At 48.4% G+C, this 66,781-nt stretch overlaps 2 protein-coding genes across 2 annotated transcripts; both read right to left on the bottom strand.

Moving 5' to 3' along the window:
* Positions 1 to 6,220: 6,220 nt before the first annotated feature.
* gatd3 (glutamine amidotransferase class 1 domain containing 3) lies at positions 6,221 to 21,982 on the bottom strand. Its single transcript, XM_072585858.1, has 7 exons — positions 21,853 to 21,982; positions 20,819 to 20,871; positions 19,377 to 19,487; positions 10,098 to 10,217; positions 7,451 to 7,543; positions 6,992 to 7,147; positions 6,221 to 6,764 (listed from the first exon to the last, which is right to left on the bottom strand). The coding sequence occupies exons 1-7, from the start codon at positions 21,931 to 21,933 to the stop codon at positions 6,635 to 6,637; spliced, it is 744 nt and encodes a 247-aa protein (XP_072441959.1). The 5' UTR covers positions 21,934 to 21,982; the 3' UTR covers positions 6,221 to 6,634.
* Positions 21,983 to 31,058: 9,076 nt separating this feature from the next.
* pwp2h (PWP2 small subunit processome component) lies at positions 31,059 to 55,463 on the bottom strand. Its single transcript, XM_072585857.1, has 21 exons — positions 55,362 to 55,463; positions 52,683 to 52,795; positions 50,394 to 50,488; positions 50,106 to 50,205; positions 49,842 to 49,985; positions 48,979 to 49,114; positions 48,532 to 48,740; positions 47,934 to 48,077; positions 47,576 to 47,646; positions 44,817 to 44,953; positions 43,966 to 44,114; positions 42,953 to 43,100; positions 41,574 to 41,724; positions 40,054 to 40,234; positions 39,776 to 39,923; positions 38,974 to 39,082; positions 36,386 to 36,451; positions 35,213 to 35,431; positions 33,961 to 34,111; positions 32,828 to 32,902; positions 31,059 to 31,670 (listed from the first exon to the last, which is right to left on the bottom strand). The coding sequence occupies exons 1-21, from the start codon at positions 55,377 to 55,379 to the stop codon at positions 31,526 to 31,528; spliced, it is 2,709 nt and encodes a 902-aa protein (XP_072441958.1). The 5' UTR covers positions 55,380 to 55,463; the 3' UTR covers positions 31,059 to 31,525.
* Positions 55,464 to 66,781: the final 11,318 nt, after the last annotated feature.

The following is a 66,781-nucleotide window of genomic DNA, read 5'->3' as shown; positions in this document are numbered from 1 at the left end:
AGCAACAACAGGATCCTGGAGTCCATGTACATAGATCCCTGAAAGTTGTCACCCAAGTTGACAGGATTGTTAAGAAGGTGTAAGATGTTTTGGTTTTCATTAACGGGGGAATGAGTTGAAGAGCCTCAAGGTTATGCTGCAGCTCTATAAAACCCTGGTTAGACCACACTTGGAATATTGTGTCCAGTTCTGGTCGCCTCATTATAGGAAGGATGTAGATGCTTTAGAGAGAGTGTAGAGGAGATTTACCAGGATGCTGCCTGGATTGGAGGGCTCGTTTTATGAAGAGAGGTTGAGTGAGCTAGGGCTTTTCACATTGAAGAGAAGAGGTTTACGGTTAATGAAAGGCATGGATAGATAGCCAGAGACTTTTCCCCAGGGCAGAAATGGTTGTCTTGAGGGATCATAATTTTAAGGTGATTAGAGGAAGATATAGGGGAAATGTCAGAGGTAGGTTCTTTACACAGACAGTGTTAGGTGCGTGGACTGGTCAGGGATAGTCAGCATAGCTTTGTGAGGGCAGGTCATACCTTATGAATTTTGACTGAATTCTTTGAGGAAGTGACAAGGAAGATCAATGAGGGTTGTGCAGTGGATGTTGTCTACATGGATTGTAGTAAGGCATTTGACAAGGTCCCACATGGTACATGGGTCAAAAAGGTAAAAGCCCATGGGATACAGGGTAATGTGTCAAATTGGATCCAAAGTTGACTATGGATTGGATCTAATCTCTACTACCAGCGGTGGTAGTAGAGCCAGAGACGTGAGGGACATTTAAGCAACTACTACATAATCACATGGATTGCAGTAAATTGAAGGGTGTGACAGTTAGGTCGGTCTTAGAACAGTACAGTACAGACCCTTCGGCCCACAATCTATGTTCTAAAATTACCTGATGGTGGACCTTCTTCAGGAAAGTTACTCTCCACATCAGGCACCAACATGGAAAGCGAGCTGTAGGCGGGTTGAACATGTCATCATGTAGCTGCAGTGAGAGGTTAACACGGACTGTTTCCCGATGAATGGCTCCGGCCCGAAACGTCAGTTTTCCTGTTCCTCGGATGCTGCCTGACTTGCTGTGCCTTTCCAGCACCACTCTAATCTTGACACGGATCGTTTCAAGCTGATGTCTTGAAGCATTGTACAATAAATGAAGGACTGTTTACAATACCACTGCTGTAATGTACTGGGGAAAGCCAACAAAGTGGAATTAGCCATGACTTTATGAGCAGGGTTGAGGGGCTGAATGACCTGCTTTTGCTCCTAATTCCTGTTGAGTTCATATTAGTAATTTGTTTAGCTCTCAGAGATTGGGAGCAAACAATAATGAGGGACAGAGTCATAGAGATGTACAGATTGGAAACAGACCCTTCGGTCCAACTCATCCATGCGAACCAGATATCCCAACCCAATCTAGTCCCACCTGCCAGCACCCAGCCCATATCCCTATTCATAAACCCATCCAGATGCCTTTTAAATGTTGCAATTGTACCATCCTTCACCACTTCCTCTGGTAGCTCATTCCATACACATACCACCCTCTTCATGAAAAAGTTGCCCCTTACGTATCTTTTAAATCTTTTCCCCTCTCACTCTAAACCTATGCCCTCTAGTTCTGGACTGCCCCACCCCAGAGAAGAGACTTTGTCTATTTACCCTATCCATGCCCCTCATGGTTTATAAACCTCTATAATGTCACCCCTCAGCCTCCAACAGTCCAGGGAAAACAGCCCCAGCCTGTTCAGCCTCTCCCTGTAGCTCAAACCCTCCAACCCTGGCAATATCCCTATAAATCTTTTCTGAACCCTTTCAAGTTTCACAACATCTTTCCAATAGGAAGGAGACCAGAATTGTACACAATATTCCAATTGTGGCCTAACCAATGTCCTGTACAGCCACAACATGACCTCCCAACTCCTGTACTCAATACTCTGACCAATAAAGCATACCAAACGCCTTCTTCACTATCCAATCTACCTGCGAGTCCACTTTCAAGGAGCTATGAACCTGCACTCCAAGGTCTCTTTGTTTAGCAACACTCCCTAGGACCTTACCATTAAGTGCATGGCTCCAAATAGCAGAGGAATTAGTAATGAGGAAATGTTAACTGAAACATTAAGCTTAGTGTTATTATTTGTGAGGTCATTGTTTGAGATAAAACAAAATTAAGGTTGGAAATATTAACTGCTCCATTCAACGGGGAGACTGCATTCCAGCATACACACGGGCAGAGTGCTGACCAGTGCAGTGTACAGGGTCATCAGAGAGTGGGTGGGACAGTGGACAACACTAGTGTGTGGACTGATGGAAGTGGACAAGAACAGAGGCATTACAGAGTGAACTGGGCACAGGGCATCAAATTATGGTCAAGGGCATCAGAGAATGGACAGAGGCAGTGAACAGGAGCATGAAAGTGTGAAATAGATGGTTCGTAGGGAGTGAAGAATATGATCTCAGAATACTACAGAACCTTGATAGATGGACCAACTGGCCAAGGACTGGCAGATGGAGTTTTATTTAGATAAAAGTGAGGTGCTACATTTTGGTAAGGCAAACCAGGGCAAGACTTATACACTTAATGGTAAGATTCTGGGCAGTGTTGCAGAACAAAGAGACCAAGTGGTGCAGATGCATAGTTCCTTGAAAGTGGAATCAGATGGACAGGGTAGTGAGGAAGGCATTTAGTACACTTGCCTTCATCAGTCAGAACACTGAGGAGACGAGTTGGGACATCATACTACAGCTGTACAGGACATTGGTGGGGTCATTATTAAAATACTGCATACAATTCTGGTCAGCCTTCTATAGGATGTTGTTAAACTTGAGAAGGTGCAGGGAGAGGTTGAATAGGTTGGGGTGTTTTGTCCCTGGCACGTCAGAGGCTGAGGGATTACCTCATAGAGGTTTATAAAATCATGAGGAGCATGGATAGGGTAATAGCCAAAGTCTTTTTCCTAGGGTAGGGGAATTCAAAACTAAAGGGCATAGGATTAATGTAAAAGGGGAAAGATTTAAAAAGGACTTGAGGGGTAAGTTTTTCATGCAGAGGAGGATGGGGGTATGGAAAGAGGTGCCAGTGGAAATGATGGAAGCCAGTACAAATACAACATTTTATTTCATAAACCTATCCAGGTGCTTCCTAAGAGTTTAGAGGGGGCAAATACTGGCAAAAAGACTGAAGGGTCTGTTTCCATTCTATATGACTCTATCACTGAAGGTAATGGATAAGGCATCAAAGAACAGACCGGGCTATTAACAGTGGACAGTGACATCAGAATGGTCAGGAGCAGAGGAACATCAGAGTGGATAAGGGCATTAGAATGCAGACAGTGAACGGGCCATTAGAGTGGACAGAAGTTTCAGAGAATGTGCATAGACGTTTCCATAGACATTTATGTTCTGATGATAAATAAGGCAAGATCACTGTTGGATTTCTTTCTTTGTTCATGGGAATGTGAGCATTACTGGGCAAATGATCATTTATTGATTCTGAGGAAGGGTCACGAGACCAGAAACATTAAATCTGATTTCTCTCCACAGAATGCTGCCAGACCTGTTGAGCTTTTCCAGCAATTTCTATTTTTGTTTCTGATTTACAGCACCTGTAATTCTCTCTCTTTTTATCATTTATTGGCATTCCTATTAGCCAGTGAAGACTCAGCCACATGGACAGTGGGTCTGCGGTCACATATAGATTTCCTTCCTGGAATGACATTGGTGATCCAGCTGGCTTTTTACAACAGACAGTGCTAATAACATGGTCATCATTAGACTAACTTTCTATTCTCGATTTTTATTAAAGACAAATTTCTGCAATGGTACAATTCAATGCAATCATGGCCGATCCTCTGTCACGACATCAGAATCCCATTTTCACCCCATAACACTTCAATTGAGAAGTAAGCTCTGTCAAAATTCCTTCAACACATGGTATGGGATGGTGAGATCTCAAGGCTTTATGGAGGTCCCATACACAGATGCACAGACTTGGTTTCTCAGGGCTCTTGATTACTCCCTTCTTTCCCAGCTCCTGTCTCGTCTTTCAGGTTGATCTTGCGGGCAGCTAGAAATTGCTGAGCAGATATTTAGTTGATCTCACATTCACACCCATTTCAAGATGATCTTCACCATGAAGGCCTTCAAGATGTGTTAGATCATTTTGAAGCTTAAGTCATTGAGTCAGCGTTTTATAGCACACAATGAGGCCCTCCAACCCACTATTTCTGCACTGATCATCTATTCTAATTCCATTTCCTACCATGGGGCCCATAGCCCTGTATGCTTTCACATTTCATGTTCTCATCTAGACAGTTCTTAAATATTGGGGGCTCCTGTCTCTACTACGCTTTCAGAGTTCCAGATAAACACATATCGCTGTGTGAGAAAATAAATTCAAATCCTCTCTAAACCTCCTGCTCTTTGTATTAAAACGGCACCCCCTTGTTAGTGACCTCTCAACTAAGGCAAAACTTCTTTCCTTATCTACCCTATACCCGAGTTCTGTACATCTCAATCAGCCTGCTCTGCTGTAACAGAAGTAATCTCTGCCTTTTCAACCTCTTTTCATAAGTGAATCACTCCCCCAGCCCAAGCAATGTCCTGATGAATCTCCTCTGCACCCCCCCCCCCCCTCCCCCAGTGCACTCCCATCCTTCCTCTAGTGCGGGGAGCAGAACTGCACACTGTACTCCAGCTGGGGCCTAACTAATGTTATATTCTAAGATCAGTTCAGTGGTCTATGGCTTATTGTTCTGTAAAACAGTGCAAGGCTTTAGGGCTACCAACTGGAGCTTTCCAATCGCTTCCACTGAGATGAATGGATCCTGCTCAACAGCTATTGCCTCAAAGTGTGAATTTTCATCTGCCAGAAAGGTCAGGATGTGAATAGAGGAGGGTGAAAATGAGGAGATGAGAGATAGAGAGCTAAAGAGACTGAGTGGAGTAGATTGGGTGTGCAATTATATCATACTTTTCACATTCACCACCACAGTATTATGTTCACCGAGCTGGGGAGTTGATTTGCAGACGTTTCGTCTCCTGTGACATCTTCAGCACTTTGGAGCTGCCTGTGAAGCCCTGCTATACTGTGTCTTCTGGAATTTATTTGGCTCTGTTCCTGCTGCTCATTGCCCCGGCCCGTGTATTCGGTCAAGGTCTCCATGCTTGTTGAAGAGGCCCGTGGATGAGTGCCATGCTTCTAGAAATTCTTTTGCCTGTGCTCTGTTTACCTTTCACAATTGTGTTTTGACAAGAAGGGAACTGCAGCCAGAGAAAGGTCAAGGCCAGATAACTGAGGAGTAGTGTAGTTCATCAGCGAAACAAAGGGATCATCAAATGGCACTTACATAACAAGAATCTGGCCTCATTCCAGCCTTGGTTTAAACCTGTTCAAAACAGCTGAATTCCAGAGGGGAGGGGAGAGGGACAGTCCTTCACATCAAGGCTGTGATAGGATCAGGATTAGGGCTAATTTTAACCCTAATCCTATCAACTGTTTGGTCTCAGAGTCCTAGCAAAACTGGAATCAACAGGAAATCAGGGGGCAAACTCTCCGGTGGTTGGAGTCATAACTGACAAGATGGTTATGGTTGTTGGAGGTCAGTCAACTCAGCGCCAGGACATCCCTGCAGGTATCTCTCAGGGTAATGTCCTAGGCCCAACCATCTTCATCTGCTTCATCAATTACCTTCCCTCCATTATAAGATCTTAAGTGGGGATGCTCACTAATGATTGCACAGTGTTCAGCATTTGATACTCCTCTGACACTGAAGCAGTCCATGTTCAAATGCAACAAGATCTGGACAATATCTGGGCTTAGGCTGACAAATGGCAAGTAACATTTTTATCACACAAATGCCAGGCTATAGCCATCTCAAACAAGAAAGAATCCAACCTTTACCTGGTTGGGAGTGAAAGGGGAAATGGGGAGGATAGAATTGTCAAAGTGACATTGCCTTGCCCTGGTAAATGAGTGTGGGATGTGGAATCTGGGAGTCAGCTAATGTTTGCGACCCATCTGGAGAACCCTGTCTGATAAGCTCAGGATGAGGCTGTATCATGTTCCTGAACATGAACAACCCTGCTGTGCCTGGGAATCCCAGACACCTGAAGAAATCGCTCCTCCCAACCCCACCAACAGACCTCCTTCCCTCCGCTCCTGAGATTCCCAGGTTCCCGCTGGCAACAGCCAGACTCACATGGACTTAATGAATTCAGCAGATTCAGATTTACATGATCAGATTTAATAAAACTGGAATCACAAACTCAAACTCAGCCTCGACTGATTATTTCTACAAACTGAAGCGACTCAGTGATCTATTGCTAGGTAATCAGTGTAGCAACATTCATGCAGTAACACTGACCTATCACACACATGTGTATGAGTGATTTACAAGCTATCCAATCATGTGCTTTCAATGAAAGATCAACTTGTAAAAGTGTCCCTAATGGTCTCACATGGAAATTCCATCAGATATGAATGATCACACAAACACCAGTCAGACGCAGAGACTTTGCCACACTCTTCCCTAGCCAGACACACACTGTCCATTCCCAGACACACATACAACCCCTTGCACACCCTCACCCACACTAACCCTTACACACCGACACACACTGATTGTGAACGGTGGCCTCATTTCCCTGTGAGCTTCAGGACTTGTTGCACCATCTCGCCTATCCCGTCGAAGATGTGATGTAGTTTAGTTTCACACATAAAGGCCGGAGTGGTCACAACCTGATTCTGAAGATCCACGTGGGCAGAGTAAGGAGAGCACGTTAAAGAAACTAAATGAGTAAGCCCAGGGATAGCACCAAGCACCAGGCAACCAGCTTCCTTCCGCTCCCCCCAATCCCCCGACTCAGTCTCCCCCGGCACCGCCACACCCAGCCACAAGCACCCACAACCACCTCCCACCCCCCCCGCCAAGGCCAGTGTCCTGTTTCCTCCTGACCAATCCGTGAGCGCCTGGAAGCTGCAGTGAAGGATATGCTGACATCATGAATTGTGTGCTTGCCTCCCATTGCATTGATAGCAGCTGCTGTTCCAGCATATGGCCATTTCCCACCTTCCTCATCTTCATGACCAACAGTGACCTCTACTCCGGGAAGGACTTTAGCAGCCAGCACAGGAGCAATGCAACACAACCTGGAACATCAGAGAGAGAAAGGGCAGCTCCATGACAACTGGAGCAGAGCACTCATGCCCACCTTTAACCCAGGTTAGACTGGAACTAAGATTAAACCCACACTATTGCACACAAATGGACAACAATGTTAAACTCAATATCTGACTGGGTTTGAGGGACACACAGCAAAATTCAAACATCCAGCTCCCTCACACTGTTACCCCTCTCCCCACAGCAGCCTGTTTTACTGATTGCATCGCTACTGATGTTAATCCAGCTCTCTCACACTGTCACCTCACATTACCAACCACTGTGATCCTTACCCAATAGGCTTCCGTGCCTTGTGGAACTCATTAAGGACACGTTCAATATCAGGAATGACTTTACAGTCCTTCCCATCCTTGGCAAAGGTGGAGCTGAGAGGCAATAGAAATAAGAGGTTATTCGCACTGCCACAACTGGCATACACATTGTGAATTTAAATTGTTGGTGCTTCCATTGTGATGGTTACAATATTCCAACCGGGCAGCACTCCCTCAGTACTGACCCTCTGACAGTGCAGCACACCCTCAGTACTGACCCTCTGACAGTGCCGCACTCCCTCAGTACTGACCCTCTGACAGTGTGGCACTCCCTCAGTACTGACCCTCTGACAGTGCGACACTCCCTCAGTACTGACCCTCTGACAGTGTGGCACTCCCTCAGGACTGACCCTGTGACAGTGCCGCACTCCCTCAGTACTGACCCTGTGACAGTGCCGCACTCCCTCAGTACTGACCCTGTGACAGTGCCGCACTCCCTCAGTACTGACCCTGTGACAGTGCCGCACGCCCTCAGTACAGACCCACTGACAGTGCCGCCCTCCCTCAGTACTGACCCTGTGACAGTGCAGCACTCCCTCAGTACTGACCCTGTGACAGTGCCCACTCCCTCAGTACTGACCCCCTGACAGTGCCCACTCCCTCAGTACTGACCCTCTGACAGTGCAGCACTCCCTCAGTACTGACCCTCTGACAGTGCCGCCCTCCCTCAGTACTGACCCTGTGACAGTGCGGCACTCCCTCAGTACTGACCCTCCGACAGTGCAGCACTCCCTCAGTACTGACCCTCTGACAGTGCCGCCCTCCCTCAGTACTGACCCTCTGACAGTGCCCACTCCCTCAGTACTGACCCCCTGACAGTGCCCACTCCCTCAGTACTGACCCTCTGACAGTGCAGCACTCCCTCAGCACTGACCCTCTGACAGTGCAGCACTCCCTCAGCACTGACCCTCTGACAGTGCAGCACTCCCTCAGCACTGACCCTCTGACAGTGCCGCCCTCCCTCAGTACTGACCCTCTGACAGTGCAGCACTCCCTCAGTACTGACCCTCTGACAGTGCAGCACTCCCTCAGTACTGACCCTCTGACAGTGCCCACTCCCTCAGTACTGACCCCCTGACAGTGCCCACTCCCTCAGTACTGACCCTCTGACAGTGCAGCACTCCCTCAGTACTGACCCTCTGACAGTGACGCCCTCCCTCAGTACTGACCCTCTGACAGTGCCGCCCTCCCTCAGTACTGACCCTCTGACAGTGCGGCACTCCCTCAGTACTGACCCTCCAACAGTACAGCACTCCCTCAGTACTGACCCTCTGACAGTGCCGCCCTCCCTCAGTACTGACCCTCTGACAGTGCCCACTCCCTCAGTACTGACCCCCTGACAGTGCCCACTCCCTCAGTACTGACCCCCTGACAGTGCCCACTCCCTCAGTACTGACCCTCTGACAGTGCAGCACTCCCTCAGCACTGACCCTCTGACAGTGCAGCACTCCCTCAGCACTGACCCTCTGACAGTGCAGCACTCCCTCAGCACTGACCCTCTGACAGTGCCGCCCTCCCTCAGTACTGACCCTCTGACAGTGCCCACTCCCTCAGTACTGACCCTCTGACAGTGCCCACTCCCTCAGTACTGACCCCCTGACAGTGCCCACTCCCTCAGTACTGACCCTGTGACAGTGCCGCCCTCCCTCAGTACTGACCCTCTGACAGTGCGGCACTCCCTCAGTACTGACCCTCCGACAGTGCAGCACTCCCTCAGTACTGACCCCCTGACAGTGCCCACTCCCTCAGCACTGACCCTCTGACAGTGCAGCACTCCCTCAGCACTGACCCTCTGACAGTGCAGCACTCCCTCAGCACTGACCCTCTGACAGTGCAGCACTCCCTCAGCACTGACCCTCTGACAGTGCCGCCCTCCCTTAGTACTGACCCTCTGACAGTGCCCACTCCCTCAGTACTGACCCCCTGACAGTGCCCACTCCCTCAGTACTGACCCTGTGACAGTGCCGCCCTCCCTCAGTACTGACCCTCTGACAGTGCGGCACTCCCTCAGTACTGACCCTCCGACAGTGCGGCACTCCCTCAGTACTGACCCTCCGACAGTGCAGCACTCCCTCAGTACTGACCCTCCGACAGTGCCGCATTCCCTCAGTACTGACCCTCTGACAGTGCGGCACTCCCTCAGTCCTGACCCCCTCTGACAGTGCCGCACTCCCTCAGTACTGACCCTCTGACAGTGCGGCACTCCCTCAGTCCTGACCCCCTCTGACAGTGCCGCACTCCCGTTAGTTTCCATTTTAATCAGCATTGCCACCTCACTTTCCTTTTCTTTCTGTTTTCTAAAACTGAAAACCTCTGCATATTTAATTTCCATGCCTGGTCACCCTGCAGCCATGCATTTGTCGTTACAACTACAGTATATCCTACCCGTTTACATCTATTTCCCTGTCGCCTGTCTTTCTGTAAAGGTTCTATCACTCAAGCTGATTGCTTCAGACTCAGTTGAGCAGAAGATGGCTGATGTTAATGAGCAGTTTGGGTCTCCCACCTTCCCCCTCCCACAGACCTCACTGAATCCAATGTAAGCCACTGTTGCCAGGACCCATCACGTGCCTGTCAGCCGCCTGCTCACTCACACGGTTATACTCACAGATTCTTGGCTGCACCAAACCCTCCAGGGAAGATAACAGCATCATGGTCCTGGGCATTCAGTTGCGCAAGATCCAGGATCTTACCACGCGCAATCCGGGCTGATTCCACCAAAACATTCCTGAGAGAGAGAGAGAGAGAGACAGAGAGAGGTCTGAACAGATTTTAAAAAAAACTCTCCACAGAAGTGGGAGACAGACAATGGAGTGACAACTACAGAGAGGCAGACAGAGAACATGCAGGTGAGATGGTGAGAGGGTTTATGGGTATGGCGGGTGGGGGCAGACAGCAAAGGCGGACGGGGTATTGGGGAAGCAAGGGTTACTAAGGGACAGAAAGAGAAAACACAATGAATCAAACATAGCCTGTTCTGTGATTGGTACCTCAGCATACTACCGTAGCAAACTATCAGTCATTTCTAGGAACTGACTCCCTACAATATTGCTGCCAGTTGGGTTTACACAGTCTCTACAGTGATTGAAATCCCCCATGATTACAACATGGCCCTTGTTACATGCATCTCTAATTTCTTCATTTAGTCTGTGCCTACATTACTGTGACTGTTTGGCCTGGTTTAAGCTTAAGTAACAGAATCATAGAATAGAAGCACAGAATCCCTACAGTGTGGAAGCAGGCCTTTTGAAGAGTATCCCACCAACACCCAGCCCCCTACCCTATCCTTGCATTTCCCATGGCTAATTCATCTAACCTGCACATGCCCAGACACTACAGACAATTTCCCATGGCTAATCTACCTGTACATCTTTGAACTGAGGGAGAACACTGCAAACCCTGGAGGAAACTCATGCAAACACAGGGAAAATACGCAAAGTCCAACAGACAATCACTGAAGGGTGGAACTGAACCAGAGTCCCTGGCGCTGTGAGGTAGCAGTGCTAACCACAGGGAGCACAGTGGCTGAATTACAGAAGGCAGCTCAGCCACCCAATGTCCACCCTGTACGTGTTGGAAGACATGGACACTTCACATGAGCTAGACAAAGCACACATACAGCAAGTGGCATCGCCTGCAGAAATCAGTGCTTTTGGTTTTGAAGCCTGAATGGTGGATGGAGTCACACTGCGATGCAGCTGACAGGCAGTGGATTATGTCAGCGGCAGATTTAGAGTAAAGGGTATGCAGGCATTTAAAGAATGGGTAACCAATAGGCAGTCCAAAGGAAGCAGTCAGATGGTGCAGGAGGTCCCCAAGTTGATTGTTTTCCATTCTGGATGCTGGTGACTGCAAAGGCCAGTTGCAGAAGGGAAAATGGAAGAGCAGCACTGGGACAGGCATACATTAGTTACAGGAACAAACAAGCGTTTCTGCAGCCACAGATGTGACTCCAGGTATGGTAAATAATTTGTTGCCTCCCAGATACCAGGGTTAAGGATGTCACAGACATTCTTACAGGGGGACTTCAATAGAGAGAGAAGTTATTGTCCACATTGGTACCAACAACATTGGTAGAAAGAGGGATGTGGTACTGTAGTCAGAAATTAGGAAGCTAGGTAGAAAATTATCAATCAGGACCTCAAATCTACCGACTGACACCACAGTGCATCTGGGAAAATTAATAAACAGTGAAATTCTCAACTGATCTTGGAGGAACCTGTTTGGGAGAGGTCACAGCACAGAAACAGATAAGTGAGTAGTTTTAAGTGTGGCTTTGGGGCCTTGTTGTAAGTCTGTAGTAGTGAGTAGAGTGGGTTCTTTCTTGATTATGTGTTTTAATGATTAGATTAGATTAGATTCCCCACAGTGTGGAAACAGGCCCTTCGGCCCAACCAGTCCATACCGACCCTCCGAAGAGTAACCCACCCAGACCCATTTCCCTCTGACTAGTGCACCTAACAGTATGGGCAACATAGCATGGCTAATTCACCTAATCTGCACATCTTTGGACTGTGGGAGGAAACCGGAGTATCCAGAAGAAACCCACACAGACATGGGGAGAATGTGCAAACTCCACACAGACAGTCACCCGAGACTGGAATTGAACCTGGGGCCCTGCTGCTGTGAGGCAGCAGTGCTAACCAATGAACCACCGTGCTGCCCTGAGATATGTCTCTTGATTAAACTTAAAAATATAAGCTATAAGTATTAAGTTAGCTTGCAGCAGTGTTTTTTAAAGGAATAAGACAATGCTGTTTTCTAGGTCTGCAGGTTGGAAGAAACAAAGATGGCTTTTAGTAGAGTGATATACCCTTCTTGTTGAATGTGAGAGTTTAAGGAGAGTTTACGTGTTACTGAGGATTATATCTGCAATAAATGCCATTGATTGCAAATCCTATCAGATCGAATGGATCGGTTAGAGAGACAGTTCGAGGCAATGAGGAATGAGGAAGGGGATGTGGTGGATGACAGTTATAGGAAGGGAGAAAACTCGCAGATACAGTCACAGTGATGGGTTAACTCCAGGAAAGGTAGGAGGGGTAGGCAGCTAGTGCAGGAGTCTTCAGTGGCTATCCCCATTTCAAACAGGTATGCTGTTTTGGAAAATGTAGGTGGTGATGGATTCTCAGGGGAATGTAGCAGAAACAGCCAAGTTTCTGGTATTGAGACTGACTCTAATGTAATGAGGGATACGTGGGGTTCCAAGATGGGGGACTCTCTAGTTCAACATAGAGACAGACGTTTCTGTGGCCAGCAGCAAAAAAATCAGAATGGTGTGTTACCTCCCTGGTGCCAGGATCAAGGATATCTGAGAGAGGGTGCAGAATGTTCTCACAGGGGAGAGGGGCCAGCAGGAGATCATTGTCCACATTGGAACCAATGACATAGGAAATGAAAAGGTTGAGATTCTAATGGGAGATTACAGAGAGTTAGGCAAGAATTTAAAAAGGAGGTCCTCAAGAGTAGTAATATCTGGATTACTCCCAGTGCTACGAGAGAGTGAGGATAGGAAGAGGAGGATAGAGCAGATGAATGCATGGCTGAGCAGCTGGTGTATGGGGGAAAGGATTCATATTTTTGGATCATTGAAATCTCTTCTGGGGTAGAAGTGACCTGTACAAGAAGGACGGATTGCAGCTAAATCAGAAGGGGACTAATATACTGGCAGGGAAATTTGCTAGAACTGCTCGGGAGGATTTAAGGTGGGGGTTGGGACCCAGAGAGATAGTGAGGAAAGAAATCAACCTGAGACTGGTACATTAGATTAGATTCCCTACAGTGTGGAAACAGTCCCTTCGGCCCAACAAGTCCATACCGACCCTCCGAAGAGCAACTCACCCACCTCTGACTAATGCACCCAACATTATGGGTAATTTAGCATGGCCAATTCACCTGACCTGCACATCTTTGGACTGTGGGAGGAAACCTGAGCACCCAGAGGAAACCTACACAGACACTGGGAGAATGTGCAAACTCCACACAGTCACCCAAGGCTGGAATTGAACCTGGCATCCTGGCACTGTGAGGCAGGAGTGCTAACCACTGAGCAACCATGCCACCCATGCTGTACAGTTGAGAAAAGAAGGTAAAAACAATGACTGCAGATGCTGAAAACCAAATACTGGATTAGTGGTGCTGGAAGAGCACAGCAGTTCAGGCAGCATCCAACGAGCAGCGAAATCAACGTTTCGGGCAAAAGCCCTTCATCAGGAATAAAGGCAGTGAGCCTGAAGCGTGGAGAGATAAGCTAGAGGAGGGTGGGGGTGGGGAGAGAGTAGCATAGAGTACAATGGGTGAGTGGGGGAGGAGATGAAGGTGATAGGTCAAGGAGGAGAGGGTGGAGTGGATAGGTGGAAAAGAAGATAGGCAGGTCGGACAAGTCAAGGAGACACTAACTGAGCTGGAAGTTTGAAACTAGGATGAAGTGGGGGAAGGGGAAATGAGGAAGCTGTTGAAGTCCACATTGATGCCCTGGGGTTGAAGTGTTCCGAGGCGGAAGATGAGGCGTTCTTCCTCCAGGCGTCTGGTGGTGAGGGAGCGGCGGTGAAGGAGGCCCAGGACCTCCATGTCCTCAGCAGAGTGGGAGGGGGAGTTGAAATGTTGGGCCACGGGGCGGTTTGGTTGATTGGTGCGGGTGTCTCGGAGATGTTCCCTAAAGCGCTCTGCTAGGAGGCGCCCAGTCTCCCCAATGTTGAGAAAAGAAGTCAAACAGTCAGGGACAAAGCAGAGAACAAGGTAGGACTGATAAATTAAACTGCATTTATTTCAACGCAACGGGCCTAATAGGGAAGGCAGATGAACTCAGGGCATGGTTAGGAACATGGGACGGGGATATCATAGCAATTACAGAAACATGGCTCAGGGATGGGCAGGACTGGCAGCTTAATGTTCCAGGATACAAATGCTACAGGAAGGACAGAAAGGGAGGCAAGAGAGGAGGGGGAGTGGAGTTTTTGATAAGGGATAGCATTACAGCTGTACTGAGGGAGGATATTCCCAAAAATACACCCACGCAAGTTATTTGGGTGGAACTGAGAAATAAGAAAGGGATGATCACCTTATTGGGATTGTATTATAGACCCCCCCCCCCAATAGTCAGAGGGAAACTGAGAAACAAATTTGTAAGGAGATCTCAGCCATCTGTAATAATAGGGTGATAATGGTAGGGGATTTTAACTTTCCAAACATCAACTGGGACTGCCATAGTGTTAAGGGTTTAGATGGAGGGGAATTTGTTAAGTGTGTACAAGACAATTTTCTGATTCAGTATGTGGATGTACCTACTAGAGAAGGTGCAAAACTTGACCTACTCTTGGGAAATAAGGCAGGGCAGGTGACTGAGGTGTCAGTGGGGGAGCACTTTGGGGCCAGCGACCATAATTCTATTAGATTTAAAATAGTCATGGAAAAGGATAGACCAGATCTAAAAGTTGAATTTCTAAATTGGAGAAAGGCCAATTTTGACGGTATTTGGCAAGAACTTTCAAAAGCTGATTGGGGGCAGATATTTACAGGTAAAGAGATAGCTAGAAAATGGGAAGCCTTCAGAAATGAGAAATCAAGAGTCCAGAGACAATATATTCCTGTCAGGGTGAAAGGAAAGGCTGGTAGGTATAAGGAATGGTGGTTAACTAGAGAAATTGAGGGCTTGGTTAAGAAAAAGAAAGAAGCATAATAGACAGGATAGATCGAGTGAATCCTTAGAAGAGTATAAAGGCTGTAAGAGTATACTTAAGACAGAAGTCAGGAGGGCAAAAAGGGGACATGAGATAGCTTTGGCAAATAGAGTTAAGGAGAATCCAAAGGGTTTTTACAAATACATTAAGGACAAAAGGGTAACTAGGGAGAGAATAGGGCCCCTCAAAGATCAGCAAGGCAGCCTTTGTGTGGAGCCGCAGAAAATGGGGGAGATACTAAATGAGTATTTTGCATTAGGGTTTACTTTGGAAAAGGACATGGAAGATACAGAATGTGAGGAAATAAATGGTGATATCCTGAAAAATGTCCATATTCCAGAGGAGGAAGTGTTGGATGTCTTGAAATGCATAAAAGTGGATAAATTCTCAGGACCTGATCAGGTGTACCTTAGAACTCTGTGGGGAGCTAGAGAAGTGATTGCTGGGCCTCTTGCTGAGATATCTGTATCATCGATAGTCACAGGTGAGGTGCTAGAAGGTTGGCAAACGTGGTGCCACTGTTTAAGAAGGGTGGTAAGGACAAGCCAGGGAACTATGAGCCTGACATCAGTGGTGGGCAAGTTGTTGGTGGGAATCCTGAGGGACAGGATGTACATGTAAAGGCAGGGACTGATTAGGGATAGTCAACATGGCTTTGTGGGTGGGAAATCATGTCTCACAAACTTGATTGAGTTTTTTGAAGAGGTAACAAAGAGGATTGATGAGGGCAGAACGTTAGATATGATCTATATGGAATGCATTTGACAAAGTTCCCCATGGGAGACTGATTAGCAAGGTTAGATCTCACGGAAGACAGGGAGAACTAGCCATTTGGATACAGAACTGGCTCAAAGGTAGAAGACAGAGGGTGATGGTGGAGGGTTGTGTTTCAGACTGGAGGTGTGTGACCAGTGGAGTGCCACAAGGATCAGTGCTGGGTCCACCATTTTCTTCATTTATATAAATGATTTGGATGTGAGCATTAGAGATATAGTTACCAAGTTTGCAGATGACACCAAAATTGGAGGTGTAGTGGATAGCAAAGAAGGTTTCCTAGGATTAAAACCGGATCTTGATCAGATGGGCCAATGGGCTGAGGAGTGGCAGATGGAGTTTAACTTAGATAAATGCGAGGTGCTGTATTTTGGAAAAGCAAATCTTAGCAGGACTTATACACTTAATGGTAAGGTCCTAGGGAGTGTTGCTGAACAAAGAGACCTTGGAGTGCAGGTTCATAGCTCCTTGAAAGTGGAGTCGCAGGTAGACAGGATAGTGAAGGCGGCGTTTGGTATGCTTCCTTTTATTGGTCAGAGTATTGAGTACAGGAGTTGGGAGGTCATGTTGTGGGTGTACAGGACATTGGTTAGGCCACTGTTGGAATATTGTGTGCAATGTTGGTCTCCTTCCTATTGGAAGGATGTTGTGAAACTTGAAAGGGTTCAAAAACAATTCACAAGGATGTTGCCAGGGTTGGAGGATTTGAGCTATATGGAGAGACTGAATAGGCTGAGGCTGTTTTCTCTAGAGTGTTGGGAGGCTGAGGGGTGACCTTATAGAGGTTTATAAAATCATGAGGGGCATGGATAGGATAAATAGACAAGGTGTTATCCCTGGGGTGGGTGAGTCCAAAACTAGAGGTCATAGGTCTCTTTTATATCTTTCACCTCTCACCCTAAGCCTAAGGGGCGCAGAGGGTGGTACGTGTGTGGAATGAGCTGCCAGGAGAAGTGGTGGAGGCTAGTACAACTGCAACTTTTAAAAGGCATCTGGATGGGTATATGAATAGGAAGGGTTTGGAGGGATATGGGCCGGGTGCTGGCAGGTGGGACGAGAGAAGGTTAGGATACCTGGTCAGCATGGGCGAGTTGGACTGAAGGGTCTGTTTTTGTGCTGTTCATCTCTATGACTCAACTTTTAACAGACGATCAGTTCCCACTCAAAAAATAGAGAACAATAGAAAACGAACAGATGTAAAGTATTTGAAAAAGAAGCAAGGTGATGTCAGAACAAAAACCGTACAGTAACTGGCTCGGGTGTGGAGTGAGACTATTAGCTCATAAGGTACAGGAGTAGGCCATTCAGCTCCTTAAAGCTGCTCCACTATTCAACAGGATTATGACTGATCTGACATTCCTCACATCCACCTTTCTGCCTTTTGCCCGTAACCCTAGATTCCTGACTGATCAAAAATCTATCTCAGCCTTAAATATACACAAGGACTCTCTGTGACAAGGAATTCCAAAGAACTCCACTCCCGAAGAGAAGAAATTCCTCCTTACCTCAGTCAGAAAGTGGGTCCCCTTAATTCTGAGACCACTGGTCCTTGATTCTCCTATGCGTTAACTATTCTATTCGCTTGCTCTGCCAATTTCGGTTAACTGTGAATAATTACCCCCAGATCCCTCTTTGCCTCTAAGTTGCCCAGTGTCCTGCCATTCACTAAATACTCCCTCATCTTGTTTCTTCTTCCAAAGTGCATCACCTCGCACTTATCAGGGTTAAATACCAATTGCCACTGCTCTGCCCATCTGACCAACCTAAATATATCTTATAGGAGAAAGTGAGGACTGCAGATGCTGGAGACCAGAGTTGAAAAATGTGGTGCTGGAAAAACACAGCAGGCCAGGCAGCATCCGAGGAGCAGAAGAATCGATGTTTCGGGCATAAGCCCTTCTTCCTGAAGAAGAGCTTATGCCCAAAACGTCGATTCTCCTGCTCCTCGGATGCTGCCTGGCCTGCTGTGTTTTTCCAGCACCACATTTTTCAACTCTAAATATATCTTATGACTTGGAACCCTCTTCTTCACTATGAACACCCCACCAATCTTGGGGTCATCTGCAAATTTGTTTAACACTCCCCCCACATTTTCATCGATACCATCTATGTCCATAATAAACACTAAGGGTCCCAGTACTGATCCTGGTGGAACACCTCTGGACACTGCCTTCCAGTCACTCAGACAGCCTTTCACCACTACCCATCGTGTCCTATACTTACCACACACCTCCACACACATCATTTACTGCATCCGCTGCGGCCTCCTCTATATTGGGGAGTCAGGCTGCCGACTTGCGGAATGTTTCAGAGAACACCTCTGGGACACCCGGACCAACCCAACCACCCCGTGGCCCAACACTTCAACTCCCCCTCCCACTCCACCAAGGACATGCAGGTCCTTGGACTCCTCCATCACCAGACCATAGCAACACGACGGTTGGAGGAAGAGCGCCTCATCTTCCGCCTAGGAACCCTCCAACCACAAGGGATGAACTCAGATTTCTCCAGTTTCCTCATTTCCCCTCCCCCCACCTTGTCTCAGTCAAATCCCTCGAACTCAGCACTGCCTTCCTAACCTGCAATCTTCTTCCTGACCTCTCCGCCCCCACTCCCACTCCGGCCTATCACCCTCACCTTAACCTCCCTCCACCTATCACATTTCCAACGCCCCTCCCCCAAGTCCCTCCTCCCTACCTTTTATCTTCGCCTGCTGGACACACTTTCCGTATTCCTGAAGAAGGGCTCATGCCCGAAACGTCGATTCTCCTGCTCCTTGGATGCTGCCTGACCTGCGCCTTTCCAACAACAAATTATCAGCTCCTATTACTCAGTCAGTTTCTGATCCATCTCATCAAAATTGCCTGAATTCCATGTGATTTGACCTTCTCAATCAGTCTTTCATGTGGGACTTTGTCAGAACCTTTATATCAACTGAATGTCCATCATCCACATATTTGAAAGACTCTAAAAATCTGTTGGGCATGATCTCCATTTGACCAAGCTATGCTGACTGTCCTTAATTAACCCTTGCTTTTCAATGTAGATATTAATTTTCTCCTTCAGAATTTTCTCCAGTTGTTTCCCTACCACTCACTTGAGATTCACCATGTGCTCTTACCTGGTTTGACATGGTTCCGTCTCGCAGGAATTGCTGACCCAATAACAAGCCATCAACCTGAACTGATAGCTCTGCTCCTCTTGACAGAAGCTGCATGACCTCCTGAAGTTCTCCACTACATTGTACTTCTTTATACAACCAACTCCATGATCATAGCACCTTCTATCAGGTTATTTAGCACCCAGGGGTGGTACAGAGATACCCCTGTGGGTCAGCCTCACAAACATGTCCACAAACAACATACACCCAGGTACACAGACATGTTCCAATACTCACAGGGTTCAGGCTGTATTCACCGTCCACAATAACTCACCGGCTATCACCAGCAGGCTCTCCCTTCACGTGATCCACAACGTGCATCTGTGGGACATCAGGAGCATAAACCTGGAACTCTGCCCCTCCACGGCTCAAGTGAACCAAAATCCTAAATCACAACACATCAAATTAGTTCACCTGGAGTCAACACCACGGAGCTCAGGTAATACAGCACAGGGTTAGATACAGAGTAAAGTTCCCTCTACACTGTCCCCCATCAAACACTCCCAGGACAAGGACAGTACGGTGTTAGATACAGAGTAAAGTTCCCTCTACACTGTCCCCCATCAAACACTCCCAGGGACAGGGACAGTACAGGGTTAGATACAGAGTAAAGCTGCCTCTACACTGTCCCCCATCAAACACTCCCAGGACAGGGACAGTACGGGGTTAGATACAGAGTAAAGCTCCCTCTACACTGTCTCCATTAAACACTCCCAGGACAGTGACAGTACGGGGTTAGATACAGAGTAAAGCTTCCTCTACACTGTCCCCCATCAAACACTCCCAGGACAGGGACAGTACGGGGTTAGATACAGAGTAAAGCTCCCTCTACACTGTCCCCATCAGCACTCTCAGGGACAGTGACAGTACGGGGTTAGATACAGAGTAAAGCTCCCTCTACACTGTCCCCCCCATCAAACACTCCGAGGACAGGGACAGCACGGGGTTAGATACAGAGTAAAGCTCCCTCTACACTGTCCCCATCAGCACTCTCTGGGACAGTGACAGTACGGGGTTAGATACAGAGTAAAGCTCCCTCTACACTGTCCCCCCCATCAAACACTCCGAGGACAGGGACAGCACGGGGTTAGATACAGAGTAAAGCTCCCTCTACACTGTCCCCATCAGCACTCTCTGGGACAGTGACAGTACGGGGTTAGATACAGAGTAAAGCTCCCTCTACACTGTCCCCCCCATCAAACACTCCGAGGACAGGGACAGCACGGGGTTAGATACAGAGTAAAGCTCCCTCTACACTGTCCCCATCAGCACTCTCTGGGACAGTGACAGTACGGGGTTAGATACAGAGTAAAGCTCCCTCTACACTGTCCCCATCAGCACTCTCAGGGACAGTGACAGTACGGGGTTAGATACAGAGTAAAGCTCCCTCTACACTGTCCCCATCAGCACTCTCTGGGACAGTGACAGTACGGGGTTAGATACAGAGTAAAGCTCCCTCTACACTGTCCCCATCAGCACTCTCTGGGACAGTGACAGTACGGGGTTAGATACAGAGTAAAGCTCCCTCTACACTGTCCCCATCAGCACTCTCTGGGACAGTGACAGTACGGGGTTAGATACAGAGTAAAGCTCCCTCTACACTGTCCCCATCAGCACTCTCTGGGACAGTGACAGTACGGGGTTAGCTGGTGAAGGGGGTTAATCTCTGTCAGTTTGTGTTTGAATTGAGATGATTTTTGTGTAAAATGTTCTTACGCTGAAGCCTCGTGAATTTCAGATCCATCATAAACTCCACATCCAGAGAGGACCTGCAGGTGGAACACACACTCGGGTCAGGGACAGACCCACACACCCCGGCTGGAGAGAGACCCCGCCCCGGGGCCCGGATACCCACCACCCCCCCACCACACTCCACCGCCTCCCCACCACCCCCCGGGGCCCGGACACCCACCCCCGCCCCCCCACCACCCCCCGGGGCCCGGATACCCCCCACCCCCCACCACCCCCCGGGGCCCGGATACCCCCCACCCCCCACCACACTCCACCCCCACCCCCACCCCCACCCCCACCCCCCGGGGCCCGGTCACCCCCCACCACACTCCACCGCCCCCCCACCACCCCCCGGGACCCGGTCACCCACCCCACCCCCACCCCCGGGGCCCGGATACCCCCCACCCCCCACCACACTCCACCACACTCCACCGCCCCCCCACCACCCCCCGGGGCCCGGATACCCCCCACCCCCCACCACACTCCACCGCCCCCCCACCACCCCCCGGGGCCCGGATACCCCCCACCCCCCACCACACTCCACCGCCCCCCCCACCACCCCCCGGGGCCCGGACACCCACCCCCGCCCCCCCACCACCCCCCGGGGCCCGGATACCCCCCACCCCCCACCACCCCCCGGGGCCCGGATACCCCCCACCCCCCACCCCCCACCACACTCCACCCCCACCCCCACCCCCACCCCCCGGGACCCGGTCACCCACCCCACCCCCACCCCCGGGGCCCGGATACCCCCCACCCCCCACCCCCCACCACACTCCACCCCCACCCCCCGGGACCCGGTCACCCACCCCACCCCCGGGGCCCGGATACCCCCCACCCCCCACCACACTCCACCCCCCACCACACTCCACCGCCCACCACACTCCACCGCCCCCCCACCACCCCCGGGGCCCGGTCACCCCCCCCCACCCTCCACCGCCCCCCCACCACCCCCCGGGGCCCGGTCACCCACCCTCACCCCCGCCCTCAGACAGTGACCCCTCCCCCCGGACACTGACCACCGCGACCCGAGGCTCCGGCCGCGAGGCCGACATTAACCGGTAAAAACGGACACCGAGCGCGCGGGAGGACAGCAACATGGCGGCAGCGGGGGGGCGGGGTTAGTGTGGGCGGGGCCGGTGTGAAGGGGCGGGGCTTGGTCCACTGGGATGGGGAAGGGGCCCGTGTGGCGGGGCTGGGCCGGGCCAATGAGGGGAGTGATCGTGGGGATGGGGCGGGACTCGTGAGAAGTGGGCGGGGCCGTGTCCAGACCCGATGGGGCGTGGCCGAGGGGGCGGGTCCCGTGACGAGGGGGCGTGGCCCACTGACCAAACTGTGTGAATGCGAGTGTGGAGCTCTGAGTAAGTCAATACCCAACCAATGGCGAGAGAGGATGGAGAGTGACCATTGGAAATACTGTCCTCAGAGAGTGACCCCACAGAGTGACCATTGGAGACACTGTCCTCAGAGAGTGACCCAGAGAGAGTGACCATTGGAGAGAGTGACCCCAGAGAGTGACCATTGGAGACACTGTCCTCAGAGAGTGACCCCACAGAGTGACCATTGGAGACACTGTCCTCAGAGAGTGACCATTGGAGAGAGACCATTGGAGACACTATCCTCAGAGAGTGACCCAGAGAGAGTGACCATTGGAGAGAGTGACCCCAGAGAGTGACCATTGGAGACACTGTCCTCAGAGAATGACTATTGGAGAGAGTGACCATTGGAGACACTGTCCTCAGCAAGCGACCCCAGAGAGAGTGACCATTGCAGACACTGTCCTCAGAGAGTGACCCCAAAGAGAGTGACCCAGAGAGAGTGACCCCTGAGTGACCATTGGAGAGAGTGACTCCAGAGAGTGACCATTGGAGACATTGTCCCCAGAGAGTGACCCAGAGACAGTGACATTGGAGAGAGTGACCCCAGAGAGTGACCATTGGAGATGCTGTCCTCAGAGAGTGACCCAGGGAGAGTGACCCCAGAGAGAGTCACTATTGGAGACACTGTCCTCAGAGAGTGACCCAGAGAGAGTGACCCCAGAGAGTGACCATTGGAGACACTGTCCCCAGAGAGTGACCCTAGAGTGTGTGCCTGGAAAGCAACACACTTAAATTCCTCTCCATCCAAGCCCTAACACTAAGGCTGTCCCAGTCCATGTTTGAAAAGTTAAAATCTGCTAGTATTACAACCCTAAATATTTGCTCCTCAGTTACCCACTGACTATTGGGAGCCTGTAGTACATTCCCAATAAGGTAAGTATCTCATTCCTATTTCTCAGTTCCTCCCAAATAACTTCACTGGACGTTCTCCCAGGAATGTCCGAAGTACAGTCACATGTGATCCTCAACCAAAGATGCCACAGCATCTCCCCTCTTACCCTCCTTTCTATCCATCCTATAGCATCTTTACCCTGGAACATTGAACTGTCAGTCTTGCCCTTCCCTGAGCCATGTCTCTATGATGTTCCCAAGCATACCCTGAGTTCATCTGCCTTACCCATCTGGCTTCTGGTATTGAAGTAAATGGAGTCCTCTTCTCTATTGTACCAGCCTCAGATTTCTCTCTTTCTCACAATTTCTTTGGGCCCCAGAAACAATTTGTTTATTAGAAGCAAACATTTCCTTTAAACAAGTAGCCATATAGGTTACAAACAAACAGACTATGCAAGTTTAAACTAATATCTCAATTCATCTGAACAGACGGCTCCTCAAATGAACCTTTCAGGACAGAACTTAAAAACCATCGGAAACAATCACATCACTGGGGATGAAGTAAAGGTCCCGCTACAGTCCAAGAGAAAGGAAAAGCAGAAATATCAGCAAATTGCAGAGATGCACAGAAGTAACAGGATAGTGATAGTGGGAGATTTCAAATTCCCGAACATTAACTGGGGCAGTCAGAGTGAAAAGTTTAGAGGGAATGAAATTCTTAAAATGCATCCAGGAGAGTGTATTAAGCCAGTACTAGAAACCCCAATAAGACAGGGGCCAGCCCTGGCCTGAATTTATGTTACAGACATGACAAGCAGTTGAAGTATCAGTGGGGGAGCATTTTGCCAACAGTAATCATAACTCCATTAGATTCACAATCGATGTGTAAAAGGATAAGGGTGGGCCTGAAATCAGATCAGACACAATTCGGCCAGAGTGACCACGGAACAGATACTTTGAGGCAAATCTGTGTCAGGATAGTGGGATACATTCAAAGCAGTAATAGGGAGAGTATGGGGCTAACATGTTTCAATGAAGATAAAAGGTGGGACCACTAATCCTGTGATCTCTGGATATCAAGGCACAGACAGGATTGGATAAAGAGAAAAAGGGAGGCTTATAGCAGACAAAGGGAAGGTGGTATGAGCACCAGCCTGTTAATGCAGAGACCCAGGTAATGTTCTGGGACACTGTTATAGCAAATTACGAAAATCTGAATTCAATAAAAATCAGGATGAAGAGTCTACTGATGAATCGATTGTTGGAAAAACCCATCCAGGTCACTAATGTCCTTTAGGGAAGGAAACTGCCATCCTTACCTGGTCTGGCCTACATGTGACTCCAGACCCACAGTGACGTGGTTGAGTCTTAACTGCCCCTTGGGGAATTAGGGCTGGGCAGTATATGCTGGCCTAGGCAGTGACACCCTCATCCTGTGAATGAAGAAAAAAAAATCGGCTGAGCCAGCCATACCCACATCCCATGGGTGCACAAACAAATGACAGCACGGCTCTGCAGATACCATGGGGGGTTGGGAGAAAAGGGACACATCACCTCTGTCAGTGAAGAGTTTGAATGCAGAAGAAAGAATAGATTGACTTCTCAAGTTCTTTTGATTTATGGTCAATGAGATCCAAATTTTGACAGTTGCAGAGCAATGAGAGATCCTCAGACCAGGGTTTCAGAGTCAGTTAGCAATTAGCAGTATTTTTTTTAAAAATAATTTCATTGAGAGGAAGAACATTATAGCTACTTCTGCTTTAAGGATTATCCTATTATTGACAGAGACATTAACACTGTTCTTTCTTGTAAGCCTCTCCACAACTGCCAAATCTGGATGAGTACTGAAAAAACAACTTCCATTCAGAGGCTGCTGCTAGGCAATCTAGCACAGATTCCAGCCTCCTCCACATCTGTTTGTCTAACAATTAAGCTATAAACCCAGAATTATCTCTTCTTAAAAGCTTTGTCAATCTTTCCATAAAATCGGATGACTTTCATCAACAGTGAGTAAACCACTTTCTCTTTGATATTTTAGAATATTCTAGCACAGTACAGGCCCTTCTGCCTTCGATGTTGCGCCAACCCGTGCAACCAATCTGAAGCCAATCTATCCTACACTATTCCATTCTCATCCATATGCCTATCCAATGACCATTCCAATGCCCTTAAAGTTGGTGAGTCTACTACTACTGCAGGCAGTGTGTTCCACGTCCCTATTACTCTGAGTAAAGAAACTACCTCTGACACCTGTCCTATATTTATCACCCCTCAATTTAAAGCTATGTCTCCTCGTGCTAGCCTTCACCATCTGAGGAAAAAGGCTCTCCCTGTCCACCCTATCTAATTCTGATTATCTTATGTCTCAATGAAGTCACCTCTCAACATTCTTCTAACAAAAACAGCCTCAAGTCCCTCAGCCTTTCCTCATAAGACCTTCCCTCCATACCAGCAACATCCTCTGCACCCTTTCCAAAGTAAATCTCCTCTGCACCCTTTCCAAAGCTTCCACATCCAAGCGGCTGCACCAGAATTTTGTACAGCTGCAGCATGACCTCATGGCTCCGAAACTCAATCCCTCTATCAATAAAAGCTAAAACACTGTATGCCTTCTTAACTACCCTATCAACCTGGGTGGCAACTTTCAGGGATCTATGTACCTGGACACTGAGATCTCTCTGCTCATCTACACTACCAAGAATCTTACCATTAGCCCAGTACTCTTTATTCCTGTTGTTTCTTCCAAAGTGAATCACCTCACACTTTTCCACATTTAACTCCATTTTCCACCTCTCAGCCTAGCTCTGCAGCTTATCTATGTCCCTCTGTAACCTGCAATATCCTTCTGCACTATCCACAACTCCACCGACATTAGTGTCAGCTGCAAATTTACTAACCCATCCTCCGACGTCCTCTTCCGTTTTCATCACCAAGAAAACACAAGATGATCAGAGGATTAGATAGACAGTGAGAGTCCTTTTCCTAGGATGATGATGTCAGCGTGTATGAGGGGGCATAACTACATATTGAGGGGTGATAGATTTAAGACAGATGTCAGAGGCAGGTTCTTTACTCAGAGAGTGGTAAGGGAGTGGAATGCCCTATCTGACAATGTAGTTAACTCAGCCACATTAGGGAGATTTAAACAATCCTTAGATAAGCACATGGATGATTTTGGGATAGTGTAGGAGGACGAGCTGAGAATAGTTCACAGGTTGGTGCAACATTGAGGGCTGAAGGGCCTGTTCTGTGCTGTACTGTTCTATGTTCTATAACTGCATAATAAATCTGTGCTCAATCCAGAAATGCCCAAACGACTTCATATTCTGGTTTCTCATTGTTGGTAAATATATGTGTACTTCTAACATGTCTTCATCCTTGCAAAATGAAATGCCATTTCCAAATGCATTTCATTACAATGTAGAAATGATACATAAATAATAAAGCCTAAGAAAATTACATCAATCCATTTTTGTTCATACTTTATAGGGGATTTACACAATTTCTTCGACTAATAATCATACTTCTAACTTTGTGACGTAACTGATTCTTCATCAAGTGATCAGGAGTATTTATCAAATAATTCACTTTATTGGTATGAAGGTGTAGAGGTGTACCATACCTTTCAGAGACTGGAGAGTGAGCAAGGACTTAGACAGGCACACAGAGTGCTGAAGAATTTACAATGTAACATTTGGTCCAGCAGCTAGCAGTACCTGGGTTGCTATGAGACTAAAAAACTAATTGGTATTTTGACAACACCAATGAAACGATCCAATGCTTTGGGGTATACAACCAAATAAAAGTGAACAATTGGGGGAGAACTGCTAAGCCACCACCACATGCAGACTACCCACAGAATAACTCTCTTAAAGGTACCTTTCTCAATCAACAACCCTGTGAAATAGAAACCCTAAGAAGAAGAAAAGACAGAGTAAGATATAAAGAGAAGATTTGACTGCTGGCTGGTTTTCAAATTTGAATTCTTGGTAATCGGAGGTTTTAATTGAACCAGTATTATAGAAGGAAAAATAAAAGATTAAAGAAGTGAGGTATAAATAGTTGTTAGTTAATTACTCTCTGTTAGACTTTAAAGTAAAAACAAAGTTGTTAATTTTTATTTTAAATAGTGACCTTTGGGATCGTTCTTGGCATCTCGAATTTTCACACATTACTGCACAGGATAAATCTTTTCTGATTTAAATTAGATGGCGCAGGGGTTTACCCCATGTCGTAGCATAACCCTTTTGATAATCTGATATGGATCACTGAAGCTTGATTTCAGAGGTTCATTCTCTACTATCCTTCAGTATCTGAATGGTTTCACTTTTTAATGTCCATTCTTCACCTGCAGGTCTGTGAGGACGTCTCCACTTACTCAGTAAACTCCATTTTAACAGAACACCATTCAGAAACTCCACCATCATATTTAACTCTGGATCTGCTTCCTTAGCCTCAATTAAACAGAATTGTTTTTTTCATTTGAATTATCTTCGATTTCCCCTAACATCCACTTGAAGTATCACTGTGCTCTCTGGTGAAAGACAATGTTTAGCCATTGCTCTGAATACACACTTATTCAGCAGAGATTCAGGGACACATCTTACACGTTTGAAATCATTTTAGCTGCTTCCAATGCTATCTTTCTTTTTTTTAAGTATGAGAAACCTGACGTTATTTATTTATTTGTGATCTATTCTTTACCAAATTAATAATACTGAATATCCAAATTCAAATTATCCATTTCCAAAGGTCCAACACCAAACCCCCAAAACCTTGTGCTGGGAAATAGGCTCATGAGTTGCATGAGAAGTTTAAATTATTTAATTATCAAAATGATCAGTTTTGTGTCTGAAGAACTCCTGCAGAGATGACGGAGTTCCAACAACCCCATGAATTAAAACAAAATATTACTTTTCTTCCACTGTCACTGAGTCGAAATCCTGAAATTCTCTGTCAGCATTGTAGGTCACCCCACAGAACATGGACTGCAGCAGCTCAGGAAGGCAGCTTATCCCCGTCTTCTCAAGGGCTCAATTAGGGACCGGCTATAAATGCTGGACCAACTCGCGACACCTACACCCCAGGATTGAATTTTAAAAAGCTTTCTTAAAAAAATTCCCGCTTAGCTTTGTAACATTCACAAATTTGGACATTTTACATTTGGACCTCAACTCTGAATCATTGGCATATGCAGTTAGAGTCATAGCGATGTACAGCATGGAAACAGACCCTTCGGTCCAACCAGTCCATGCCGACCAGATATCCCAACCCAATCTAGTCCCACCAGCCAGCACCTGGCCCACATCCCTCCAAACCCTTCCTATTCATATACCCATTTTAAATGTTGCAATTATACCAGCCTTCACCACGTCCTCTGGCAGCTCATTCCATACACATACCACCCTCTGCATGAAAAAGTTGCCTGTTACGTCCCTTTTATATCGTTCCCCTCTCACCCTAAACCTATGCCTTCGAGTTCAGGATTCGCCCAACCCAGGGAAAAGACTTTGCCTATTTACCCTATCCATGCCCCTCATGATTTTGTAAACCTCTATAAGTTAACCCCTCAGCCTCTGAAGCTCCAGGGAAAACAGCCCCAGCCTGTTCAGCCTCTCCCCATAGCTTAAACCCTCCAACCCTGGATTGGTCCCAAATACTGACCTTCTGCTACCTTACTAGTTTCAACCTGCAACATGAGAGTGACCCATTTATTTTCTGTCAGAAAAATCATTAATTTTTCTAACCATCCTCCTCCTTTATCAAAAACTTTCCAAAAACCTATATATACTACATTAATTGAGTTCCCTCTATTGATTTTAACCAAGTACTTATTTATCTATCCCAACAGTGGGTTCTAGCTTTATCCTGAAGACTGATGTAAATCAACAGGGCTACAGTCCTGGTTTTCCCCTCGCCCCTGTTTTTATGCCATTTAAAATCGGTTTTCCATTCCATAATCTACAGAGGTTTGAAACATAAATCACTGCTGCATCAACTACCTCCACAGCTACCTTCTTCTGGGATGTTGACAATCTGGCTCCTGGAAACTTATCAAATTTCAGACCCACTAATTAATCAGCACAATCTCCTTAATAATGTCAATTTCCTTCATCTCCTCAGAGATACTTTTGGGAGATTTGTTAAAACAGACACAGTAACAATTTAACATCTCTACCATTTCTCTATTCCCCAGTATAAAGTCTCCTGACTCCACCTGTTTCTTGGTCTGTCTTTGCTGCATTCTCAAACAAATTCCCAATCCTCTGATTTCTGGCCACAGTGTAAGCATGTTCTTTGAATCTTTTACAGTCCCGAATTTCCTTTGCCAAACAGGGTTGACTGATTTCTTGCGTTTTCCACTCTGAAGGTGTGTATCGTTGCTGCAAGTCACATAATACACTCTTCAAGAGCATTCATTGCCTCTGCCCCATCATTTATTTTCCCAATAAAGCCCAGCTACTTGGTGCATCATGTTTTCATAACTTCCCTTATTCCAGTTTAACACCCTTTCACTCTCAAACATAATGTAAAATCCTGTCAGATCATTGTGCCTCATCCCTGAGGGTTCTCTCACAATAAGATTGTTGATCAGCTCTTCCTCTTTACACATTACAAGGTCCAAAATAACACAGTTAAAAATCACACAACACCAGGTTATAATCCAACAGGTTTATTTGGAAGCACGAGCTTTTGGAGTGCTGCTCCTTCATCGGGCGGCTGTGGAGAATGAGATCGTAAGACACAGAATTTATGGCAAACGTTTACAGTGTGATGTAACTGAAATTAACATTAGGTGTCATGTCGGTCTAGATAATGCATTGAAGGTGTGAGCTCCCCTGTGTGAGGCTGTCTGTTCAGACTGATTCTAATCTAAAAAAGGGATTTATAGAATCTTACATGGATTCATGTAGTTTTTGAGCAAAAGAAAATGTAATTCTGAAAGTACACATTCGCCCAAATTTATATGTGCATGCAAGTGTGTGTGTGGCGGGGAGGGGGGGGGGGGGGGGGGGGTTATGGGAGTCTGAGAGTCTGTGTATGTGTGAGAATGTGAAGGGGTATGCGTCTGTGAGAGGGTGCGCTTGTGTATGAGGATCTGTGTGTATGTATGAGTTCTGTAGGAGTGTATGTCTGCATGTCTGTGTGCATGTGTATAGTGCAATGGGGTCACCTGTAGTGTGACATGAACCCAAGGTCTTGGTTGAGGCCCTCCCCATGGGTACTGAACTCGGTACACACACACACACACACACCTACAGACCCATACAGTCACACAGACCCTCTCTCATACACAAGTTCTCTTTCATACGCTCACACATACACTCCCACACTCATGCACCCTCTTACAGCCTTATACCTCTTTACACTCACACACATGCTCTCACAGACACTCAACCTGCGACCACACACACACACAACAATTATAAATTTGTGGGGTGAATTTGTACTTGCAGAATTACATTTTATTTTGCTCAAAAACTGCATGAATCCATGTAAGATTCTGTAAATCCATTTTTTAGATTAGAGTCAGTCTGAACATTGGGGCACAGAGAGTCTCACACAGGGGAGCTCACACCTTCAATGTATTACCTGGGCCAACATGACACCAATTGTTCAAGTTCACTTGAGAATGTAACTTTAAAAAGTTTTGTGATTTACATGTGAAAGAACTGAACCCAACATGGTCATTCTAAAAGATGAGAAACTTAACAAACCATCCAGGTCTTTTTCAATATTTAATTTCAGTTACATCACACTGTGAATCTTTGCTAGAAATTCTGTGTGTTACGATCTTATACTCCACTAACCACCTGATGAAGGAGCAGTGCTCCGAAAGCTAGTGCTTCCAAATAAACCTGTTGGACTATAACCTGGTGTGTGATTTCTAACTTTGTTATTTTGTGATTTGGAGATGCAGGTATTGGACTGGGGTGTACAATGTCCTTGAACTGGCTTCTCAGGAATTGCTAAGAAAACCAGCTTTTCACACAAGTTCAAAACTTCACAATGTCATCAATACAACCATCCACAGTTTATTAAAACATGTATTATACATCATTTACATCAGGAGGAAGCAGTCTTAGTCAAACAGAGCATCAAACATGTTTGTTTCATTCCACATTCAATAAGTCACAGTTTTGGAGAAGGGACACTTCTCACGAGGAGACTCCCTGCATGAATCTTCGTACATTCCCCCAGCAGTCAGCCCATGAGAAAGAGCTATTTCCATTCACCGTGAATATCGTTTTCACTCCATCTAGAGTGAAACCATTCCATAACCGAACCAGTCCAGATATACAACATCCCACACTGTATAGCCCACATGCTGCTGCTTCACTGCCATATTACAAGTAGTTCCTGATGACTGGGTTCTTGTTGTAGCTGCCACTTTGAGATTGTGATGTCCTTGTGGATGTTGCTGAAGGACCACAAGAGATTGTTGTAAATCAACAGGCACCATTCGGGGGGGGTTCTCAGCTTAGTCACTCTCATCCATCAGTTGTTCGGTGTCTCCTTCAGAGTCACTGTCTTCATCACTCTCTGCCAATTCTGCTGGCCGTTTCATTCCTTTCTGCTGGGACAGGGCGAGTGCATACCTCATGTTGTAGCGATTCCAGTCACACCTTGAGTACACAAAACCAGCACCCAGTGTCAGTAAAACAACACAACACAACAGTCAGCGCCACAGCCTGAAATCAGCAACAGCACAGCGTGCCTGCCATTCCTTCCTCACCATCTCCCAATCCAAAACAGACAACACAATGGGAAATTTCAGAAACAGAGAGAGAAATCTCAGAGAATGCAAACTAAACGTCACACCATGGCCTCAACCACTACCCACCAATCCAGCACCCATTCCCAATACCTCCCCACGCACAAATCAGATTAGATTAGATTACTTACAGTGTGGAAACAGGCCCTTCGGCCCAACAAGTCCGCACCGACCCTCCAAAGAGCAACCCACCCAACACCACGGGCAATTCAGCATGGCCAATTCACCTGACCTGCACATCCTTGGACTGTGGGAGGAAACCAGAGCACCCAGAGGAAACTCACACAGACACAGGGAGAATGTGCAAACTCCTCACAGACAGTCACCCAAGGTGGGAATTGAACCCGGGTCTCTAGCGCTGTGAGGCAGCAGTGCTAACCACTGTGCCGCCCAAATATTAGCCCAGTTTATAAAACATGTTCACCAACACCTGCAACTTACTGTTCCCCACATCGGGAGGATCAAGGACGGGAGATAGCAACTTAAAATAATTAACAGAAGATGCAGAGACATGACAGAAATCAACTTCACCTAGAGAGGGGTTAGGGTCTGGAATGTACTGTCTGAGGGCGTGGGGGAGGGAGAGGTTCACTCGAGGGGTTAGGGTCTAGAATGTACTGTCTGAGAGTGTGGGGGAGGGGGAGGTTCACTCGAGGGGTTAGGGTCTGGAATGTACTGTCTGAGAGTGTGGGGGAGGGGGAGGTTCACTCGAGGGGTTAGGGTCTAGAATGTACTGTCTGAGGGCGTGGGGGGTTCACTCCAGGGGTTAGGGTCTGGGATGTACTGAGAGAGTGTGTGGGGGACCGGGAGTGGATCAAAGGTTTTAAATGGATGACGGATTGTTTTCCGAAAAGGAAGAGTGTGCCGGGTTTCTGGGAAGCGATGGGGAGTACTTGTTGCTGACCCGATAGTTGAAAGGCTGTAACTGGGATATCAAAGAGTGCAGCTTTGGGGCGATGTGTGAAGAACACAGAGGAACGTCTGGGCAGGAGCCTGCCATTGACTTACAGCTTGGACACTGTGTCAAAGTGAAGTCGGATGCTCCGCTGCAGAGCCTGGATCATCGGCAGCAACACCACTGACCTGTGGGAACAAACATACACCCACCAAATTAACCTGCACTGAGAAAGCACATTTACAGGAACCATAAAATCAACAATACTGCAACAGGCAATTTACCCTGAACACATCTCCGAGACTGCTCAGCAAGCAATGATACCCAACAGGCACAGTCTATTAGTGGGCACTGCCATGTGGGAATATGTGCAGGGCAGGGTGTTAGCTGGAGCACTGCAGCAGGTCTCGGACAGTAAGGGGAGGAGCACAAGATCAAGACTGTTCCAGGTGAAGCAGCAATTTACTTGTAATTCTTTCAATACAGTTTGCCATATTCACTGCTCCCAATGCAGTCAGTCTCCTCGCGATTGGTGACCTCGAGCACAGACTGGGTTGCCACAACTGGCTGGATAGCTTCATCCAAAGGGATTATTGAGGTGCCAGAGGAAGGTCAGAATTAGGGGAGGGAGGAAGGGATTCATCCCTTCAAGCCCACTCCCCCAGTTACCATGATCAGGAATGATCTTATCCTGGTCTCAACTCCATTTCCCTGCCTGACTGCTCCCCATAGCCCTTAATCCCGTTTTTCATGAGAAACATATTGATTTAGACTAGGGACATTTGTCAGGGGTAAATGCAGAGCAATGGGGAAGGAGAATGGATCTGCACAGGTTACTCTTCGGAGAGTTGGTGTGGACCTGTTGGGCCGAAGGGCCTGTTTCCACACTGTAGGGTTCCAGATTCACAATGCTCTCAGAGGAATAGTCTCTCCTCATCTCAGGTCTGAGTCTGAGTCTGAGTCTATCTCCTCGCACTCTGTATCTATAACCATGTGTTTGTGACTGTCCGACATGGGAACATCTGTCCCACATTGACCTTATCAATCCCCTTCAGTATTTCACATCCCTCAGTCAGCTCCCCCCTCACTCTCCTGAACTCCAGCAAGTACAAGCCCAAGCTCACACGACGTCCCTTCCAGCCCCGGACCTGTCACCATTCCCCTGTCTGGGTAAAGTTGGCAGGATGTCTCTCCCGTACAGCATGAAGCTGATCTCCCCCCGGGTACCCCACAGCCTGACTCTCACCTGGCCTTCAGCTTCTGTCCGTGGAGAGTGAGTAAGCGCTGGGCCCAGGTCAGGAAGAACTCCAGGTGCCGTGAGGTTTCCAGAGCCGAGGCAACAAACTGAAGGACTTTCTCCACATACGTCAGAGGCAGAGTTGAGCACACCAGGTCAACTGGAACACAGAGAGAGAGAGAGAGAGAGAGAGAGAGAGAGAGAGATGGGAGATAAGACAGGGACAGAGCAGAGAAACTACAGACCAAAGAGAAAAGTGAGACAGAGGGGGTGCGAGGCTGATGCCACCTTGTTGTGTGGTTATGAAGTTGCTCACAGTCACATCTCACAAAGATCCAAGGCCTCGCCTGTCAAATACAGTAACAGTGAAGCTGGGGCAGGAAGGTGTTTAGTATCAATGGGCTGTCTGATCCCAGACAGAATGCCACACCGTCAGAAGGTCAGTACTGAGGGAGTGCTGCACTGTCAGAGGGTCAGTACTGAGGGAGTGCCGCACTGTCAGAGGGTCAGTGCTGAGGGAGTGCCGCACTGTCAGAGGGTCAGTGCTGAGGGAGTGCCGCACTGTCAGAGGGTCAGTGCTGAGGGAGTGCCATACTGTCAGAGGGTCAGTACTGAGGGAGTGCCACACTGTCAGAGGGTCAGTACTGAGGGAGTGCCACACTGTCAGAGGGTCAGTACTGAGGGAGTGCCGCACTGTCAGAGGGACAGTACTGAGGGAGTGCCGCACTGTCAGAGGGTCAGTACTGAGGGAGTGCCGCACTGTCAGAGGGTCAGTACTGAGGGAGTGCCGCACTGTCAGAGGGTCAGTGCTGAGGGAGTGCCGCACTGTCAGAGGGTCAGTGCTGAGGGAGTGCCGCACTGTCAGAGGGTCAGTGCTGAGGGAGTGCCGCACTGTCAGAGGGTCAGTGCTGAGGGAGTGCCATACTGTCAGAGGGTCAGTACTGAGGGAGTGCCACACTGTCAGAGGGTCTGTACTGAGGGAGTGCCACACTGTCAGAGGGTCAGTACTGAGGGAGTGCCGCACTGTCAGAGGGTCAGTACTGAGGGAGGGCCGCACTGTCAGAGGGTCAGTACTGAGGGAGGGCCGCACTGACAGAGGGTCAGTATTGAGGGAGTGCCGCACTGACAGAGGGTCAGTATTGAGGGAGTGCCGCACTGACAGAGGGTCAGTACTGAGGGAGTGCCACACTGTTGGAAGTGTGTGAGTGATTGCTGATCCCTGTGCAGGGCAGTTGCTTGTCGGAGATTGGTGTATACTCACTGTCTGTGTGAGGCACAGTCTCCAGAACCTCCAGGATCAGTTTGGCCTCGTTCAGGCGGAATGCCATCATGATGGCTGCTGTAAATTCCTTCTTACGTAGGACCCGCCTCACGCTGCTCGGCGTAACCTCCTCATCCAGATCGAAGGGGTCAAAGACCACACAACCATCCAGCGAGTAAAGGAGGAGCCCCTCTGTACTGGTGGCTGCCCAGCTCCTGCCTGGAGGAAGAAGAGAGAGATTTACTCTCATCACCCACACCTTATAGTGTCCCTGTCCCTGGGAGTGTTTGATGGGGACAGTGTAAAGGGAGCTTTATTCTGTATCTAACCCCGTACTGTCCCTGTCCCTGGGAGTGTTTGATGGGGGACAGTGTAGAGGGAGGTTTACTCTGTATCTAACCCTGTGCTGCCAGGATATACTGGAACTCTGACCTTATTATCCCTGTTATCATCCCAGCAGTTACTTGTCTCACTCCTGGAAATGAAAGATGGAACAGATGTGTCTATTCACACATCGTTATTACAATTTCTTTACTATCAATTTTATTTTGTTTCACATATTCAAATCCCTTTAACCAGACCCCCTGGGAGATCACACTGCAGCTTCTCAAAGAATTATGCTTCATACCCTAATGGTTTAAGACCCTCAATTTGTTCTGAATCACCCACAACAGTAGTACTTGGTATCAGAATGGCTTCATTCAGTTCAACACAGTTAGATGCAGTTTGCAGGGGCCCACACACAGACAGGCAGCTTTGGGTGTGAGGATAGACCGGGTCACCGCACAGGGAACTGACGAGACTGCAGGCAGTCCGTGTGGGTGACCTGGCTCATACTGCTTCTCTTTTCATTAGTTTGATATTACAAGGAACAACAGAGTTAGTCAGAAGATGGACCTTAACACTCTCATGTTAGAAACCAGTTTATAATTGGCCACATCATCTGACAGTGTCAAGTCCATGGTGAGGGATGAACAGGACGCTCAGAAACGTTGGTCTTAGACCAACCCCAGCAATGGCTGAGTATTTACAATAAACTGACCGTAAAAGCAGGTTGGGACCAGTTACCAGGGAGACCAGAACAAGGAGAGATTTATACTGAGCCCAAAGTGCTGCTGTGCAGAGAGCAGTGTGCCCTGGTCAGTGAGTACAGATTGTTCTCACACCTCGTACCTGTCGGTGAGAAGGAAAGGCACGTCACTCGGATCTCCGGCTTAAAGTGTCGTAAACTCATGTCACCTACAGTTACAGAGAGAAAGGAGAGTGTTACTGTAAGCCTGGCACTAGCTTCACTCAGTGTTAAAACAGTGCACACTTATCCACGTGCAGCACAGCTGAGTGACGCTCAGTCTCAACCTGATCACTTCACCATCATAAACAAGCCATCTAAATCAAACTACCTTCAACACAGACAGACCGCAAAAAGGACCACTACAGGAGAATCAGAGAATCTTTACAGTGTGAAGTAGGTTATTCGACCCATCAAATCAACACCAACCCAGAAACACCCCCTGTCCCTGTAACCCCGCATTCCCCACGGCTAATCCACCTGACATGCACATCTTTGGACTGTGGGAGGAAACCGGAGCACCCGGAGGAAACCCACACAGACACGGGGAGAATGTGCAAACTCCACACAGTCAGTCCCCTGAGTCCCTGGTGCTGTGAGGCAGCTGTGCTAACCACTGAGCCACCATGCCACCCATAATCATAGAGCACAGCCATTACCCAGCTTCTTATTCAAGAACTTGGAGAGCAAGGAGAATGGACAAGAGAAGTCAAGGTAAGTGATTCGGATGAGGATTATAAAGGTGACATGGGTAACTGAACTCTGAAATGACAGCTCATAGCTCTCTCCTGCCAATGGCTGTGCTGTTGTACTATACCCACCTCTCTGAACCAAACTCCCTAAAAAGGAAAAAATAAAAGTACAAGGCCATATCTGACCTCCTTCCTGATTTTCCTTTCTCAGTTATTTCAGATTATAAACCGACATGGATTAAAGCAGAAGTAGGCACTTGGCTTCTCAGGTCTGAAGAGGACTCACACGACTCAAAGCATTAACTTTGCTTCTCTCTCCACAGATGCTGCTAGACCGAAGGACGGAGTTATAGGGTCAGGTTGAACAAGCTAGGACCTGTCTCTTTCAAGCATACAGCTGTACAACATGGAAACAGACCCTTTGTTCATGCTGAGGGGGGATCTTTCAGAGGGGTATAAGATCGTGAGAGGGTGAATACACTCAGTCTTTTTCCCCAGGGTTGGGGAATCGAGGATTAGAGGGCAGCAGTTTCAGGTTAGAGGGGAAAGAATAAAAGGGAGCCTGAGGGGCAATGGTTTTACACAGAGGGTGGTCTGCAGATGGAATGAGCTGCCAGTGGAAGTGGTTGAGGCGGGTACATCAACAATATTTACCCCTGTAAAAGGCCTTTGGACAAATACATGGACAGGAAAGGATTAGAAGGATATGGGCCAAGTGCAGGCACTAGATTAACGTAGGAAATCAGGTCAGCATGAACAAGGGTCTGTTTGCGTGCTGTACAGCTGTATGACTCTTGTTACTTGGTTCTTCAAGTCTGCTTCACTCGTCAATAAGATCATAGTCTGACCTTGGCATCAACTCTATTTCCTGACCCTCACACACCTCCACATTCGCCCCAACTCCCTTGTCAGTCAAACATGACACAGTCCCCATTGGTCTCTGGGGAAGACAGTTCCAAACATTAATAATCCTCAGAGAAAACAAACAAAGCACTTTATCCTCGCTTTCAACGGCAGATGTTTCTATTTTTAAACAGTGACCTCTCCTCGTTTATGATTCTTCATGAGGGAACATGGTCTCTGGACTGACCTCATCAATCCTTACAGGGTTTGAGGTTTCAATCCGATCACCTCTCGTTCTTTGAAAGTCTAATGGGTCCAGGTTCAGATTAACTAAACTTTCTGCCTAAAATATCTCCTCCCCCCCTCCCCCCACCAGGACTTAGTCAAGTGAACTGCCTTTGAACTGTTTCCAATTCCAGTGAATGTTACTGCAGTCATCAGGACTAATGCAAGAATGCCAAATTTCACACAATCACAACTGTTTACAATATGCGGGAACAGGGTGCTGATTGGTTCCAGTGTTGCCATGGAGCAAGAAATGGGAAACTATAGTCTCAAGTTCCCAAGAGGTTCACCAATAGGGGAAGGCTTGAACACATACTTTTTGTTTGCAGAGAACAGGTCCCTGTGTTTGAATGTGTGTCACATCCAGCAAGGATCAATGAGCCTTAACAAATTATGTTAATTGGTCTAATTCAATTTCAGGTCTAGAAAAAGCCAAACCTGTTGGCTGTAGTTATGCCATGCGGTTAAGGGGGGGATTCAGCTAGAATTTTACTTTTAACCTGCTTTTTTTCTAATCAACCTGTTCAGAAATGTTATTACACACACCTGAAGCAGGTGGGACTCCAACCCAGGTCTCCTGGTCTAGGGGCAGAGACACTACCACCGCACCACAAGGGGACCCTCAGCTAGGATTTTAATGCAAAATATACCTGCTCGGCACTTGCTGAAACTATTGCCCATATTGAGAGGATAACATCTAAAAAAACTCACCAATCACAATATGCAGTGAACTAATTAATGCTGGGAACATTCATCAGTTTGCGGGGGGGTGGAAACAATATAAAACCAGCACCCTCCCTGTCATTTCCAAACTACCACCTGTACCATATCACACTGAGGCCTCACTACAGCTGGATTCCCAAACACTTTACCCTTCTTTACTCCTGGTAAGCTGATAACCACTCCATCTTCATCACCAGCACCGTCATCGATCAATGCCATGCTTCCAAACTCAGTCATCTTCCTGCGGTCCAGGAACTCCTGGAACACAACCATCAATTTGTTAAAACACCAAACAGTCAATCTTAAAAGGCCATACAGCCTAAACTCTCCTAACACAACTGTTGGAGAACCACATTAATGATACTGTACCCCCAGTGAGGGTCAGTGTGCGTGGGACTGTACCCCAGTGAGGGTCAGTGTGTGTGTGGGACTGTACCCCCAGTGAGGGTCAGTGTGTGTGTGGGACTGTACCCCAGAGAGGGTCAGTGTGTGTGGGACTGTACCCCAGTGAGGGTCAGTGTGTGTGGGACTGTACCCCAGTGAGGGTCAGTGTGTGTGTGGGACTGTACCCCAGTGAGGGTCAGTGTGTGTGGGACTGTACCCCAGTGAGGGTCAGTGTGTGTGTGGGACTGTACCCCAGTGAGGGTCAGTGTGTGTGGGACTATACCCCAGTGAGGGTCAGTGTGTATGGGACTGTACCCCAGTGAGGGTCAGTGTGTGTGTGGGACTGTACCCCAGTGAGGGTCAGTGTGTGTGGGACTGTCCCCCAGTGAGGGTCAGTGTGTGTGTGGGACTGTACCCCAGTGAGGGTCAGTGTGTGTGTGGGATTGTCCAGGAAGGAGGGTTAGAATCGGACAGTACAGAATGAACATTATGATATTTCAAATGCTACTAATGGAGGGTTAGACGATGGTAAGTAGAAATGATGTTGCTGTTTCCCAGGATACATACCTCCATTGCATCCAGAGAGAGATTACACGAAATCTCAAACTTCTTCACCAGGAGCTGCTCTTTCACGTTGTAAATGCAGACAAACTTGGAACGTCCACCAGCCAGAACTGACAGGCCATCAGCTGAATAACACACCGTGGAGAATGACCTGAGAGCACAGCGAGAACATTAACAGACAGCTGCCCCCAAGAGGCAACCCCCTCAGCCCCTACCTCCAGCCCCACTGGCTCTCACTCTGGCCCCAGCAGGGAGTCGGGCCCCATACCCCCAGCACTCACCGGCCCTTGGCTGCTTGCTTGGCTGTGATCTTCTCCAGCTCCTTGCGGCCCATCTTCAGATCGTGACGTCCCTCGATGGAGCCGGTCTGCACTGCGTTCTGATGATCCCAGAAAGTGATCTGACCATCGAGTGTCACAGCTGCCAGCTCCTGCCCATCTGGGCGGAACGCAACGTCCAGCACTACAACAGATCAGACAGGGGCAGGTAACAGGGGGCGCCCAGTCAGACAGGGGCAGGGGACAGGGGGCGCCCAGTCAGACAGGGGCAGGGGACAGGGGGCAGGGGACGCCCGGTCAGACAGGGGACAGGGGGCCCCCAGTCAGACAGGGGCAGGGGACAGGGAAAAGACAACTACCATCAACTCTACCTGTACCCCTCATTATTTTATAAACCTCTACCAGGGCACCTCTCAACCTCCAACACTACAGTGAAGAGTCCCAGCCTATCCAGTGCCTCTCTTTAACTCAAACCCTCCAAACCCAGAAGCATCCTGGGAAATCTCTTCTGAGCCCTCTCCAGCTTGATAGTATCCTTCCTGTAACTGAGCAACCAGAACTGGACACAGTATTCCAGAAGAGCCCTCACCAATGTCTTTTACAACCCCAACATGACATCCCAACTCCTATACTCAAAGGACTGAGCAATGAAGGGAAGTGTGCCAAATGTCTTTATAACCAACCTGTCTACATGTGACACAAACATCAAAGAATTATGTATGTGCACCCCTAGGTCCCTCTATTGTACTACACTACCAAACGCCTTCCCATTAACTGTATAAGCCCAGCCCTTGCTTGTTTTTCCAGATGGAGCTCCCATCTGCCATTTTTTCAGCCCATTGACCCATTTGATCGAGATCCTTTGGTAATCTTAGATAACCTTCTTCACTGTCTACTGTGCCACCGGTTTTGGGGTCATCTACAAACCTACTAACCACGGCTTCTATATTCTCATCAAAATAATTTACTTAAACGATAAACAAAAGGGGAACCAATCCCTGGGGGACACAGCTGGTCACAGGCCTCCAGTCCGAAAAGCAACCCTCCACCATTACCCTGTCTCCTACCATTGAGCCAATTTTATATGCAATTGGTAAGCTCACCCTGAATCCCATGTGGACCTAGATTTCCTAATTGGTCTATCATGCAGAACCTTGTCAAAGGCTTTACTAAAATCCAAATAAACAATATTCATTGTTCTGCCATCAACCTTTTTGTCCTGAGAACAGTGGAGGCTGGAGTTGTCAATCATAGTTCAGTGATATTACCACTTCACACTTACAACCGCCTCCCAGAGAGATCAGTACCCGGCCTGACATCTCTCTTTGGACACACTGTCCACCTCTCACTCAGGAAGGTAGCTATAAGCTGACTGGTATCTCTCCGTCATCCTTCCTCCTCTCTCAGGGAGATATCTGTACACTGGCTAGTGTCTCAGACACCTGTTAGGCTGGTACATTGACAGGTATCTCTCTACCCACGAGTAAACTGCGCAACAGCTACAACAAAAACTGTTTCCTCACCATCTGAATTCAGGACAAGAGTCTCTTTGGTGCTCCAGCTGTCGAACATATCCCATAATTTCACTGTCTTGTCCCATGACGCACTAGCCAGGAGTGTGCGTGATGGGCTGAAGCTCAGATTACTAACTGGAGCCTCATGCCCTGCCAGCACCTGTGAAGGCAAGGTTTAAACAGTAAGAAGCAGTTTACTGAGTGAATAACACAGGGGACTGTCTGACCCAGCACCAAGCTACAGCACTCAAACATGCAACACCTCTGTCCCCATTCTCCTCTCTGTGTCCAACAACATCACCCCAATGTTCCTATCCTTACCGAAACATTAGGGAGGGAGACACTGAAGGAACGGCGATATATTTCCAAGTCAGGATGGTGAGTAGTTGGAGGGGAACTTGCAGAGGGTGGTGTTCCCATGTATCTGCTACCCTTGTCCTTCGCAATGGAAGTGGTTGTGGGTTTGGAAGGTGCTGTCTGAGGGTTTTTGGTGCATCTGCGACTGCGTGTCAGTGGTGGTGGGAGTGAGTGCACAAGGCTGCTCAATCCTGGCATCCAGTGTACATCTGAAGAAGTCATTCTGGTTTTGAAAGGTTAACTCTGCTTTCTCTCCATAGATGCTGTGAGACCTGCTGAGTTTCTCCAGCACATTCTCTGTGCCTGTTCCAATTTTCCCTCCCTCCCTGCCTCCACCACCGATGCTCAGTAGCAGCCACTCTCCATCCTGACTTGGAAATACATCACGGCTCCTCTCCTTCCAGATGCTGCTGGAAGGGTCAGGGTGGTGTTGGGTGAGACTGGTGGACTGAGGACTGGCGACAGACGACAGAGGCTGCAGCTGCTGTGTGTCTGGGTGAGATAGATCAGGCCCTGCAAGTGGTTAGCAAATGGGTGGCACGGTGGCACAGTGGTTAGCACTGCTGCCTCACAGCGCCAGAGACCTGGGTTCAATTCCCGCCTCAGGCGACTGACTGTGTGGAGTTTGCACATTCTCCCCGTGTCTGTGTGGGTTTCCTCCGGGTGCTCCGGTTTCCTCCCACAGTCCAAACATGTGCGGGTTAGCTGAATTGGCCATGCTAAATTGCCCGTAGTGTTCGGTAAGGGGTAAATGTAGGGGAATGGGTCTGGGTGGATTGCTCTTCGGTGGGTCGGTGTGGACTTGTTGGGCCGAAGGGCCTGTTTCCACACTGTAAGTAATCTAACCTAATCTAAACAGAGACGGAATTCATTCAGGAGCAGCAGGAACAATAGGCCATTCGGCCCATCCATCTGTCATTCAATATACTATTGCATCTGATGATCAAACTCAGCAACCTGTTCCAGCTTTCTCTCTGTACAGACAGCAGAACATCATGGATCTTGTGTTGAACAATCAATCGCAAACTCACCTCCAGTAAACGGCCAGTTTGCATTGACCAGACAAATATTTCAAAGGAATCCTGTGAGCCAGCACACACAATCTCCCCACTCATATCCACAGCCAGACAGGTGAACTGAGTGGGGCGTGGTGAGGTGAACGTTCGGAAGTTTCGATACCTGTGGAAACACAAAGGGAAATGTTAACTCAGCAACGTTATCCCGAACTGTCCCACCAGTTACATTATCAACCGGCAACAGGACCAATCCCATCCCTAACAGCCCCCAGACACCGACCCCATCACAAATACCCACAAACACACCAACCCCAATCCCAAATACATCCCCAATGATAGCAGTCCCTTTCCAAATACCCCCAACACCACCCAATGACCAGCCTTATTTTAGACAAAACACAGACTGTGTGACACCCACATTCTGTCCACAAACATCACCCTGAGCTCCCAGCTGCCTGCCACTTTATCACCTCACCCTGTTCCCCAGCAGGTTTGCTGCAGTGCTCCAGCGAAGCTCAGCACAGGCTGGAAGAACAGCATCTCATTTTCTGCTTGGGAATTCTACAGCCTTCTGGACTCTATTATAGAGTTCATCAGCTTTAAAGTTTGAGCACCTTCTCCCATGTTGTTACCCCAACCCCCACACACTGCGGCCTGTCATCACATGGGCTGCTTTCACAGACAACCCGCTGTCAGCCACTAATGGTCCCCATGAGCAGCTATTCACTCCCCTAGATTGACATTTACAAACTGTTTCTCTCTCTCTCTCTCGCGCTCTCTCTCTGGGTTCCATCTCCACCCATCATTTACTCCTCCCTCACCCCTTCCTCAGCATTATACCAACCCCTTTCCCAAGCCACCATCAGTTCTGAAGATGGGTTACTGGACCTGAAATGCTAACTCTGCCCTTCTCTCCATGGACGCTGCCAGTCCTGCTGAGTTTCTGTTTTTCCTTCACATGTATTCACCAGCCTGGGATGCTGAGTACACGCGCAGGCGAACATTACCTGCTACTAACAAGGACTCACCTGTGAAGGTCAAACGCTCGCACTGTCCCATCCAGCGAGGCACTCAGCACCACGAAACCCGTGGAGTTAAAGGTCACTGCAGTGACAGCGCTTGTGTGTTCAGTGAAGGTCACAATACAGAAACCACTGCTTGTGTTCCAAACTTTCACCTGGGGGTAGGCCAGAGGTCAAAGGTCACCCACCATGAACCTTTCCCACACTGACATTTAACACACGGACCAACTAACAGAGGGGAGGGATCAATAACTTTCGGCCAATGGTAACAGAGAGAGCATGGACCTCACTCTCTGTCAACCCCACCCCCTCCACACCCCCGCCCTGACAACCCCAACCCCACCCCCACCCCCTCCACCTGCCTCCCCACCGTGGAGCAGCAAGGTTGAGAGGGGTCCTGATGGAGGTGTACATTTTTCTGAGGGGCATAGAGAAGGTGGATAGGAAGGTACTGTTTTCATAAGCAGAGGGGTCAGTAACCAGGAGACAGGAGAAGGGGAAGAGGAGTGCTGAGGAGGATGCTGCTCACTCCAGGCAGAGTCACTGCCTGAAAGGGTGACTGAGTCAAAGTCTCGTAACATTTAAGCAATACTTAGATATTCACTTGCATTACTATAACCTTCAGAACTATGGCCGAAAGCTGGAAATGCATTTAATGTCGTCAGATCTTTGCTGACTGGAGTGAACACAATGACCACTCATAACCCCAGCATTTTAATAATTTATTTTAAATTGCATTAGCTTTCAGTGCGCGCAAGGAGAAACAGTCACTCAGTAAAATGATCCCATGCCGATGTTCTGAATTAAGTGCAGTTCTCCTTTCCGAGAGGAGCCTGATGGAGTAGAGGAGGTCTCACCTTGCCATCATCGCCCCCCGTGACGATGTACTGAGCATCTGGAGAGTACGACAGTGTGACCATGTTGTTGAAGTGACCTTGTTGTTTGAACACATAAGACTCACTCTGCCACTCCCAAACCAAGAGCTGCCCCAGACCTGAAACACACACAAACAACGTGGCCTTACCCCTTCAATCCAACAGAGACATACGACAGCAAACACCCTCTATCATCAATCCCAACCATCAGCAGGCTTCCAGCAGCACCCAACCACCCCTCCCTAATATCCCTGAATCCCACATCCTCACCTTTCCTCTAAATCCTTTACTTTTCACCATCTTGTTGCTTCCCAAATTAATTCCCATTTTCCCCAGAACCTTCTGCTGGAGTTCCTCCAATCAGGATTCCACCCTTGCCCCAGTTCTGAAGCAAATCTGAGCAAAGTCACCAACAACACCCTGCGAGTGTGACAGGGCAAACAAACACTCATCTTTCTCAAATTACCTTTGACATAGTGACCACACCATCCTCCCCCAACCCACCTTCACCATCGGCTAACTGGCTGGGGCTGCATCATCCAGTCCCATTCTCAGCACACAGTCAGACAATCCCATGTAGACTAACAGCAGCAGGCCCTAACTCAGCGCCACCTCCACTAGCCACGCTATTTATCTAACACTGGATAAGCAGAAATGTTCTTCAATTATAAATTAGGAAGACCAAGTGGGGCACTGGGCCTGGGAACAGGGTCTGGAGTGGGGAACTGGGCCTGGGAACAGGGTCTGGAGTGGGGAACTGGGCCTGGAGTGGGGAACTGGGCCTGGGAACAGGGTCTGGAGTGGGGAACTGGGCCTGGGAACAGGGTCTGGAGTGGGGAACTGGGCCTGGGAACAGGGTCTGGAGTGGGGAACTGGGCCTGGGAACAGGGTCTGGAGTGGGGAACCGGGCCTGGAGTGGGGAACCGGGTCGGGCCAGATAATCAAAGGGCAAAAGAAAGGAAATAAGTATAACTAAACTGAGATTAAAAAGTGCTACAGAAACTAATGGGATACACCCCCCAAGGACGAATGGAAACACCTTCGGTTATTAAAGGAAGTAGCTACAAAGATAGTGGATGAACTGGGAGTATTTTTTATTAGTGAGTTTTAAGAAGATTTGTAGCTCAGGTTGAGGTTCTGGATGTAGGTGAGCTGGAAGGTTCATTTTCAGATGTTTTGTCACCATACTAGGTAACATCTTCAGTGAGCCTCCGAATGAAGCACTGGTGGTGTAGCCCGCTTGCTATTTATATGTTCGAGTTTCCTAGGAGTGGTGATGTCATTTCCTGTGTTGACATAATTTCCTATGCTGTCCTTTCCTGTTTTTTTTTCCTCAGGGGGTGGTAAATGTAATCCAAGTCAATATTTTTGTTGATAAGAATTCCGGTTGGAATGCCATGCTGCTAGGAATTCTCGTGCATGAGTCAGTTTGGCTTGTTCTAGGATGGATGTGTTATCCCAGTTGACTGGGATGTCACCACAGGAAATGACATCACAAACCAAAGGAAACCCAAACACATAAATAGAAAGATGGCCACGCCACTAGTGCTTCATTCAGAGGCTCACTGAAGATGTTACCTAGTCTGGTGACGAAACATCTGAAAATGAATCTTCCAAGTCAACGAGCAAACCTATATCCAGAACCGCAACCTGAGCTACAAATCTTCTCAAAACTTGCTAAGGTCCTGGGGATTTATCCATCCTTTAAGATTCTGGAAAAGTCCCATAAGATTGGAAAACTGTAATCATTTTATTCAAGAGGAGAAGGTGAGTGGAAGGCAATGTGTGGCATGAATTAAAACATGACCTTTTCAAACAGGCTTGATCTTTAATTTACAATTGTAGAAAAATGCACTGACTAATTAGTTTCCTTACAGAGGAGATAGTATTTAATGTAACCAACTGCCTTAACGGCAGTTAAATTTGCAATTAACTTTTCTAATAAAACATGGCTTTTTGTTTCACTTATTAACATTTAATCATATTTATGAATTCAATACTGTTGCAAACCTTACAATGAAAAATAAAATGTCAACAGTACTTCAATTAAAAACAGGCCCATGTTTTAGGAGGGAGGATGTTAGCATGGACAGAGGGTTGGCTAACTAATAAAAGACAGAGAGCCGGGGTAACGGGGCTATTGCAAAATGGAAACCTGTAACTAATGGGAGTGCTACAGGGATCTGTGCTGGGGCCACAATTATTCACAATATATAATAATCATTAGGATAACAAAAGTGAACACACCATTGCCAAAAACAAGTGGGAAGGCATGTGGCTGTGATGACACGAGATCGAGACAAGTGAGTGGGTAAAGGTTTATCAGCTAGAACATAATGTGGCGAAATGTGAGGGAGTATAGAGAAGCCGAATATTATTTAAATGAAGAAAGAATGTGGAAAACTATAAAACTTTCACCCTCCAATGTGAATGCTCCCTTCAGTCTGGGGCAATTGTGCATAATATTCAAGATGTAATTTCACCAAATCCCTGTAAAACTCTTCTAATAAAGACTATTTGGTGTCCTGATTGGAAGGTGTTCCAGTGAGCTTGGTTTCGGTGTACAACAATTAAATCCCTTTCAACATCAGGTTCTACCTGTTAAAAACAATCCTACTTTTCCATTTGACACGAAGTGAATCTTCTCACAATTGCCTTCCTGCAGCCTCTCCACGGCGGTGGACAGTCAGCAAACCCACACATTACCCTCAGTCTGCAAAACCTCACAAACACTTCCTCACCTGCACATCCAAATGCAATCCAGTCCCCAGACACATTCACAGAAATGGACTCGATCCTTTGGTCTGAAATACTGGAAACAACAAGAATTAGGAACTGGAACAGTCATAGAGATGTCACTGCCTCCCACTCCAGATTCATCACCATGTCAGTCCCCAGGCCCGTGAGGGGGAATAAAGCAGTGATGTTCAGCTCCCTGACAGTGACCGACCCCTCAGTACTTTCCCGCGCTGTTTACACTCTCCCTCACACCCTTGAAGACCACCCTAACCCACCCACAGATACTGACTGGAAGAATCAATAGGGCCTCCCAGTTTACTGCCCCCTCACTGCACATCCCCCGAAACCCTGGTAGTTTACCTGAGCGAGTGGATGAGGTTAAACTCTGGCAGTTCATGGAGGTGAAATATTCCTGAAGCAAACCCTGTGACTAGGAGGTGGGTTTTCTTGTGGTAGGCAGCAGCTGTCAGGTCATTGAAATCCTTCTCTTTATTGAAATAATGCCTTCAAAAACAAAGGTTGGAAAATACTGAGACTTAAGTAGGGGAGCTGGGGGGGGGGGGATAGCGGACATTCAGTGACAGGAGAGAGGGACAGTGAGAGACATTCGGTGGGGGGGGGGACAGTGACAGAGGGACAGGGCAGCGAGTGAGAGAAAAGAAAGAGATAGAGAGACAGGCAATGAAAAAGAGAGAGAGAGAGAGAGAGAGAGGGGCAGCAAGAGGGGAATATAAACAGTGAGAGTGACAGAAAGAGGGTGCAGAGAGACAGACAACAAAAGAGAGATAGACAGTGAGAAGGGAGAGTGTGGGCATGAGAGAGAGAGCATGCAAAAAGGTGGAATGGAGAGAGGGAAGGATTGGGACCACCATAGACAACTGTAGAGCAACAGAAAAAATGACAGACACATTGTCAAAACGTCAATGACAAACCAGAGTGTATCAAGAACATTTCTTACTTCCCAACAAGAGAATATTTCACTTTCCCAATCCTCTCTCGCTCTGATTCTGCTTTTCCCTGAATGATATCTGCACTCTGCCCTTCGAGTTCTTGACTTTGATCAGTCTGTGTTTTGTCCTTGTTCTTTGGGAATTGGCGCTGCAGGCCCTCAGGTTCTGTATCACACTGCCACACACACAGGGTAGCATCTCGACTCAGCGTGTAGATCTGCAGCAAAACATATCTCCATTCAAACTGAAAGCAACCGCAGCAAACCCACACACCACCCACAGCAGGAAGCACTGCACAGTCACTGGCAACTCCACACCATCACCCTACTGTGGGGTCAGGGGTCAGGCTGGGCTGCCCAAGGGGTACCAGTGAATATCTCTAGCAATGGAGGGGGGAATGCAAACCCCACTGGGATGGGGCAGGAGTCAGGTGAATGCAATCAGGAGTTACTCACGTCCAAACTCTTCTCTTCAAAAAAGCAGGAAACGATGGTGTCTTTGTGCCCACTGAGGGAGTAGTAAATGAGATTGACCCAGCGTTCTGCTCCAAATACCCAGGTACTGCTGTCCATGCTACCAACTGCAAAACATCTGGAGCACACATTCCCCAGATCGTCAATCAGAGCCCAGGGAGATCACTCCCACTCCCACCCCCACCCCCTCCCCCTCACCGCACACCCTTCCCCACCCCGTAACTGCACACCCCTCCCCCTCACCGCATAACCGCACACCCCTCCACCGCCACCTCACCACATGCCCCTCCCCCATCACACACCCCTCCCCGCCACACCACACACCCCTCCCCTGCAACCTCACCACACACCCCTCGCCACCCCCTCACCACACAACCCGCCCCCTCACACCTCTCCCTGCACAACCCACCCCCACCCCATAACCGCACACCCCTCCCCCTCACCGCACACCCCTCCCCACCCCATAACTGCACGCCCCTCCCCCTCCTCACTCCCTCACCGCGCACACCTCCCCGCCCCCTAACCGCACTCTCTCCCCATCCCCTAACCGCACACTCTCCCCGCCTTCTAACCGCGTGCCCCTCCCCTGCCCTCTCCCACCGCGTACCCCACCCCCACCCTACATGCTGCTCACAGGAACACCACGAGCACCACGTCCTCCTCAATGAAACCCCCCGGGCCGTTGCTGAGACAAGTGTCCCACTGGCCAGTGATTACGTGATCAGTTTGACATGAGGGTTTTACAGGACCAGGAGGGACCAGTTCGCAGCCATGGCGATGACCCTGTCTCTACTACCGGCTGTCAAGGAGGTAAAAGGTGCTATATCAATGAAGCTTCCTCTTACTTTGAGTCATCAGTCCAGTCAATGCATGTTGTCTCATCGTAGGGTCCGAAGTATGTCTTGTCCAGCACGAAGGGGTTAAACTCTCTGCTCTTGCCAGGAGCATGATACATCAGAACAACATTATTCTTACTCACAACAAACTTCCTGTGAACAAAGACCGAGAGACCAGGTTACACACAGGACCACAGGGGAAGGGGAGGGGGTCAGACACAGCCGTGCCAAGCTGTGATCAAATGGAGGCCAGTGGGGATTATTGGCCATTACCTGCCATCAGGCGAGAAGCTGATACTGTGCACCCGAGCGTGGAAGTGAAATCGATGCAGCACAGCTTTACTGATCAGGCTGACCAACAGGGCATCACCATCTGCAAACAAACAGAGACAGACAGGCCACTGGCATTACACTGCACACCAAACACAGGCCCAGAGAGGAGGGGATGGGGAGGGTGGGGAATGGCAATGGGGACACAGAGAGTGTTAGGGAAAGGGGGGGGGATCGGGATGGGGAGTGTACAGGATTACAAGAGGGTGTGAGGGTACGCAATCCTCTTACCTTCATCGATAAGGATGGCGAGGTGTCCATCGGGAGAGTGCCCAACACAAGCAATGTTCCGCTGAGCAGCCAAAGGCAACGTCTCGGCCTTGTTGCTGCAAGAAACCAGGTGAGGGTCACAGGAGGGTCACACCAAACACATACACAACACTAGGCCCTCCCTGATGGAGCCCTCCCCACTGTCAGAGACACATCCACACTCAACATGAACTGAGATACCATCACCACATACTCCACCAATACACACACAGCCAAGGCTGCGGCACTGCACAAAAATATTTCCTCAGCACAGAGGGAGTGCCGCACTGTCAGAGGGTCAGTGCTGAGGGAGTGCCGCACTGTCAGAGGGTCAGTGCTGAGGGAGTGCCGCACTGTCAGAGGGTCAGTGCTGAGGGAGTGCCGCACTGTCAGAGGGTCAGTGCTGAGGGAGTGCCGCACTGTCAGAGGGTCAGTGCTGAGGGAGTGCCGCACTGTCAGAGGGTCAGTGCTGAGGGAGTGCCGCACTGTCAGAGGGTCAGTGCTGAGGGAGTGCCGCACTGTCAGAGGGTCAGTGCTGAGGGAGTGCCGCACTGTCAGAGGGTCAGTGCTGAGGGAGTGCCGCACTGTCAGAGGGTCAGTGCTGAGGGAGTGCCGCACTGTCAGAAGGTCAGTACCGAGGGAGTGCCGCACTGTCGGAGGGTCAGTACCGAGGGAGTGCCAGTACTGAGGGAGTGCCGCACTGTCGGAGGGTCAGCGCTGAGGGAATGCAGCACTGTCAGAGGGTCAGTACTGAGGGAGTGCCAGTACCAAGGGAATGCGGCACTGTCGGAGGGTCAGTACTGAGGGAGTGCCGCACTGTCGGAGGGTCAGTACTGAGGGATTATGGGTGCTCTCTCTGTTGTCTTTGCTAATAGCCATAAAAATAGAACCATGGATACTTTGAGTTTGCTGAAGACCGAATTATCAAGGTCCTTCCTTATCTGGTCTCTGGTGCCCTGGCTGCTTTTAATGTGTTCTTCTATTTTTAATGTTTACTAATTGAGAAAGGAGTATTTTAAAAAACATAGTGTTCCAAAGATTGCTTCAGGTGGAAGTAACCTGGCATCATTGCAAGCATTGTTTACATAGCTGCTTGTTCAAGCAAGTTTGTGAAGTGTGGTCTGCAGACGAACTGGAGCTGGGGAGTTGTGTTCAAATGGAGTTTTAGTTTGACAATTGGTTACTACTCCACAAACCAATCTGTTACCCTTCATTGGAAATCAAGGCCCACCATTCACAGAGATTTCATAAAAGTTAAAGATTCTGAAATAATACACAAAGATTCCTCAAATTCCCTGATTTACAGACCCAGGTTGTGAAAGCATGGACCAGGTTTCTGTACTTAATAAAATTCGTTATAAGTCATTTGAGGCATAGAAATTTATATCACAGAAAAAGGGCCTTCAGCCCAGTACATCAGAACTAGTCAAATACAACCACCTAATAATTCTAGCCCCATTTCCCAGCACTCAGCCCACCGTCCTATATGTCTTAGATCAAAGTACTTCTTAAACAACGAGGGTTTCTGACTCGCCCACCATTCCAGGCAGTGAGGCCCAGATTCCCACCAGCCCCTGGGGTGTAAGGGTTTTTCTTCCCAGCCCCTTCCCTTAAATCTCTGTCCCCGGATACTGGAGCAGGATGGCAGTGAAGCAGTGTTCTGACCAGCACAAGACTCACCTCAGAAACCACTGAACTCCCTTGCTCTGTCCATCAACCTTTTTGTTCATCTATCTGAGGGTCCATGTAAGGGGAGTCTCTAACGGAATTACAGTTTCAGTTTGTAATGTTGCATGATGACTGTTTATACCTTTATATATTTAGCTAGAGTCTAATTACTTGTAATAAAAAGATTCTTTTCCATTAAGTACAGAATCCTGGGTCATGTTTTCCACCTGGGCCAGTAACACACTGCAGCTTGTGGGAGTTTACTGTGTCACCTCCCCTTCATTACAACAATGTTTCAACTTCACAAAGTACTTGCTGGAGAGACTCAGCATTCTCACTTCTTCAGAATTGGTCACTGGACACTCAACATTAAACTCTTTCTCTCTACGGATGCCATCTGACCTGTTGAGTTTCTCAAGCAATTACTGATTTTGTGTTTCAGATCTCCAGTTCTGTTCCACTCACAAAGTACTTGTCTGGTTGGAAAGGTCTTTGTCACATCCTGTAGGTTGTGTAAAGGTGCTAGAGAAATGCAACTTCTTTGGCTGACTGAGCCGGACCTCCCAGTCACCTGTGTACTGCTCTCCAATTCCCCAAACTCACTTTTTCAGATCAAAGACCGTGACGCGATTTCCAACTGGACTGATGACAGAGTTTCCATCTGGTGTAAAGCTAAGGTTTCCATGGCGGTAAACTGTCCCCAGTAGGTTCGAGAACTGATGGGAGTAAAACACAAAGGTCAGTGAGAGATCTGTACAGGGTCCCTGCACACCTCCAGGAGAAACAGCAGGGATAAAGGACTCCAGGTCATTACCATTCACTGTATAAATATCTCTCTCTTCACGTCCATACCCCAGCCAAACCTCCTCCCAATCTGCCAGTCCCTGTACTGTCAGCTCAGGGAATCCATTTTTTTTAATTGTACACCTTATCCATAACAGGTTAGAACCATGTCTATCTCGATCAAACCTTCCCTCAATCTCCATTCATCCAAGGAGACCAGTTCTCCAACCCAACCCCTCGTCCCTAAACCATTCTGTGAATTTCCTCTACACCCTCTCAAGGACGTCCCTCTGACACCACAGAGACCAGGAAGGTGTGGAAAGGATGTCCCCTCTTGAGGGGGAATTTAAAACTAGGTGAAACTGTAGATGCTGGAGATTAGAGTCAAGATTAGATAGTGTGGGAAAAGCTCAGCAGATCAAGCAGCATCCGAGGAGCGGGAAAATCAGGAATGAATGATCAGGGCCCTTGCCTGAAATGTTGATTCTCCTGCTCCTCGGATGCTGCCTGACCTGCTGTGCTTTTCCAGCAGCACACTCATCTTAAATTTAAAACTAGGGTTCACCAATTAAAAATAACAGGTCACCAGTTTAAAACAGAAACAAGGAAATATTTCCACTGAGAGGATTGGGAGTCTGTTCCTGAACAGATGGTGGAAGCAGAGTTTATTTGGGCGGCACAGTGGTTAGCACTGCTGCCTCACAGCGCCAGGGACCCGGGTTCAATTCCCGCCTCAGGCGACTGACTGTGTGGAGTTTGCACATTCTCCCCGTGTCTGCGTGGGTTTCCTCCGGGTGCTCCGGTTTCCTCCCACAGTCCAAAGATGTGCAGGTCAGGTGAATTGGCCATGCTAAATTGCCCGTAGTGTTAGGTAAGGGGTAGATGTAGATATAGATGTAGGGGTATGGGTGGGTTGCGCTTCGGCGGGGCGGTGTGGACTTGTTGGGCCGAAGGGCCTGTTTCCACACTGTAAGTAATCTAATCTAAAAAAAAACCAAATTATTGAACACCTAAGGGGTTACAATCAGATCAGCCACAATTTGACTGAATGGTGCAGCAGCTCCGAGGGGCTGAATGGCCTGCTCCAGTTTGATGTGGTTGAAGTAATTGGTCAAATGGAGACTCAGGGAACCTCTGGGGACATGGGGGTAGGATGGGGATGGTCTCTCCTGCAACAAACCAGCACAAGAATGACGGGCCGATTGGCCACCTCCTGTGCGCAGTGGGTGATGGTCTTTAGGGGAACGTGAACCTACCCCCTCACCCAAACCCCCTCCCATAGCCAGGGGGACCCCCAGAGGGAAATCAGAGCATCCCTACAGAGTGGAAACAGGCCATTCAGCCCATCGAGCCCACACTGACCCTCTGTAAATCATCCCAACCCCCTCCCCCCCCCAAACTCCCTGTGATCCTGCATTGCCCACACCCCCACCCCCTCCCGACCTCAACATCCAGAGGGAACCCGCACTGACTCCGGGGAGAATGTACACCCCCACCCCGAGAGACAGACACAGAGACAAACTCCCCCCACCCCCAACCCCACCCCGAGAGACAGACACAGAGACACACTCCCCCCACCCCCACCCCGAGAGACAGACACAGAGACACACTCCCCCCCACCCCCACCCCGAGAGACAGACACAGAGACACACTCCCCCCACCCCCACCCCGAGAGACAGACACAGAGACAAACTCCCCCCACCCCCAACCCCACCCCGAGAGACAGACACAGAGACACACTCCCCCCACCCCCACCCCGAGAGACAGACACAGAGACACACTCCCCCCACCCCCACCCCGAGAGACAGACACAGAGACAAACTCCCCCCACCCCGAGAGACAGACACAGAGACACACTCCCCCCACCCCCACCCCGAGAGACAGACACAGAGACACACTCCCCCCCACCCCCACCCCGAGAGACAGACACAGAGACACACTCCCCCCACCCCCACCCCGAGAGACAGACACAGAGACACACTCCCCCCCACCCCCACCCCGAGAGACAGACACAGAGACACACTCCCCCCCACCCCCACACTGAGAGACAGACACAGAGACACACTCCCCCCCCACCCCGAGAGACAGACACAGAGACACACTCCCCCCCCCAGAGAGACAGACACAGAGACACACTCCCCCCCCCAGAGAGACAGACACAGAGACACACTCCCCCCCCCAGAGAGACAGACACAGAGACACACTCCCCCCCCCAGAGAGACAGACACAGAGACACACTCCCCCCACACCGAGAGACAGACACAGAGACACACTCCCCCCCCACCCCCACCCCGAGAGACAGACACAGAGACACACTCCCCCCCCACCCCCACCCCGAGAGACAGACACAGAGACACACTCCCCCCCCACCCCGAGAGACAGACACAGAGACACACTCCCCCCCCCACCCCGAGAGACAGACACAGAGACACACTCCCCCCACCCCGAGAGACAGACACAGAGACACACTCCCCCCACCCCCTTGTCCCGGGGCCTCACCCTGAAATTAAATTTCATTCTTTTTTCTCTCGAGCTTCCCGCGTGGCCGCTTCACACGGAATTCGTCTCCTCGGATCCACTTCCGCCCCGCTCTGACGCACTTCCTCCGGTCCCCGTTCATTTCCGCCCCGCTGTGATGCACTTCCTTAGGTCCCCGTTCATTTCCGTCCCGTTCATTTCCGTCCCATTCATTTCCGCCCCGCTGTGACGCACTTCCTCCGGTCTCCGTTCACTTCCGCCCCGCAGTGACACTTTCCCAATTCGCTGTGAAAATACATTTGTAAAATAAACCATGAATCTGTGGCATGTTCATGGTGTTGTGTTTTGAGGCCAGTCAGCCCATTCACTCTGCTATCCCATTCAATCAGCTCATGGCCATTTCCTGCCTTTTCACCAAACCCCTTATTGCTAAAGGGATTAACCTCTGACCCCAAGGCCTGGCCACCCTGACCCTCACCATCCACCCAGTCAGACAGGAATCTAACACAAACAATAAAAACAAATTACTGCCCATCCTGGAATCTAAAACCAAAGGAGAAAATGCTGGAAAATCTCAGCAGGTCTGGCAGCATCTGTAAGGAGAGAAAAGAGCTGACGTTTCAAGTCTAACTGACCCTCTGTCAAAGCTGTGATGCACATTTAACAATGTATTAACAAGTCGTGCTGCACTTTAGGAAGACAAATCTTGACAGGACTTGATGGTGAGGTCCTCGGGAGTGTTGCTGAACAAAGAGACCTTGGAGTGCAGGTTCATAGCTCCTTGAAAGTGGATTCACAGGTAGATAGGATAGTGAAGAAGGCGTTTGGTATGCTTTCCTTTATTGGTCAGAGTATTGAGTACAGGAGTTGGGAGGTCATGTTGCGACTGTACAGGACATTGGTTAGGCCACTTTTGGAATATTGTGTGCATCCTGGTCTCCTTCCTATCGGAGAGATGTTGTGAAACTTGAAAGGGTTCAGAAAAGATTTACAAGGATGTTGCCAGGGTTGGAGGGTTTGAGCTATAGGGAGAGGTTGAACAGGCTGGGGCTGTTTTCCCAGGAGTGTCGGAGGCTGAGGGGTGACCTTATAGAGGTTTATAAAATCATGATTGGCATGGATAGGATAAATAGACAAAGTCTTTCCCCTGGGGTGGAGGATTCTAGAACTAGAGGGCATGGGTTTAGGGTGAGAGAGGAAAGATAAGTCTCGCTTATAAGGGGCAACTTTTTCACGCAGAGGGAGGTGTGTGTATGGAATGAGCTGCCAGAGGAAGTGGTGGAGGCTGGTACAATTACAACATTTAAAAGGCATCTGGATGAGTATATGACTAGGAAGGATTTAGAGAGTAATGGGCCAAGTGCTGGAAAATGGGACTAGATTGGGTTAGGATATGTGGTTGGCATGGAAACGTTGGACCAAAATGTCTGTTTCGGTGCTGTACGTCTCGATGACTCTGACTCTAAGTCACCCATTATTAGTGTCTCCATCTTAGATCCTTGGTAAGGAAATGCTAACTTTCCTGAATGACCAATGGAGTCTAATATCTTCTCGCTGTTCAATGAGGGACCACCACATTCTTGAATTAGACCTCAAACAGTGACAACTTTCACCTTTATTCAGGAACAGCCAGGGTGTGTTTGTTCAAATTAAACAATCTGAAGGAATCTGCTTCTGAGAACAGACAGCGGTCTCATCTTTCAAGTGACAATAGATTTACAGTCAGTAAGTATCACTGCACCATAGGACATAAGAGTAGAATTAGACAATAGACAATAGGTGCAGGAGTAGGCCATTCTGCCCTTCGAGCATGCACCACCATTCAATATGATCATGGCTGATCATCCTCAATCAGTATCCTGTTCCTGCCTTATCTCCATAACCCTTGATTCCACTATCCTTGAGAGCTCTATCCAACACTTTCTTGAAAGTATCCAGAGACTGGGCCTCCACTGCCCTCTAGGGCAGAGCATTCCACACACCCACCACTCTCTGGGTGAAGAAGTTTCTCCTCATCTCTGTCCTAAATGTTCTACCCCATATTTTTAAGCTGTGTCCTCTGGTTTGGGACTCACCCATCAGCGGAAACATGCTTCCTGCCTCCAGAGTGTCCAATCCTTTAATAATCTTATATGTCTCAATCAGGTCCCCTCTCAGTCTCCTAAACTCAAGGGTATACAAGCCCAGTCGCTCCAGTCTTTCAGTGTAAGGTAATCCTGCCATTCCAGGAATTGACCTCGTGAACCTTCGCTGCACTCCCTCAATAGCCAGAATGTCTTTCCTCAAATTTGGAGACCAGAACTGCACACAATATTCCAGGTGTGGTCTCACCAGGGCCCTGTACAGCTGCAGAAGAACCTCTTTGCTTCTAAACTCAATTCTTCTTATTATGAAGGCCAGCATGCTATTAGCTTTCTTCAATACCTGTTGTACCTGCATGCTGATGTACAAGAACACCTAGATCTCTCTGTACTGCCCCTTTACCTAACTTGACTCCATTTAGGTAGTAATCTGCTTTCCTGTTCTTGCCACCAAAGTGGATAACCATACATTTATCCACATTAAACTGCATCTGCCATGCATCTGACCACTCACCTAACCTGTCCAGGTCACCCTGTAATCTCCTAACATTCTCATCACATTTCACCCTGCCACCCAGCTTTGTATCATCAGCAAATTTGCTAATATTACTTTTAATACCATCATCTATATCGTTAATGTATATTGTAAAAAGCTGCGGTACCCCACTGGTCACCGCCTGCTGTTCTGAAAGGGAGACATTTATCAATAATCTATGTTTCTTTTCAATCCAAGTCAGTACTTTGCCCCCAATACCATGCGCCCTAATTTTACTCACTAACCTCCTATGTGGGACTTTATCAAAAGCTTTCTGAAAGTCCAGGTACACTACATCCACTGGATCTCCCTTGTCCATCTTCAGAGTTACATCCTCAAAGAATTCTAGAAGATTAGTCAAGCATGATTTCCCCTTCATAAATCCATGCTGACTCTGACCTATCCTGTTACTGCTATCTAGATGTGTCGTAATTTCATCCTTTATAATAGACTCTAGCATCTTTCCCACCACTGAGGTCAGATTAACTGGTCTATAATTTCCTGCTTTCTCTCTCCCACCTTTCTTAAAAAGTGGTACAACATTAGCCACCCTCCAATCCGCAGGAACTGATCCTGAATCTATCGAACATTGGAAAATGTTCACTAACGCATCCATGATTTCTAGAGCCATCTCCTTCAGTACCCTGGGATGTAGACCATCAGGTCTCAGGGACGTATCAGCCTTCAGACCTAACAGTCTCTCCAACATTGTTTTTTAGGTTATTTGGCCCATTGAGTTTGCTCCACCAATGATCGTGGCTGCATGGAGCGACACAGTAACTCAGTGGTTAGCACTGCTGCCTCACAGCACCAGAGACAGTTCCATTCCAACCTCGGGAGACTGTCTGTGTGGAGTTTACACATTCTCCCCGTGTCTGCGTGGGTTTCCTCTGGGTACTCCGGTTTCCTCTCACAGTCCAAACATGTGCAGGTCAGGTGAATTGGCCATGATAAATTGCCCGTAGTGTTAGGTGCATTAGTCAGAGGGAAATCAGTCTGGGTGGGTTACTCTTCAGAAGTTCGGTTTGGACATGTTGGGCCAAAGGGCCTGTTTCCACACTGTAGGGAATTTAATATGTTTCTCAATTCCACTTTCCTGCCTTCTCCCCATAACCCTTAATCCCTTAATAATTAACAAGCAATCTATTTCTGTCCTAAATACACTCAATGACATGGCCTCTGCAGCCAACTGTGGCAACGAGTCCCACAGATTCACTCCTCATTGGCTGAAGATATTCCTCATCTCAGTTCTAAAGGATTGTTTCTTCACTCTGACGCTGTGCCTTCAAGTCCTAGTCTTCCCTATTACAGGAAACTTTCAACATGGGCTCTTACAGACCACTCAAAACATTCTGGGGCAGGCAACCCAGACCATAACTTTACAATTTGTTTTGGTAAATGTACACTGAAAATTACCCAGAGTAAGCTAGCAAGGTTTTAAAATAGACAGAAATTTATTCACAAAATTACACAATGAAATACAAAGAACAGAATAAAGAACCTCTACAGAACTCAGTCCATCCAAATTAGACTTAATTATCCTGTTCCGACTATATGCAACAATCCCAATAAACAAACCTCCATAAAAAACAGTTAAAAAAATAGAACAGATGCTTACAGGTTGAAGTTAGAAGGGCAGAGAGAGATGGAGAGCCTGTTTCCATACAACTGAACGACTAACTGGGTCGGGAATTAACTGCCCAGCTAGAGAGCTGACCACTCCCCTTTCATTATACAGGTCACTTCTCAAACATGACCACTTTGACCTGAGCAAAGAACAAAGAACAAAGAAAATTTACAGCCCAGGAACAGGCCCTTCAGTCCTTCAAGGCAAAAGTGAGGACTGCAGATGCTGGAAACCAGAGTTTAGATCAGAGTGGTGCTGGAAAAGCACAGCAGCTCAGGCAGCTTCCGAGGAGCAAGAAAATCGACGTTTCAGGCAAAAGTCCTTCATCAAGAATAGAGGCGGGAAGCCTCCAGGGTGTAGAGACCTAAAGGGGGGGGTGGGGCTGGGGAGAAGATAGAAAAGAGTACAATAGGTGAATGGGGGTGGGGATGGAGGTGAGAGGTCAGAAGGGAGGGTGGAGTGGAGGGAGTTGGGAAGGGAGTTGGGAAGGGAGATGGGAAGGGAGATTGGTAGGTAGGACAGGTCCTCCAAGCTTGAGCCGATCCAAATCCACTGTCTAAACCTATCACCCAGTTCCTAAACATCTGCCTCCCTCTGCTCCCCACCTCAGATGAAATCTCATCTGTTTACATATAAACAAAAAAGCGAGAAAATACTGTCATACACCTCCAGCAGGTCCTGGCCAATCAAGTCCCACAGAGCAGAACACAACTGGGATGGAAGGCCGTCACTTCCATGAATTTTATTCATTTCAAATGACTCTGGGGGCCTTGCTCAGCTCATCCAGAGCTAACAGCTAGTCCAGCCTTTTCTGTGTGTTGTCATCTAAGAGCTCCATGATAGAGGACAGAATCAACTGGGAGGTCATGCTCTCTGTGGGCTTCATCTCATCCAGTCTGCCATCAAAGGATTTACTAATCCTCAGGATATCAGACTGAGATGATGTTACTCAGTCATTTTCTTTGTTGGTAATCAGAGAGCTCTGCCTGTGCAGTTTCTGGAAGAAGGACCATGAACATCTCTCATCCTGCTCCACCCGGCAGACCCTGGACTGCAAGATTATCTTGGAGGTGACTGAGGCAAGGAGCAAAACGTGCTGGCTGTTCACCTCCTGTGACATCAACCCCCATCGTCTGCAGTTCGAATAGGGTCTGTTTACTTTACTGGAGTTTGGACAGTTTTCCCCATCTCTCTCTCTCTCTCTCTCTCTCTCTCTATCTCTCTCTCTCTCACTATCTCAACACCTTTGAGGATAAAGAACTTCTTGATGTTTCCCACCAATGTGATGGAGACTCACCGTGTGTTTCACGGTTCTCCAGCCTGTGTAATCCCTTTTGAGTTCCTCAGTGTTTTCTGGGGTCAAAGGTTTAATGTTCAGCTTCCACAATCCCTTGCCGGCCCACTGGTCAACCTGTAGGTGGGAGAGGGCCAGCAGGAGGCAGTGGTCAGAGAAGATTACCAGCTTGCTGTCATTGGATCTGATAGAGAACACTTGGAAGACAAAAAGGAAACCTATGACAAACAACATGAATTCGACTGGGACAACACTACTATTACAGGACAAGCCAAACAGAGAACAGCCAGGGAATTCCTAGAGGCATGGCACTCATCCACAGACTGTATCAACAAACACATCGACCTGGACCCAATATACCGGCCACTGCAGCGGACAGCTGGAACTGACAACCGGAAGTGGCAGCTACAAATCACTACAAAAGCCGGAGGAAACATCACAGAAGCACTTCACAGGAGGCTCCCAAGCACTGAGGATGTCACCCAGACAGGGGACGAAATGTTTGCAACACAAATTCCCAGCTCGGCGAACAGAACCACAACAAGGAAACCTATCCTTGAGTGGCTAGACCTGTCCGGCTCTGCACTGCAGTCTGCAGAGGGGCTGAAGGTGCCATGCAGCTTGGTGACTTTAACCGTTTCTCTCATGAATCTGGACGTGGAGCCCTCCCAGACGTCCATCTGCATTGAGGAAGCAGTCAAAGTCTCTGGTCAGAGTGACGCCAGTCCGGCCTGAGGTCACTCTGCAGCAGCTCCCACTGTCCAGCCTCGGAGTCACTCTGCAGCAGTTCCCACTGTCCGGCCTGGGGTCACTCTGCAGCAGTTCCCACTGTCCAGCCTCGGAGTCACTCTGCAGCAGTTCCCACTGTCCGGCCTGGGGTCACTCTGCAGCAGTTCCCACTGTCCAGCCTGGGGTCACTCTGCAGCAGCTCCCACTGTCCGGCCTGGGGTCTGTGACCCCAGGCCGAACAGTGGGAGCTGCTGCAGAGTGACCCTAGCCCGGGCAGTGGGAGCTGCTGCAGAGTGACCCCAGGCAGCAGAGAGCGGCGGGAGCTGGGTGGAAGTTCAGGCAGAGCGCAAATCCGGTCGGGAAGGTAAGTGATTGTTATTTGAGTGGGTGTGTTCTAGATCCCAGGTCCTACAAAGTAGGGTCTCCCTCCCTCCCTCCCTCCTCCTCTAACCTAAATTAAAAGTCCACAGACTTGCCACAAAAAGAGGGTCTAAGGAAGTTTGGATCGAAGAGTGAGGCTTCAGCTCAGGAGTCTTTGACAAGGAGGTTGGGTGAAGTGATGACGCCACAGTTGAAGAGGGTGAAGACATGACTGCCCAGCTGGTTCAGTGCGCTACATGCGTGATGTGGGAGGTCAACGACTCTGGTGTGTCTGGCTCGTATATGTGTGGAAAGTGTGAGCACATTCAGCTATTGACTGAGCATATTGCAGCACTGATGAAAGAACTCGAGGACCTTCGGCTCATCCGAGAGAACGAGATCTTTCTGGACAGACCTTCAGCGAGGTTATTACACCAATCGTACCAGAAGAGAGCAGACAATGAGGAAGGCAGAGAGGAGACAGGTGCAAGAGACCCCGGGGGAAGTACCTGTCAGGAACAAGTTGAATCTTTTGGAAACAGTAGAGACTGATGACACTGTCAGTCCGTGAGGCAGTCAGGTCTGTCAATCAAATGTTGGCGCAGAGGCAGAGCGGAAGAGTCGGACATCGCACAGAGCCGTGGGAATAGGGGACTCCATAGTGAGAGGAACTGACCGGAGTTTTTGTGGCAGCAGGCGGGACTTAAGGATGGTGTGTTGCCTTCCTGGTGCCAGGGTGAAAGACATCACAGACAGAGTGCAGGAAATCCTCAAGGACAAAGGTGAAGAGCCAGAGGTGGTGGGACATGTCGGCACAAATGACATCGGGAAGTAGAGGAGGAACATACTACAGCGGGACTTCGGAGAACTAGGAAGAAGGCTAGTCCAGGGTGGTCCAGGGTGGTTATCTCGGGTTTGCTTCCAGTTCCTTGGGCTGGTGAGGACAGAAACAGGGAGATAATGGACTTGAACGTGTGGTTGGGGAACTGGTACAGGAAGCAAGGATTTAAATTCTTGGATCACTGGGGTATGTTTTGTGGTAACCATAAATTCTACAAGAGAGACAGTTTGCACCTTAATAGGTGAGGGACCAGCATTCTGGCAGGCAGGTTTGGTACTACAACACAGCTACGTTTAAACTAAATGGGGGGGGGGGGGGGGGGGGACAAAGTGAATGTTTAAGAAGGAAATTGAAGGGAAAGTTAGAACAAGAGAAGTCAAGAAAGACAACTGTATCAATGAGGCAGAAAACTCGGAAAGGGATCATGCTGTAAGGTTGAGTGAAATAGGGGTTGATGGGAAGGGTGAGGGCAGTAACAAATTAAAAATACTGTACATGAATGCACGAAGCATTAGACATAAGATGGATGAGCTTGAGGCTCTTTTGGAAATTGGCAGATACGATATTGTGGGGATAACTGAGACGTGGCTTCAAGTGGACAGGGCCTGGGAAATGAATATTCAAGGCTACACGTGCTATCATAAGGACAGACTGACGGGCAGAGGGGGTGGGGTGGCCCTGTTGGTAAGGGAGGATATTCAGTCCCTTGCGCGGGGGGACCTAGAGTCAGAGGATGTAGAGTCAGTGTGGATAGAGCTGAGAAATTCTAAGGGTAAAAAGACCCTCTTGGGAGTTATCTACAGGCCCCCAAACAGTAGTCTGGATGTCAGATGTAAGTTGAATCAGGAGCTGAAATTGGCCTGTCGCAAAGATGTTACTACAGTTGTTATGGGGGATTTTAACATGCAGGTAGACTGGGAGAATCAGGATGGTATTGGACCTCAAGAAAGAGACTTTGTGGAGTGCCTCAGAGATGGATTCTTAGAGCAGCTGGTGCTGGAGCCGACCAGGGAGAAGGCAATTCTGGATCTGGTGTTGTGTAACGAACCAGAATTGGTCAGAGACCTTGAAGTGAAGGAGCCATTGGGAAGTAGTGACCATAATACAATAAGCTTCAATCTGCAATTTTAGAGGGAGAGGGTACAATCGGAAGTGACAATATTTCTGTTGAATAAAGGGAACTATGGAGCTATGAGGGAGGAGCTGGCCAATGGTGCAATACCTTAGCAGGGATGACAGTGGAGGAACAATGGCGGATATTTCTGTGTATAATGCAGAAGTTGCAGGATCAGTTCATTCCAAAAAGGAAGAAAGATCCCAGGAGGAGGCATGGGCGGCCGTGGCTGACGAGGGAAGTTAAGAAACATATAAAGTTAAAAGAGAAAAAGTATAACATAGCAAAGATAAGTGGGAAAATGGAGGACTGAGAAGCTTTTAAAAAACAACAGAGGATTAGTAAGAAGGAAATACGCAGAGAAAAAATGAGGTATGAAGGTAAACTGGCCAATAATATAAAGGAGGATAGTAAAAGCTTTTTTAGGTATGTGCAAGGCAAAAAAATGGTTAAGACTAAAATTGGGCCCTTGAAGACAGAAACAGGGGAATATATTGCGGGGAACAAAGAAATAGCAGAAGAATTGAATGGGTACTTCAGATCTGTGTTCACTGGGGAAGACACAAGCAATCTCCCTGAGGTAACAGTGGCTGAAGGACCTGAACTTACGGGAATTTATATTTGCCAGGAATTGGTGTTGGATAGACTGTTAGGTCTGAAGGTTGATAAGCCCCCGGGGCCTGGTGGTCTACATCCCAGGGTACTGAAGGAGGTGGCTCGGGAAATCGTGGATGCGTTGGTGATTATTTTCCAGAGTTCAATAGATTCAGGGTCGGTTCCTGAGGATTGGAGGGTGGCTAATGTTATACCACTTTTTAAGAAAGGTGGGAGAGAGAAAGCAGGAAATTATAGACCAGTTAATCTGACCTCAGTGGTGGGAAAGATACTGGAGTCTATTATAAAGGATGAAATTACGACACATCTGGATAGTAGTAACAGGATAGGTCAGAGTCAGCATGGATTTATGAAGGGGAAATCATGCTTGACTAATCTTCTGGAATTTTTTGAGGATGTAACTCTGAAGATGGACGAGGGAGATCCAGTAGATGTCGTGTACCTGGACTTTCAGAAAGCTTTTGATAAAGTCCCACACAGGAGGTTAGTGAGCAAAGTTAGGGCGCATGGCATTGGGGGCAAAGTACTAACTTGGATTGAAAGTTGGTTGGCTGATAGGAAACAAAGAGTAGTGATAAACGGCTGTATTTTGGAATGGCAGGCAGTGACCAGTGGGGTACCACAGGGATCAGTACTGGGACCGCAGCTTTTTACAATATATATTAATGATATAGAAGATGGTATTAGTGATAACATTAGCACACTTGCTGATGATACTAAGCTGGGTGGCAGGGTGAAATGTGAGGAGGATGTTAGGAGATTACAGGGTGACCTGGACAAGTTAGGTGAGTGGTCAGATGCATGGCAGATGCAGTTTAATGTGGATAAATGTATGGTTATCCACTTTGGTGGCAAGAACAGGAAGGCAGATTACTACCTCAATGGAATCAATTTAGGTAAAGGGGCAGTACAGAGAGATCTGGGTGTTCTTGTACACCAGTCAATGAAGGCAAGCATGCAGGTACAACAGGTAGTGAAGAAGGCTAATAGCATACTGGCCTTCATAACAAGAGGGATTGAGTATAGAAGCAAAGAGGTTCTTCTGCAACTGTACAGGGCCCTGGTGAGACCACACCTGGAGTACTGTGTGCAGTTCTGGTCTCCAAATTTGGGGAAAGACATTCTGGCTATTGAGGGAGTGCAGCGTAGGTTCACAAGGTCAATTCCTGGAATGGTGGGACTACCTTACGCTGAAAGACTGGAGCGACTGGGCTTGTATACCCTTGAGTTTAGAAGACTGAGAGGGGATCTGATTGAGACATATAAGATTATTAAAGGATTGGACACACTGGAGGCAGGAAACATGTTTCCGCTGATGGGTGAGTGCCGAACCAGAGGACACAGCTTAAAAATAAGGGGTAGACCATTTAGTACAGAGATGAGGAGAAACTTCTTCACCCAGAGAGTGGTGGGTGTGTGGAATGCTCTGCCCCAGAGGGCAGTGGAGGCCCAGTCTCTGGATTCATTTAAGAAAGAGTTGGATAGAGCTCTCAAAGATAGTGGAATCAAGGGGTATGGAGATAAGGCAGGAACAGGATACTGATTAAGGATGATCAGCCATGATCATATTGAATGGTGGTGCAGGCTCGAAGGGCAGAATGGCCTACTCGTGCACTTATTGTCTATTGTCTACTGTCTATTGACAGTGGGAGCTGCTGCAGAGTGACCCCAGGCCGGACAGTGGGAACTGCTGCAGAGTGACCCCAGGCCGGACAGTGGGAACTGCTGCAGAGTGACCCCAGGCTGGACAGTGGGAGCTGCTGCAGAGTGACCCCAGGCCGGACAGTGGGAGCTGCTGCAGAGTGACCCCAGGCCGGACAGTGGGAGCTGCTGCAGAGTGACCCCAGGCCGGACAGTGGGAGCTGCTGCAGAGTGACCAGCTGCTCACTCTTTCCCACTGGTGCGTACACATTAATTTGTGTCAGGTGAGGGTTTCTGTACGTAACGTCTGCTCCAAGGTGGTACCTACCCACTCCCTGCATAACCTCGGAGATGGTGAAGTCGCCTCCTCACAGCAGAATCCCCAGGCTGGCGGAATGGCTATCATTTCCCCCAAACCAAATGAAAAGCCCATGGGTCCATAGTTTGACCATCTCCTGTAGCTGAAAATGTGTTGCTGGAAAAGCGCAGCAGGTCAGGCAGCATCCAAGGAGCAGGAGAATCGATGTTTCAGGCTTATGATCTCCAGCATCTGAAGTCCTCACTTTCATCTCCTGTAGCTGCCAAGGTGCAGGAACCCTCACTC

Source organism: Chiloscyllium punctatum, chromosome 15 (assembly GCF_047496795.1).
Source record: "Chiloscyllium punctatum isolate Juve2018m chromosome 15, sChiPun1.3, whole genome shotgun sequence".
NCBI lineage: Eukaryota > Metazoa > Chordata > Chondrichthyes > Orectolobiformes > Hemiscylliidae > Chiloscyllium > Chiloscyllium punctatum.
Note: the sequence above shows the minus strand (reverse complement) of the source record. Positions and strands in the feature narration are given on the sequence as shown.

Excerpts from the sequence above, each read along its gene's own strand:
- pwp2h (XM_072585857.1), bottom strand. Across the intron at positions 50,489-52,682 it reads ACGGTCTTTGATCTGAAAAA|CAACAAGGCCGAGACGTTGC; the intron begins GTGAGTTTGGGG and ends GGTTTCTTGCAG. Across the intron at positions 44,954-47,575 it reads GATTGCATTTGGATGTGCAG|GTCTGGGGCAGCTCTTGGTT; the intron begins GTGAGGAAGTGT and ends TGTGTGTTTCAG.
- gatd3 (XM_072585858.1), bottom strand. The coding sequence starts at position 21,933 with ATGTTGCTGTCCTCCCGCGCGCTCGGTGTCCGTTTTTACCGGTTAATG. Across the intron at positions 19,488-20,818 it reads GAAATTCACGAGGCTTCAGC|GATTTTGGTTCACTTGAGCC; the intron begins GTAAGAACATTT and ends GTTGTGATTTAG. Across the intron at positions 7,544-10,097 it reads TTTGGTGCAGCCAAGAATCT|CTCCACCTTTGCCAAGGATG; the intron begins GTGAGTATAACC and ends ATTGCCTCTCAG.